General features: G+C 34.9%; 4 protein-coding genes, 2 long non-coding RNA genes and 1 pseudogene across 10 annotated transcripts; 3 read left to right on the forward strand and 4 right to left on the reverse strand.

Moving 5' to 3' along the window:
- LOC110930289 overlaps positions 1-1,728 on the forward strand; it is a 3,143-nt pseudogene extending 1,415 nt beyond the window's left edge.
- Positions 1,729-10,425: 8,697 nt separating this feature from the next.
- On the forward strand, positions 10,426-13,287 carry LOC110930288. 3 transcript variants are annotated; one of them, XR_004888702.1, is made up of 6 exons: positions 10,426-10,576; positions 10,728-10,810; positions 11,100-11,573; positions 11,970-12,116; positions 12,317-12,710; positions 12,883-13,287. It is a non-coding gene; the product is annotated as an uncharacterized LOC110930288 (long non-coding RNA). The 3 variants fall into 3 exon arrangements; XR_002587736.2 differs by having other exon boundaries at positions 11,100-11,374; XR_004888701.1 differs by having other exon boundaries at positions 11,100-12,116.
- Positions 13,288-18,195: 4,908 nt separating this feature from the next.
- LOC110932340 lies at positions 18,196-19,470 on the reverse strand. The gene is made up of 2 exons (XM_022175682.1): positions 18,533-19,470; positions 18,196-18,424 (listed from the first exon to the last, which is right to left on the reverse strand). Exons 1-2 carry the CDS (start codon positions 19,468-19,470, stop codon positions 18,196-18,198), a joined length of 1,167 nt encoding a protein of 388 aa, XP_022031374.1.
- A 1,993-nt stretch (positions 19,471-21,463) lies between these two features.
- Positions 21,464-22,146, forward strand: LOC110928160. The gene has a single exon (XM_022171329.2). The coding sequence runs from the start codon at positions 21,466-21,468 to the stop codon at positions 21,937-21,939; it is 474 nt and encodes a 157-aa protein (XP_022027021.2). The 5' UTR covers positions 21,464-21,465; the 3' UTR covers positions 21,940-22,146.
- A 2,821-nt stretch (positions 22,147-24,967) lies between these two features.
- LOC110930287 lies at positions 24,968-28,092 on the reverse strand. Its single transcript, XM_022173576.2, has 9 exons — positions 27,578-28,092; positions 26,630-26,781; positions 26,437-26,532; positions 26,276-26,338; positions 26,123-26,191; positions 25,900-26,002; positions 25,757-25,828; positions 25,447-25,535; positions 24,968-25,239 (listed from the first exon to the last, which is right to left on the reverse strand). The coding sequence occupies exons 1-9, from the start codon at positions 27,924-27,926 to the stop codon at positions 25,087-25,089; spliced, it is 1,146 nt and encodes a 381-aa protein (XP_022029268.1). The 5' UTR covers positions 27,927-28,092; the 3' UTR covers positions 24,968-25,086.
- Positions 28,093-36,958: 8,866 nt separating this feature from the next.
- LOC110930286 lies at positions 36,959-45,514 on the reverse strand. Of its 3 annotated transcripts, XR_002587732.2 has the most exons (4): positions 45,380-45,514; positions 44,800-44,866; positions 37,970-38,036; positions 36,959-37,164 (listed from the first exon to the last, which is right to left on the reverse strand). It is a non-coding gene; the product is annotated as an uncharacterized LOC110930286 (long non-coding RNA). The 3 variants fall into 3 exon arrangements; XR_002587733.2 differs by lacking the exons at positions 44,800-44,866; positions 45,380-45,514 and adding an exon at positions 38,550-38,684; XR_002587734.2 differs by lacking the exons at positions 36,959-37,164; positions 37,970-38,036 and adding an exon at positions 43,789-43,994.
- Positions 45,515-47,326: 1,812 nt separating this feature from the next.
- On the reverse strand, positions 47,327-53,090 carry LOC110930285 (bifunctional aspartokinase/homoserine dehydrogenase 1). Its single transcript, XM_022173575.2, has 12 exons — positions 52,852-53,090; positions 51,651-51,801; positions 50,830-50,895; positions 50,634-50,749; positions 50,452-50,505; positions 49,243-49,330; positions 49,041-49,133; positions 48,919-48,959; positions 48,743-48,796; positions 48,489-48,652; positions 47,712-47,781; positions 47,327-47,616 (listed from the first exon to the last, which is right to left on the reverse strand). The coding sequence occupies exons 1-12, from the start codon at positions 52,963-52,965 to the stop codon at positions 47,470-47,472; spliced, it is 1,158 nt and encodes a 385-aa protein (XP_022029267.1). The 5' UTR covers positions 52,966-53,090; the 3' UTR covers positions 47,327-47,469.
- Between the last annotated feature and the right edge of the window lie 473 nt (positions 53,091-53,563).

Below are 53,563 nucleotides of genomic sequence, written 5' to 3' on the forward strand. Positions count from 1 at the left end.
ATGTAACAACATGAAATACTTTGACCAATATCTTTATTTTCTGTATAGAATTTAAGTTTTAGCAATTGCTTGCATGCGATGCAAGATCTTTTAGTTTCATTGACTTAAATTATAACAAGGACTTAAAGGCTGGATAGCTGGAGGAGCATTGCCATAAGTACAACCTTGAATAGTTTGACCCATATCTTTTGATTTCTGTACCGAATGCTAGATCTTTGAATTTCATTGACTTAAAATTAGACAATGGTTTAAAAGCTGGAATAAGCATATGGTAGTTGGAGGAGCTTTGCCATAAAAGCGTAAATTTGATTATTTGGTTTGTTACTTGTGCTTCAAGTTATCTGTAGCCTTTATTTCTTGAGTTACAAAATCAAAAAAGTATCATGTACTTGTGGCTTGTGCAATGATAAACATGAACATATACTTAGGTAGCGTTCGCTTCATGGAATGGAATGGAATGGAATTGGGAAGCTTTTCTTTGTAAAATTGATCTTGGTTTGGGGAGGGAGGAATTTGAAATCCAATGAATTTCTTTAATCAATGAAATTTGTGACTATTTCAACATTCCATTCCATTCCTTCATTAGAGTGAAGGATTTCTAAGGAATGTTGAAATAATCACAAATTTCATTAGAGTGAAGGATTTCAAATTCCTCCCTCCCCCAACCAAGATCAATTTTACAAAGAAAAACTTCCGAATTCCATTCCATTCCATGAAACGAACGCTACCTTAAATTGTTGTTTTGTTTTGGGTGGATTCCTTCCAGGATATAACTTCGAAGATGACAGCATTCTCACAGCAAGGACCTAGGACCGTTTGTATATTATCAGCAAACGGTGCGATCAGCAATGTAACTCTTTCTCAGCCTGCTATGTCCAGGGGCACTGTAACATATGAGGTAAGGTTTAATGGTTTATATACACATACATGCATATATATATATACACGTGTGTGTGTGTTGTTCTGAAGTAACAAACTGACCCTTTTTATTGGACTGATGATGCCGTTTCTTTCAGGGGCGGTTTGAGATAATTTCTTTATCGGGTTCATTCATGTTGGCAGACAGTAATGGTAACCACAGCAGCAGGTCAAGTGGATTGAGTGTCTCCCTTGCAGGTTCAGATGGTCGGGTTTTGGGCGGTGGCGTTGTCGGGTCGTTAGTTGCAGCAACACCCATACAGGTCCCTCCCTCTCTAAAACTAAATTTGGGCATCGAAAGCGGTCTTGGCCAAACTTAAGTAATCAAATATAATATAATTTCATCCCACACTATAACAATTGTAATCTTCTTCTATCAGGTGGTTGTTGGTAGCTTCATTGCGGATGCCAAAAAGCCTAAATCGAGTAGCGGCCCAACAGCAACACCACCTGGAAACATGTTGAATTTTGGTAGTGGAGGGTCTGTGCCTGGTGCCAGTCCACCATCTATCTAATGGGCCATCAAGCGAGTCATCCGAAGATAGAGGTAGGAGTCCTCTTCTTCATCGGCAACCGACTTCCTACAACAATGCTAGCCAACAACCACAACAGATGCCTATGTATTCCAATATGGGCTGGCCCAACTCCACCATGAACATGCTCCGCAATTGAACATTGGCCCAGTAAAAAATGGAATTTGTTAGGTTGGTATAGGATTAAGGATCTAAATCTCTGTATGATGATATGTTATTTTGTAGAAGTTATAATATAGGATGAATGGTAAATTGGTAATCCATTTTAATTAATTTATATTTGAGTTGTTATGTCAAAACAATATTTTAAAATTGACCATTTTTACTTCACTTCAAATGCAACCTCTTTTTCTTGTACTCTAAAATTAAAATATAAGCCTTTAATTGAAGATAAAGCAAAATAATAGAAGATTATGTATGTAAAAAGTCAATAGAAAAATAAAGTGCTTAAATGTAACTCTTTACTCTTATCCAAAAGAAATACTTCGGTAACAAGTCAAATTACATACTTCTATTATTTTGCTTTTAGTGTTGTATCGATTGTACGTTCTCTTATTATTTTTTATTTTTTATTTTTTGCGAACACAACATTCATAGTCAGATAACTAAAATAATGCATTTATACACATTACGTGCACAATAATCATCAACAACAATAGATTAATTAGACATGACAATCATCATCTCACCAACAAAATATTTCAGATTTGGTTCACCATTATGAAATAGATTACTATATAAAGGAATACTTTGATAAAAATAAAAAATAATACAAATAAATCCTCTCTTATCCTAGAGGAACATCCGGTGGATAAGTGTTATGCTACGCAATAAAAAAGTTAGGAGTTTAAATCTTACAGGATACATGTTGTGATATATTTATCTTAGAAAATCTAGAATTTGTTCAAAACTAATATCTTAGACTAGTTGTAATGGTCTTAACACCCAGGGTGAGGTGGCAGCTTCGGGACGTGACAAACCGCCCCAAAGAGCGTGAAAAGGCATGAGTGAAGGTGAACATGTCACCGTCGTAAGCCCTTTCATATGCTTGATAAATGTTTGAGGATTGTTGGCCAAGGTTTGAACCAATCATATACATCCATTTTTTTCTAATCTATTTAAATTTATTAAATTAAACATTATCTTAATAGGTGGTGGATAGTAAAACTATTACACACTCTAGTAAAAAAAAATGAGTGAGAGACTCCTAGTGATGTGGCAGTTGACACTTACATGGTAGTCACTTTTTAGTGGAAAAAAAAAACAACGGTTACACATAACCTTATGAGCCTAAATGCTTTTAGTATGGCTAATTCTATTTACACCCCCCTCCTTTTTACTAATTACATCCCCCCCCTATAAAAACATCACATCCATCAATCACTTGCTTTTGTTTTTAGTATTTTTTATCTTTTTGTTGTCTTTTTTTATTGTTTTATTTAATTATTAGTTATTATTATTTGCTTATTATCTAGTTATTATTAGTAGTAGTAGTAGTAATGATATATTATTTATTATTAGTTTTTATTGTCATAATTTATCAAATTATATTTATAGCTGTAACAAAAGCTATATAAAAATAAGTACTTTTTTTACAAAATTATTATCATTTAATAATTTACATACCGAGGTTTAATCTATACACCCCCCAAATGTAGCAGGTTGGGCTATCCAAGAATTATACATATTTTGACGTGATTCAAATATATTCTCCCAGCCAGCTGCATCATTTTCTCTTATTAATTTCCATAGGTTGTTTGTGCTGGCAATTGGATACTCTCCTTGCAATTCTACCATTATAAAATGGTTACCATTCACGTGTGCAATTGTAATTATTTTTTTTCTGGGAACTCGTGAGGGCCTCTCCAAAGCGAAAAACAAGTAGAACTGTTTCTTTTTTCTTGAGATAAAAAATGAACGATCACATTAAACTTGTTCGCAATCAAGAATCCTGCCTCTGGCATAATCATCCAGTGTTTTTCAGGTGCAACCCCCGATCCTGACCAAGCCAAGGACGTGAACACATCTTCGAATGAGCCTAAGAAAGCCTTAGTGTACTTATTTCTAAACTCGAGTAGCTCTTCCATCAGTGATCTCCGGATAAATAACCATTCATCTTCACCGTATCCGAGAGCAGAAGCTGTCGCCCGAAACCCACAATTTCCATCACCTAACACGTTATGTATGCGTGTAACATACGCATGGAAGATTTTTGGAATTAGATGAATATAGTTGTGTATCACCTGTGATGCTTGATCTTGGTTCAACCCCATGAAGTCATAGCTTGGCGCACTTGTAGAGTTGGCGAAAGAACTTTGTTCGACAATATCTTGGTTCAACCCCATGAAATCATATCCCGGTGTGTTTAAAAGGTTGGCAAAAAAACCTTGTCCGTCTGTATCTTGTGTCATGAACGGACTTGGTTCACCAGGAACTTGGCAGTTTACAAATGGACTGGCGTAGTAGCCCATATTATCATCATAGTCCTTGAATGGTTTTTTTCCGTAAATATCTTGATTTATGAACGGACTTGTTTCACCAGGCACTTGATAGTTCACGTCTGGACTGATGTAACCAACATAATCATGCTCTTGATAGTTCGTAAATGAACTATGCCTTGCAGGTTCTTGAGTGTAATCCTGCTCTTGATAGTTCGTAAATGAACTGTGCCTTGCAGGCTCTTGAGTGTAATCATGATCTTGGGAGTTCCCAAACGGACTGTGCCTTGGAGGCTTCTGAGAGTAGCTTCGTTGAAGGGGCGGTTTAGCAATTGCAGGGTTCGGTATTTTTTCTTGTTTGGATTTTGTAGTTGGTCGTCCACGAGTATTTTTTTAACATCAGGTTCTTCAACAAAAGGTATACTTGGATTGGTTAATGCTTTTAACTTTTGTAGTAAACTTTTCTTTCCAGGCTTGGATCGATTATCGAAGGCTTTTTTAAAACTTTCCAACTCGAAGTCACAAGTAATATCCTCACAATATACTGGTAACTCGAGTTTCCTCCAAAATTCATCGACCGAATCTAAAGGAATAGATTGACCTGCATTAAAGCATAAGTTGTCAGCTTTTAAATATCGACAGAATCTTAGTTTAATACACTGACCTGCTTTCTTATACTTTGAGATTTCACAAGCACATGGTAATCCATAACACTTACGAACTTGACAACGACAATGTGGACGCTTTAAATGACGCTCTGCTATTATTATATCAAGTGCTTCATGAGAAACAGAGCCATATAATAGCTTCAACATTGGTAGGTTGTGTTTATGCATTAGAACAGTTCTACTTTTTTCGAAGCTATCTTTAACTATTGTATATTGCGAGTTCACTACTTCATCAATGTGACGAACAATCTTATCTAAGGTACAATTTGCTGAATTCAAGAATTTTTTTAGCTTGGCATGTTGGCTTTCAACTCTGTTAGTTGTCTGATTTCCGAAATGTAAGCATTCGTTAGTCCATACGGACACAAACATTTCTTTATACTTGTTTAACCAAGTACTAAAAAGGTAAAAAAATAAAAAGATGTCTAGCATAAAAAAAACTAAAAAGGTAAAAAAAAAATAATAATAAAAAGTTTAAGGCTTAAGGCTTAAGTAATAAGCTTAATAATAATAATAATAATAATAATAATAATAATAATAATAATAATAATAATAATAATAATAATAATAATAATAATAATAATAATAATTCATTACTAATAACAAAAATACCACAAAAAACAATAAATATAATAAAAAAAGACAAAAAAGACTAAAAACAAAAAGCAAATGATTGATGGATGTGATTTTTTGATAGGGGGTGTAATTAGTAAATAGAGGGGGTGTAAATAGTATCACCCTTTAGTATATATTTATACTATATTAGAACCCCGTGTATTACACGGGTTGAATAAACGTAATTTTATATATTAAATAATAAAAAAATATATTTTATGAACCTCGTATATTGTACGGGTTAAATAAATGTAATTTTATATATCAAATAATAAAAAAATAGTTATATCTTTAAAAACCATATGTATTACACAGATTAAATAAATGTAATTTTGTATACTAATTACTAAAGACGTCATATCTTTAGAAAACCTGTGTATAATTGGGTTGAATAAATCTACAAAATAATAAAAATATTACATCCTTGAAAACCCCGTATGTTACACGTGTTGAATAGATCTAAAAAAGCGTTATATCTTTAAAAATAATGTGTATTACACATATTAAATAAATGTAATTTTGTATATTAAATATTAAAAACGTCGTATCTTTAAAAAACCCGTGTATAGTCGGGTTGAAAAATCTACCAAATAATTAAAAAATTGTATTCTTAAAAACCATGTGTATTACACGTGTTGAATAAATCTAATTTTACATAGGAAATGATAAAAACTTATATCATTAAAAACTTCGTGTATTACACGTGTTATATAAATGTAAATTTGTATAGTAAATAATAAAAAAATTATATTTTTAAAAACCCCGCGTTTTACACGAGTTGAATAAATATAATTTTGTATACCAATTAATAAAAAAGTTATATTTTTAATAAATTAGGATAACATTTAATATTAATTTATTATTTATATATTTAATATTAGATAAGTAGGAAAGAGAGGTATTTGTCCTAAAAATATATAATAAATGTAACTTTGTATAGTAAATAATAAAAAAAATTATATTTTTAAAAACCCCGCGTTTTACACGAGTTGAATAAATATAATTTTGTATACCAATTAATAAAAAAGTTATATTTTTAATAAATTAGGATAACATTTAATATTAATTTATTATTTATATATTTAATATTAGATAAGTAGGAAAGAGAGATATTTGTTTTAAAAATATATTAAATTAACAATTTAGATTTGAGGATAATATTTTATTAAAGCATGATAAAATTTAATATTAATTTATTATTTATGTATTTAGTTAATATAAAATAAGTATAATTTTGAGGATACCTTCTATGAATGACACGTGTCCAATTTTTGGTTTCTTTTATTATAGTAGATAGATAGATATCGAATTTTTTTAGGCTTAGGAGTACTACTTTTTCTTTAGCTTGAATTTTACTATAATCCTTATTTCTTTAGCATATATAACTTTCAAACAACATTAGAAGTTAACAAAGACATGTCTGTTTAATAAAAACGTTTTCTTACTTTAAAATAGAAACTAGATTTACGCTCGTGTGCGTTACGCTACAAATATAATAAACGCAAAGCATTTATAACAAAAATGTATTGTTAAGGGTTGTTACATATTGTCGTTTTCGAATACATAAGACTTTCATACAAAATTTCAACATAAAAGAAGAGCCTATTACAACTATCAGGACAATACATTTGCAAAAATAAACAACCCAACCGAATTTGTGTAATACAAAAATGCTAATCTTGAATACATAACACTTTGACAATCAGCTCTGAAACGTCTTTCTTCGACTTTCAGTTGAAGCTGGCAAATGGAATCTTGTGGTTGGTTAGTGATGCTATTGCGTTTTCACTTGACTCTGCATTGTGCCGGTAATGAAAAAAAAATATTGAAAAATATTGAAACGGACTCATATTGAAACCTAAAACTATAATAATGATAAAATATTCATTTTTTTAATATTTAAAAGTTCAGATATAAGAATGATATAAATATAAATGTAATTGTTTATAATTAATCTCTCCTAAAAATCAAAAGAAAATTATATAAACGAATTAGTTTGATCTAACTCGTAGAGTCGAGTGCGGGGAGTGTAAGATAAGGTAAACTAGTGAAACCCCCGACTAGACAAACCTTTTTTGTATTTACAGCATGGTTGCAAAAGTCGCTAGGCGCTCCCTAATTGGTCGACCGGGGAGTTGAGAGTACTCGGCATAGGCGGAGAGTACTCGGGGAGTACTCGGACATGTTAAATTATAAAGAAATTAGTTTCCGGAAATTAAATATATGTCTAATAACCTAAATTTACTAATATTTATAACAAAATATGTTAAAATGATATTCATTATTTAATATGATAGTCATATAAATTATGTTTTATTATTTTTAAGTCAAACTCGGCCCCAAGTGACCTACTAGATCCGATTTTGGCAGAGACTCACCGCGTTTGATCGATTCCGAGTAATTAGTCGGAGTTAGAGAAAGTCGCCTCGGTAACCTACCTTGTAGCGACTACTCGGGGAGTACTCGGCCTTGGAAACCTTATTTTACAACCATGATTTACAGTATAAGATACAAAAACATAAACGAGGACATGAAAACAGTGCCGGATTCAGAAAATTTTTTCAGTGGGTTCGTTTTGATATATTCTCACTATTTTTTCTAAATCATAAAAGGTTTTCAATAATTTTTTTTCTTTTTTTCCAAATTGAATAGGTTCGTATGAACCCACAAAATAAGTCTGGATCCGTAGTCTGGATCCGTCACTGCATGAAAAAGGGTCTTATAAATAATTTAGCTTGATATTTAATGTTCATAACTTAGTTGTGCATGTGTATGGATGAGAAAAAATAAATAAAACATAATTGATAAAAAAATGTAGATAATTTAGAATTGTTATTATTATTATTATTTTTTTCTCATAATACATATTATGTGCGTCAGTGCGTGTATATTGAGAGAAAAAAGAGGCAACACGTGTGCTGTTATTGTTGGTGAACCATGACCATGGGTTCAACTTTACGGGTGTAGAGCTGTCCTTAACGGTTTCATTGCAGGTGCAAGAGTGACCCACACCCGGACCGCACAGCTGGAGACTGGGGAGACTCGGGCGGTCTGAACTCAGTGTGTACGCGCTATCAAAGTACGATTGATTAGGACTCTTACGCTATTTGACAATTTGACAAATGGCTTCATCCAACACTAGTTTGGCCCTCAATAATTTACCACTTAACCTATTTTAATATATATTCACACTATATATATTTTACTAGATTAGAACCCATGTATTACACGGGTTGAACAAATTTAATTTTTTATACTAAATAGTAAAACAACATATCTTTAAAAGCTCCATTTATTACATGGGTTGAAAAAATACGCACTGTTTGCGATATGCACATATAATGTATATTTGTGTGGGCGCTCAGGGGAAACAAAAATGAAAATGCACTAATTTTAACATTATTTTACTAATTTCGTGAAAATAATGTTAAAGAGGAGGATGGTTAATCATGCATTATGTGGTGGCGTTGATAGCCGAAAGACAAGGGAATACATGCACTAATTGGCATTTGTTTTAATTGAATAGTGTTATTTGCCTTATGTCCAAGGCTTGATGCAAAACTACCATCGAGCCGGGGGTCTCACTGGAAGCAACCTCTCTATTCCTACGGGGTAGTTGTAAGGTTGTTTACATCTTACCCTACTCAGACATTACCTTAGTTTTGTTATTGGTGGGATTTACTAAGTATGATTATGATGACGATGATGAAATAATATACATACATACATATATATATATATATATATATATATATATATATATATATAGGTAGAGGATCCTGTAAAAAGTGCTCAAAGTGTGAGAAGTGTATTATAACACTATATATAATACTATATAACACCATATAAACACCGTATAACAATATGTAACACCATGTAACACTATGTAACACTATATATCATTATATAACAAATATAACACTATAGGTTATCTGATAGCATGTCTATGATAGATGTATAGTGTTATATTTGTTATATAATGATATATAGTGTTACATAGTGTTATATGGTATTATATAGTGTTACATATTGTTATACGGTGTTTATATGGTGTTATATAGTATTATATATGGTGTTATAATACACTTCTCACACTTTAGGCCCTTTTTACACTATCCTTACCCTATATATATATATATATATATATATATATATATATATATATATATATATAAGAACCCCGTGATTTATACGAATTGAGTAAATTAAATAATAAAAAAATATATCTTTAAAAACCTTTGGTATTGTACGAGATGAATAAATGTAATATATACCAAATAATAATAAAAATAAATCTTTAAAAACCTTCTGTATAGGTCCATATGGTACTAAAAGAATCTGAAACAGTAACTCCTAGACTTTTTTTTAGGTTATCTACATCCGTATCTAAATTATAGAGGATTTAAACTTATAACCTTTTTGGTTGTTACACACAGAACTTAATCATCAGAATATCTTATTGAAGAATGTCATAAACACACAATTTAATCTTTTAGTGAGATTTAATAAGTAGGGTGATGAATGTTTTATTGAAGACATATAACCAGACTACAATTGGTTTCAATTCTAAATTGGGGCCGACCCGGAGAGGGGGGAAGGCTTAGGACCCAAACCCCCGAGGGGTCTGAAATTTTTTTGTTTTTTATCATATATTTTGCACTGGAAAAGTTAGAATATATAAAAACTGAATCAAAAGAACATAGTTAGGCACTTGGTTTGGTGGTTTATATGTCATTTTATAAACAAGAAGATGCAGGTTTGAATCTCAGAAGACACTAGTTTAGTTGAGTTTTTTTTTTCTTTTTGTTTGTTACCTAATCATTAAATGCAAATGACATTAATTATTTGTAATATTTAGAAAAAGGTTAAGATGAAAATGGTAAATACATGCGTTTTCTAGATAAGAAACAAAAAATTTAATTATTTGTCATATTTAGTTGTAAAATTATTTAACAACAATAACTGCAATCTTATAAAATGAGTTGTGAGTTGTGACAAAATAAGTAAAACAGGTAGTAAGAGTTGAAACTTTCTAAGACGGCGAGTATTTCTTTTTTTAAACAAAAGATCATGCAAAAATAAGACGAAGAAAGTAAAAGATAAATCTTATCGTTAAGATCGATGATACAATCTATAATACTATAAAAAGGAGAAGTGATGGAGAGGGATGTAATTTCACATCATGTACAAGATTAGAAGCAGCATATACAACACTTTATAAGCAGAGAAAATAGAAAAGGGTTTGACATTTTAAGACGCTACAAGGGTAGCCTAGGGATTTCACTCCTACTGTTCCTTCATTATCCATCATCGATTGAAATTGAATGCGATCTTTTGGTATTCGCCGTCCCCTCTACCCTATAACCTGATTTCCGATTTTGAAGGAACCCGAACCGATTTGCAGGTTTGTTCCTATTCTTGTTCCCGATCTTGTTTCAGTTCTTGTTCTTGTTCTTGTTTAGATATTGTTCTTCTCAAACCCTAAATCGATCTAGGGTTTTCAGAATCTTATTCTTCTTATCAATTTTCGTGTTTCGTTTCTTCTGGATTCACAGTGGAAGAAGAACTTGCAACATGGAGAGATTCGGAGGCGGTGGTGGTGGTGGTGATACTCTACAACTTGATTCGAATTCATCAGGTTTTATGCTATCTTGCTTGATTTTATCATTGCGTCTTTCAGATTTGTTGTTTAGGTTTTAGACTTCCTTCATGTTGTGTAGATCTTGTTGAGTTTTATTATTGCTTTTGTGTGGTGATAGCTAAGTTTTGAGAATCAAATCAACCAAACGCACCATGAATAATCGTATAAAAGTTGTGAATATACAGATCAAGGATTATAATTTGTTTTTTTTTCATTTTCCCGAGAATTAGTGCGTCATATTTTGTCTTAATGGGTTGGGATGATTCTGAATGATATGATGTAACAGGGAAGAGGAAGACGGTGTGAAGGTTGTGCGAGTTGAGTTGAGAATCTAAACAACCCATACATAAGTGATACCAGCCATGATAGATTTAAATTAACGGCTAAACAAATTGTACGCTTGGAGCTTAGTAGAATACGAAAGGGTCATCATGCTTGAATGAAAATCTTTTTCGTATTTATATATGGAGATGTCTTTAATGTCTGCACTCTGAAATTAAAGATGGAACGAGGAACCTCGGAAGGAAATTGAAGAGTCAATGACTTTTGCCAAGAGACACTGTATTTTTCCCGCCTTCCCACTCAAATCGTAAAAGCGTACTCGACACGTTGTTTAAAATCCATCAGAGCTCTAATAAATCATTCCAGTTTGCGTTTTACAAATCAATGGAATATGTTTTAGAGTGGCGATTGGTACAATTTGATTTCTAAAATGGATCAACATACTTTGCGATTGAATTCACAATTTAAGTGACGATTGGTATGTAAGTGTATTGTGATTCGGTACATCACGTACCCACACGTAAACGTATTACTCTCACATTGCCTTTTTGAGCATTTTCTTTTTCCCATAACTAATCAAGATGCTTTTGTTCTAATGGCTGAATTTTACACTTCCAGTTCTCTCATAAACGGCTTGCTTTTTTTCTATGGATGTGTTAGTTTCATATTTTCTTACTATCCAGTATGTGTTTTGAAAAATACCACATATATGTTTCACTTCTAGGATGGGAACTCTTGTGTAGTGGTAGATTATGTTTAGATTTTTGGACAACTTGCGACTGTCTTTACTTTTCTTCTTTTTATGTAAGACCCATTAGAGATAACATGTATATTAGTCGTCTTTAGATATCTTTCTTTGTTCCTTCTTTTTCAGCAACAGGCCCCAAAACCTATCAAGGAGATCAAGAAGTTTGCACAAAAAGCCATGGGAACCACTAACGTAAGAGTGGAAGTCAGATTAAACAAATACGTTTACAGCCGCGGAATCAGAAATGTATCAAACACATCGAGCTTCGTATAGGTGATGATTTTGACCCATTTATTAGTAATGTGTTGATTTTGGTTGCCTTTAATCTCAAACGAGTCTAATGTGTCCAGTCTTTTAGAGTATACCACACGGTATTCTCTGTCTTTTTTTTTGTTTCTTTTGAACCAGCTCTTATATCTTTTTACATTGTTTACTGTTATTAACTTGGTGGATTTTGGTTATTGGTGCTGCAGTTGAAGGGTTGACTATAGTTCAGTCTCCACGGTCTTTTATAGGTCAACATAGCAGCAGCCTCTAGAGCTTCAGCACAACATTTATATAAGTTTTAAGGCATCTTCTTTGTTCTCTTAACCTGAATATCTATTATTAATCTTATTGCGAATTTTGAATGATATTTAAGAAATAAGATTGGGCAAAACAAAATTTGTGATCATGTAAACACAAATATAGCTTATTTCAGTCATCACTTTCTCTTTTTATATTCTGAAAATTTAACACCGTGATACTCTTTGCTATATCTTTAAAACTTACTAATTCATATTACCATTGTTGCTTTTACATTTTCATTTCCTTTCTTTTAGGCTAAGAAGGCAACACTTGAAGACCTAGAAGAGAGGGGAAGAAGAGGTACATTGATATTTGTGTTTTTTTCTCGCAATGTTGGAATCCTTGTCATTAAGCATAGAAAAAAAACTTTCGTAGATGATGTTGTATTAACAAACAAGAAAAGTTTCTACTACACCACTAAAAAGGCGTAGAAAATTATGTTTCTAATGATTTATTATTTAAATTTTTGTAGGTCCGATAGATGATCCGAAGAAGCTCCCAAAGTAGAATTATGATGGGTCTTGTGGGTTTGAGTCATATGGTTCTAACCAGGCTGAGTTTAGGTGACATGGACTGTTTTAGAAAGTGGTCGACTGGTTTGGGTTAGAACGAGTTCGGGTTTGAGTGGGTTCCGGCAAAACTGAATACGGTTCAAATCGAAGTATTTAAAAAAGTGGTCATTTTGGTTTGGGCAGAACGATTTTATAGCGTTGGGCAGGGTAACGGGTCGTAGAAGGTTCGGGTCTCAATGTGTTCCAACCAAAATTGAGTACAGGTCAAAAGATGTTGTTTTAAATTGGGGTCATTTGGTAGCTCTGTGCTTATTAAATTTTTGCAGACACAAATGATATGGTTGATAAAGCAATCATTTTCTTTATAGTGAACTAGGTTAGAACCCCGTGTATTACACGGGTTAAATAAATATAATTTTATATATTAAATAATAAAAAGTTATATCTTTATGAACCCCGTGTATTGTACGGGTTAAATAAATATAATTTTATATATCAAATAATAAAAAAAAGTTATATCTTTAAAAACCATGTGTATTACACAGATTAAATAAATGTAATTTTGTATACTAAATACTAAAAACGTCGTATCTTTAAAAACCCGTGTATAATCGGGTTGAATAAATCTACCAAATAATAAAAATTACATCCTTAAAAACCCCGTATATTACACGTGTTGAATAGATCTTAAAAAGAGTTATATCTTTAAAAACCATGTGTATTACACAGATTAAATAAATATAATTTATATATTAAATACTAAAAACGTCGTATCCTTAAAAACCGTGTATAGTCAGGTTGAAAATCTACCAAATAATAAAAAAGTATATACTTAAAAAAACCACGTGTTGAATAAATCTAATTTTACATAGTAAATGATAAAAAAATTACGTATATCTTTAAAAACTTCGTGTATTACACGAGTTATATAAATGTAACTTTGTATAGTAAATAACAAAAAATATATTTTTAAAAACCCCGCGTTTTACACGATTTGAATAAATATAATTTTCTATACCAAATAATAAAAAAGTTATATTTTTAATAAATTAAAATAACATTTAATATTAATTTATTATTTATATATCTATACTATAAGATAAATAGGAAATAAAGGTAATTGTTTTAAAAATATATTAAATTAATATTTTAGATTTGAGAATAATATTTTATTAAAGTATGATAAGATTTAATATTAATTTATTTTTTATTATTTAGTTAATACCATTTGGTTATTGAGATAATTAGCCGTTACTATCTTTTGGTTCTAGGTGTTTATAGTTGTGTTTATAATAGTTGGTTTACTAAGATTTAATAATAGTTGGTTTAATAGTAAGATTTAAAAGATCAGAGCTGGCTGGTTATATCTTATAATATAATATTAAATTAACAAAAATAATCAATAATTTGGTGTTTCGCTCAGTTACTTAAATATTTAAAAGAAGTCTCTTAACTATTTTATATATATATATATATATATATAATTTATGGTTGATAAGATTTATATTAATTTAATTGATATTTAATAATTTAAATTAAATAATAATTATCTCCTATTAAGGATGGTTTAGAATAATGACAAGTGTCCCAAAGTTGGTTTCTTTTATTATATAGTATAGATGTGTTCTTCAAGAACTTTGACATCCAAAGCACACCTGATAAACTCCTTTCATATATACTTTATATATAAATGTGGCCTTGAAGAGAATTGAAGGCTGCAGAACGTTTACTGAAGGGACAAATTATTCGACTTACAAGTTTTGATTAAACATTGGTGAGTTTTTTTGTCGAACTTTTACACATCTAACAAGACTTTTAAGCATTATTCTTATTTATTTCTTTTAAGTTTGGAAGTTCAGGTTTATGTTTTGTAACAGTTCTGGAGGATGTGTAAAATTATTCAATAATTTCGTAAGGAATAAGTTGCTAATGTGTGTATTTATCCAATTTGATACACATTTGCAGGCCTGTTAGTTCTTTTTTAACTGGGTAAAATTAATGTGTTACACAACTTGATATATTAGAATTCTGTAATGGGATGACTTAAATGTTTTGTTTTAAGTTTGGGTCATCCAATGGTACTTGGATAGTTATAAACATATAAATGCTAATTATAAAATTTTTGAACCGTAGGTTTTTATATTATATTTAAAGACTACTATTGATATATAAGCTTTTTATATGTATATTATTTCTGAGTACCATGTCGCAAAGCGCGGATCCTTCAATATAAATATACAATTTCTATATAATTTTTTTATCGTTTTAAGGTTTAAGGTTTGAGTTATGTTTCCGCCTCATATTGTCGACTCCGCTGGAAAAGTTAGAATATATAAAAACTGAATCAAAAGAACATAGTTAGGCACTTGGTTTGGTGGTTTATATGTCATTTTATAAACAAGAAGATGCAGGTTTGAATCTCAGAAGACACTAGTTTAGTTGAGTTTTTTTTTTCTTTTTGTTTGTTACCTAATCATTAAATGCAAATGACATTAATTATTTGTAATATTTAGAAAAAGGTTAAGATGAAAATGGTAAATACATGCGTTTTCTAGATAAGAAACAAAAAATTTAATTATTTGTCATATTTAGTTGTAAAATTATTTAACAACAATAACTGCAATCTTATAAAATGAGTTGTGAGTTGTGACAAAATAAGTAAAACAGGTAGTAAGAGTTGAAACTTTCTAAGACGGCGAGTATTTCTTTTTTTAAACAAAAGATCATGCAAAAATAAGACGAAGAAAGTAAAAGATAAATCTTATCGTTAAGATCGATGATACAATATTCTAATAAAGCCCCACACGCTCCCAACGCTTTTTGAGTCTTTTCCATCGTCACAAATTAACAATCACCGACCCTTTAGTTATTAACTATTTTGAAATAACTAATGTTAACTCTCTGTGTTGTGGTGGGGCTTAAAACCGCGTTAAGTAGCCCGAATGTCACACCATAGCCACCGACTTGTATAGAAAAAGAAATGAATAATGAAAAAAATAAAACCGAACGAAAAGAAAAATAGACGTAGAAACGTTGAATCACACACGTGAAACATAAAACATAGAAAACAATAACTAAGTCGATCTAAGACCTGTACGTTACGATGGACGATTAAACCAAAAAAAAAATATTCGTAAAAACGTTAAACCAAACATGCACATTGTAACTTGTTAACTTGAAGTTTAGATTAAAACGTAAAATAAAAAATTAGTAAAAGGTGAAAATTATACGTATCAAAGTTTAAAGTGAAAAAGTGTTAAGATTAAATTATTAATAATGTAAAGGTATTAGAGTTAAAAGTAAAATAAAGAAAAATTAAAAAAAAACACAAGAAGTAAGTTACTGCATGTATGCCAAATTACAACAAATAATGCACTATAAACTTGCAAATTAATATATAGTTAATTAATTAATTTATCTATGTTTTTTTCACACATTTTATTATTATCAAGCGGTGTATGCTCGCGTGTTGCAGCAATTCGGTTTAAATAAAATTTATATTAAAACATAGATAAACATAAGTGTATTACAACGGTTTATTTGGAAACCTATAAAACTCTATTTTGAAAAGAAACAAAACATAACATCGTCCGAAAATCATAAAAATGAATACCGACATAGGTTTTGATTATATAGATACTGGCACCGACGTTGTTTGATCGGTATCGTTAGGTTCATTTCATTATTAGTATGTTACCAGCAATCAACATAGTTCACGACACAGTATACAACTTGGTTCGTTGGTACTCCTACTCAGTATAGCTAACGATACAAAAAAAAAATAGTTGGTTCACAATAGTTTCATCACGCCAAAGTTGTCTAATGTAACCCAAAAATAAAGTCTTGTTTACATCAGTCAATAACCATATCAATACCAGTACCGAAAATACAAATACCGTTACCGATCAAATTTGGTCGATATCAATTCTATTCGTGATGATACTGGTACGACAGGGTCAGTCATTATAGCCTACAATAAAAAAGTTATACTCCTTTTCGAACGTTACTCCATTTTCAAAAAAGAAGTTAATGCCTAACTATAAAGAAAAAAATTTAAACACAATTCTGTATTCAGTTTCTTTATTAAACTACGCAAGTTATATTCAAAAAAGAAGTTAATGCCTAACTATAAAGAAAAAAATTTAAACACAATTCTGTATTCAGTTTCTTTTTTAAACTACGCAAATTATAAAATAAATATCTACTAAAATAATACTTAACATATAGTTTATGTAGTATGATGTATTAAATGAGTTAAAAACTATGCATGGAGTTGCGTTTAATTGTTTTTTTCTTAGCATTCTGATATAAATTATATTGAAACGTAGTTATATTAAAAATAAAGTAATTTATGTATCGTAAACTATATTGAGTACTGATAGCAAATTGATATCAACCAAACAATATCAGCACCGTTATTGGTTTTAGCGTAACCTGCATTTGTATCTTGTGTTTGGTAACATAAAAAAACTAAATACACAATTGTATTTAAATTTTTCTTCAACATTTCGAGATAAACTTCCTTGAAAACATAGTCTTATTCAAAATAAAGTATATTAGATACCGGTATCGTAACTAACAAAACCGATGTTGACTGAAAAACATCATTATCGTTATTTTTTATTAAACCCGTATCTATATTCGTTTTTATGATTTTGATCGATATAAAATACGGTTCAGCATCCTTTTGAGTATATCACAAATTTATTTTTGGGTTACATTAGACATTTTTTGTGTAATTATCCATTGTAAATAAACTTATACATATAACATTTACCAAACTAAATCAAACCAATATCGCCTAAACAATATTGGTACTCACATCGGCATTCATTTATATGGATTTTGATTTCAATATTTTTCATTGCCGGTACCGAAGCAATACCGTACAACAATGTAACTTTGTAAGTCACAACTATTTGTTTGTAACTTTATTTGATTAATGTTTTAAGGGTGGAGGGTATGGTTAATCACCCTATGGTGATTGAGTAAAATCCTACCCAATAATATTATGACATGTCAACTCCCCATTCCATTCCATATTTTGCATTCAATCAAGGGGTATGGTTAATCACCCTAGGGTGTTTGAGTTATATATTTTTTATTTTCTAGAAATTATTCATAAATAAACAAAACATATTTTAATGTAAATAAAGGTACTTTTAATTAAAAAAACACATTACATAAAAAAACCTAATTTAAAATATAAAAATAAATTAAAAAAAAGCTAATTTAAAATATAAAAATAAATTTAAAAAAAAAACCTAATTTAACTATTCGTTGTCGGAATCCGCTAAAAGGTGGGGTAAATCTTGTTCTCCAAGATGCTTTATAAGATCATATTTTAGTCTATAATGTGTATCTTCATCAATGAGCTCGTTATAAGCAGTGTCTTCGAAAACGGGCTCGACTGGAAGATCCCGAATATGTACCGGTGCAATCACGTTTCCGTCGTCTTTTAGAATCATATTATGCATAATAATGCACGCATATACGACCATCCTAATTTTTTTAACACTCGTAGCACGCATCGGGCGATGAAGTATATGCCATTTTGCCTTTAAAACACCAAAAGCCCGCTCCACGTCTTTTCTTGCCGCCTCGTGTTGCCTCTTGAACTTCTTTTCTTTCACAATGTGAGGATACGGAAATGATTTCTCAAACACGGACCAAGTAGGGTAGATTCCATCGGTAAGATAGTATCCACGCTTGTACAAGTGGTTGTTCACGTAAAATGGGCATTTTGGTGCAGTTCCATTTCGCTCAGTAAGAAATAATGGAGATTGTTGGAGCACGTTGTTGTCGTTTTGCGAACCTGCTGGACCACAAAAAGCATGCCAAATCCATAAATCCTGAGAGGCCACCGCTTCGAGCATAACTGTCGGGTGACTGTGATCCCCCCTCATATATTGACCCCGCAACTCCGTTGGATACATTCTCCAAACAAAATGTGTACAATCAAGACTACCCAACATCCCAGGAAGGTGATGTTTCTCCTCATGAGCTTGGTACAAGAGCGCAACGTCGTGGCTAGTAGGTCTACGTAAAAACTCGGAAGCGTATAAATTACATACCGTTTCGCAAAAATATTCTAGACTTTCTCGGGAAGTCCTTGTGGACATATTTAAATACTCGTCGAACTCGTCTGGAGCATTACCGGTTGCTAGTTGCTTAATCGCCGAAGTAACTTTTTGAATCGATGTAAAACTCTTCCTACCACTAGCATACGCGGCGTCTTGAAACCACGAGTTATTCGCTTGCACGTCACTCAAAATTTTTAAAAACAACCTTTTGGACATACGAAACCTTTGACGAAAAACCTCTTCGTTGAATACGGGCTCCTCGACAAAATAATCTCTCATAAGGTTTTCGTGACATTTCACTCGATCTAGACGGACAGATTTCCTTTTTCTAGAAGTGCCTGTGTCTTCCACTTGAGCGGCTTCGTTAATAAGATTTTGGAAAAAAATTAAACTACTATCGCTCGAGGAAGAATCATCGTCTTCACTAATATCAATTGGAAGGAATAGCGGTGGTATATCATCCATTGAAAAAATAGAAGTGAATTTTTTTAAAAAATAGAGTTGGATGGAGAAGAGTTGTGTGTTTTAAATTGATTGAAAATATGGGTTTTATATAAAAAAAAAGCAAACGGTCAAAAAAATAACAGTACGTAAAAAATAGGGGAAATGGTCAAAAAATCAAATCAATCACTCTCACCCATTTCGGTAAACTCTCACCGATTCCCACACTCTCTCTCCAACTCACCGATCACTCTCATCCACTCGGTATAGTCACTGATCGGTGACTATAAGTCCCCGCTCAAGTCCCTGCATATTATACCCTGTACCCTAAGCAATGCTTATGACTAATAATTTTTAGTAGTAATCGTGTTTTGTATTTGTCAACATTATGATAATTTTATTTATTGAAACGAGGTTTTATTCAAAAAGAAAAATTGGTATCATAAATTATGTTAAGTACATATATCGTACACATATCATACCGAATCAAACCGATGTTGATCAACTACCGAACCGGTATTGTACCGCTATAATTGGTACAATCTTTGTTTTGTGTTTTACTCAATATCGTTTTTGGTACAAGTACCGAATAATTTTTTTAAATCAAAATAAAGTTGTTCATTTCACATCGATTCGGTTCGATAAATATTTATACATATTGTTTTAAGTATATAACTGTTAAAATTGTTTAAACAATCATACATATTATTTTAACCGGGACAAATAAGATGATTATATATTTATATATCATCCTAACCACATCAAATCATAATATGATGCAAGACCAGAAATTATATCCATGATTTATAATTAAAAACTAGGATTGCGACCCGCCGCAATGCGGCGGGAATTCTTTAGTTATAACTAAGTCAATCTAGGACCCGCACGTTATGTTAAACCTGTCAAACGGGGAAAAAATAGATGATGTAAAAACGTTCACCCACACACGCACGTTGCGTTGTGTTAACTCGCAAAATTTAGAACGAAACGTAAAAACGTTAAACCAAAGACACACGTTGCGATGTGTTAAGTCACAAAATTTAGAACCAAGCATAAAACGAAAAATTTGTGGAAAATGAAAACTATAAAGGACCAAAGTTGAAAGTAAAAAAGTTATGAGAATAGATTGCAAAAGATAAAAAGTTTTGGGTTGAAAGTAAAAAAAAATAGTTTTGAGTTAAAAGTAATTTATGAAATACTTGTGGGTGAAAATTAAAAAAAAAAATCATTTTTTTTTGGAAAACCCCCAAAGCCAACGTTACGACAATCATATGCATAACCATTTTTTCTTCGAAAACCTCCCAAAGCACAGCCCGCGTTGCGGCGGGGCGTAAAACGGTGTCAAATAGTACTAATGTCACACGACCGTCATCGACCACCAACACTGACTCGACCTAGGATATGCGTGTTGCGACAAACCTGTCAAACATGGATTAATAAAGGTAAAAACGTTGAACCACACATGCACGTTACGTCGTATTAACTCGAAAAATTTAGAACTATACGTAAAACGAAAATTTGCGAAAGATGAAAAATATAAGTGACAAAAGTTGTGAAGTTAAATTGCAAATAATGAAAAGTTTTGGGTTAAAGTTAAAAAAACAAATTATGTAGGGTTAAAATTGTAAAACGTAAAAACATTTAGGTTAAAAGTAAAAAATCAGCTTTTTTTTTTAAGAAACATCCAAAACACAATGTACAAGTGATGATGCACAAAGAAGTTGCAAACTTATATATGGAATAATAGTTCTATTTTTGTTATTTTTATAATGAGTATTAATCCCTTTATCGGCAAAACCCCAACGGCTACTTATGCTTTAATTACCACGAAACCAACAATGACAGCTCCATGTTGTTAACATCTCCACATCATTATTTAGCCGTTTGGTTGGCATGTTCATTGTTCAACTTCAACCACTACCATACAAACACCACTTTCACAACCTCTTTTATATTCATATAATAATAAAAAAAAACTTTGACTTCGTCCACCACAATAATAAACACAACTATATATACATGACACAATACATACCACTCATTTCATTCACAAACAAACACTTATTATTACCCTTTCATCTCACACATAACTCAAAAATGGATTGCTTGGTCCTACCCGTAACAATCTTTAGCCGCGGTTGTTCCGGTCATCGACTTGGTTATAAACGGCTAACCCATGACGACGACTTCTTTGTGGGTTCGGAAGATCTAATCACGGTGGTGGTGGGGAAGGAAAAGAAGAAGTTTTTGGTGGATCCATTTGTGTTAGATGAAAACCCGTTTAGGGTTTTGATTGATTTGGTGAATAACAAGAATAAACATTCATCATCATCAAGAAGGATGATGAATGATTTGCAAAAGAAGAGAGTGTTGTATGTAGATGTTGATGCCATATTGTTTGAGCACATGCTATGGTTGATGCATAATGATTCATCTTCTTTGTTCAACCTTAATCTCAAGGAGATTATTGATTTCTATGCTCAAGATTACTAGCAAGGGTTAATTAAATAATTAACTATTTAATTAATTAATTAATTATCTGATTGATTAATTTTCTTATAATATATAACATTAGTAGTTACTATACACACAAAGAAAAGATTTGTTTAGGTTATAATCTTTTTGTTGTCTTATTATTTTTCTTGTATTTATAGTGGGTAAATAAATACTCTTGTAATTTTTATATAGCACAAATATTCATACTGTTTTTAATAAAAAATGACCGTTTATCTATAATGCCGTGTCTCGTCTTGCTTTAAAACTTGGACACCGGGATGCATATGTCACGTGACATATCTTTACTTTGTATGTTTGTTCATATTAAGAAAATAATATATATATATATATATATATATATTTTCAGAATTTTGTTTATCATATATACAGAATTGTAAAAACTAGTAAGATACAGCAAAGAGTTTGTAGCCTAGTGGTTAGCGGCAGTGGCGGAACTAGCCCAAAAAGTTAGGGGTATCCTAATTTTTTTTAGGATCAGGGGTATCCTTTATATAACAGAAACGGAGTTGAGAGGTATTTTTACACTACGGAAATGGAGTTAAGGGGTATTTTTATACTACGGAGACGGGGTTGAGGGGTAGCCCGTGCCACCCCTATTAAGACTCTAAGTCCGCCACTAGTTAGCGGTATCAACATATATAATAAAGATGTTTTTTCCATGTGGTTGAAGGTTGTAGTTCCCGTGTTGGTGAGAGGGTGTGTGTAAGTTAGGCAGATAACTATTCTTAAGAATGATGTTATCTATTATTAATTAACTAAACATAAAAAATAAAATAAAGATAATGATAAAATTTTTTTATGTAAATCATATCTTAAGGTAAAATTAATTATATTAGACCTAATTAATAGATATGTATTTTTTCCAACCTCGAAAGTTGATTTTTAAAATTTAAGATATGTAATTTTGATGATTTTTATTCTTTTTCCTGTTGTATATATATTTCTATCTTCGAAATAAAAATTCTGGCAGAATTAAAAGTTAAAAATCAATTGGAAATAAATTCTGGCAGAATTAAAAGTTAAAAACTCAATATATCTTACGATTTTTTATGAACAAAAATTATCCTATAAGAGGATAAAAGGTAAGGCATATATCCACCATGTTGTAGCTTAGGAAAATGTCATTCTCACGTTACATGAGAAGTCCACTATAATTGGATAGTGTTTAGGTGATCAAATGCTTTTCATTTGGACTTTACAATTTAATGATTATTATTATTTATTAATTTATTTAGGAAAAGTAAAATTATGTTTGTATGCATATCAATTGAATGTTGTGTAATATAACTAGTTCAAAAGTGCCAAAGATGACCTGGTAAGTCATCTTATTTCATCATGATCAACTTTTCAGTTTTCTCCATTTATTTGGGTGTTGACAAATATTTGATACTACTGAGATTCCTCAGGTGATGCGGCGAGGATTCCTATATGTACAAAACATAAAATAATGTTTACAATAGTATCGACATAATCAAATAAAAGTTACAAACATAAAGTCGTGAATTACAGTTACGTTGCACTACAACGCAACTTTGGTACGGGTATTGAAAAATATCGAAACCGAAAAACCATAAAATGAATGCCAGTACCGATATCGATGTTGTTCGGGAAGTATCGGTTTGGTAAAAAATTTGGTTTGGTTACACAAATCTTGTCTCATTAACCCAAGAAGTAAAGTCGTGATATGCTCAAAAAGATATCAACCTGTGTTTTACATCGATCGAAAACCATAAAACAAATATCGATGCACGGTCAGTATCGGTTAAGTTTTTTACAGTAGCGGTACTCTCCATACTCGGTATAGTTTACGACAAAAAAGAAAAGTTTATTTACAATGACTTCATTACACAAAAGTTGGCTTATGTAACGCAAAAAAAAAAAAAAAAAAAAAAAAAAAAAAAAAAAAAAGTGTAACCAAAAATATAAAGTCGTCTGTTAAATCGATCGAAAAATTGAATACTTATAATGGTTCCGATATTACATTTAAGATCACTTAGAAATGTGAAGCCAGTAAAACAGTCTCTGTAATATTATTAATAGCCATAACATTCTGTAGTTGTACTTGTATAGTTATATACATATCTATACATATAATAAAGTAAATCATATGGAGGACACATGTCGATAAATGAGGAGTTCTTCAATGCAATTTCCCGCCTAAATGGAGTTATCCCATATATTATAATAATTAGATTAGATAAATGATTTAAACTTCAAATATTTTTTAATTAAGTTTACATCGATTTTGTAAATAATAAAACTAGGGAAGGTTCCTAAATATACTGTGGATAATCCGTAGGTATTTTAAAATAAAATTTAGATAAAATTGTGAGTAGAAGAGTATCATATTAATTGAAACTATTTATTATAAATTAGATTTGAAGATTAGATTAACTAAAATTAATACTATGTCACACGGACATATTTAAGTAATAACAAAATAAACATAAATATTCTTTTATAAAATTAAAATTACAAGTAACAATAAAATACATAAATAATCACATATAACAAAGTAATATTTATAACAACATATATAAAACTAAAGTTAGAGATTTTTTTACTATTATTATTAGTTTCATTATTTATCAAATATATATAAGTGTGTCCGTCTTTGATTTGCATTTACAAGAAATATTTATTATACAGGATCGGCTCAACCATTTTAGAGGCCTAAAGCAAGTTTCAAAATCGAGACCCTTCTTGCCTATTTTTTTTCTTATCCAAAAAGAATAAACGACGGTCGATCGGCCTAACGGAGATTCAAACACGTCCCCTTAAGGTACACAGATGACATGCGCGCCAACTGGGCTACAACCTTTTAATAACAAGGCTCATACTCATGTAGTATAATTTTTTTTTAAATCTTGAGGCCCTATACATTTGGTGGCCTGAGGCCCAAGCCTCAAAATACTTGGGCTTGGGCCGACCCTGTTATTATATAGTTTAAATTGTTTAACCCGTGTAACACACGGGGAACTAACCTAGTTATTTATATACGATCTTTCATCCCAAAAAGATATATGTATCTAGATATGGGCTTAACCCTATATCCAGGTCCACAACTGAAAAACAGGCCCTTAAGAGCCCAAAACCACTAATACCATAACCTTAGGCCTATTATTAATCTACTCTTGAGTTATTTTCTTCAAGATTAAGCTTCTGAACTCGCTGGCGTAATCTTCTTCGATGATCATGAATCTTCCAAAGCCCATGCCCCAGAATCGTTGCAGAGTAAATCCCGTGTGTGATAATCGGCGCTAAAATGTTGTTCGTCTGCCAAAAGGACAAAATCGGCATTACAATAAATGTAATGATTGTATAGTTTTGTATGTATGACAAATATGAGCAGTTCTAACATCTTTTATGATAACATAATAAACTCAAACGGGTCATGCGTAGTACATAACTAGATAACATAATACGTTATTTAAAGTTGACGGAAATGGAGGACAAACTCGTAATTTCAGAACTTTGGGTTACCTGATTCCATTCAAATCCAAGGTAAAGAGCTAGAAGACCTTCAAGTAATGGAGAATATATCTTCTTCATTTGTCTCCTTTCATACCAGGCTGTAGAATGTGTAGATATACGAGTTAGGAGTATAACAACTAAGGTGTAGAATGGTAAAATGATAACTTTGCTGATCCAAGAGCTAGAAGACTTGTACTTGGACCGGATAAAGAAAGACAAACGGGCTAGAAAAAAGCCCAGCTTAAATGGGCATAGCTTGGGCTACATCAAGTAATGGACCGAAACATATTAACGGGTGGAAAATGGCGAAAGGGGATACCTGCAAAAAGCTTCTTCATTTCTTGACGACCAGAACGTGAAGTCAAAACGGGTGCTACAACATAAGTAGGATCTGAAGCAAAAACGAGCAGCGTATGTTAGGAAAACGAATAACTGAAAGCTGAAAAGACACCAAAAACTAACCTTTTGGAGATGCAGCCACATAATAAAGTGATCCCGTAAGTGCAGCTGTGATAACCGCTGCAAACGCTTGAGCAAATGGCACATATGGAGGCAGCACCCCGGTCTATAAATCAAAGAAAAACAGGTCAGATACTGCCATCAAGTTAGTTATTTTGACTGTTACCCCACCAGCCCATTTTGTCAGCTATAAAAAACTTAACAGGAAAAGTTGGAGTCATCATACCAGTGCAGCCATTCCGGATGCATTCGTGACTAGATCGTTCCACCTCAAAAACACCTCCGCTAATGCACCCTACATAGTTGCACATGAAGGTCAAGAAATGGAAAAACAATTGTAAAGTTTCATATCATTCCGTGATTTGCTGAGTCAACTCACCTGAACAGCAGCGCGGTAAAATAGCTCCTCACCAACTGAGCTTGCTGCAACTATCATTATAAACTGCAACAAGTTTACAAAAACTATCATTATGACGAAATATTCAAAATCACATAACTTTTAAATCAACACCCAAACACACTATAACGAGCCTTAGTTACCTGCCATGGAGACATTCCATAGAAAAAACTTCGTAACTCCTCATCTTCTACATCCCGTATTGCACGAGCATGAGGGGACACTTTCACAACTTCATCCTGCACAACACCAACCACATATTGGTTTTCTAATCATCCATAACAAACATTAAAAAGCGACAAAAGCTAATAGATACTATTAACAAATTCACCGTACGTCTAGTATAAATAGAAGAGCCATTATTGGTGGAGCAGCATATCCGAGTCCTTGCACAATGGCATCTAAAGACGGCGAGTATCCTCCTGTACTATCGATTCCTGTTGTTGAGCATATAAAGTTTCCTACCAAACCCATCGCCCCATAGATGCCTGTTTTCATTAAGATTATATTAAAAAACATTGCTAAATTAGTTAATAATATAATTTGTGAAATTAATCATCTATAGGCAATAATCACTTTAAATTTGCAAGTCAAAGGTTGGCCAATTATGGAAATTGATAGTTGATACCCACAAACTGTTTGTTTCTCCCTAATCTACTATAGTCTTCAAATTACAAACAAAATTGGCGAATATTCCGTATACTCCGGTTATTGATGTTCAAGAAAAGTTATTATCAACGTTACAATTACGAAACCCCCCCCCCCACCACCCATGTTAGTTTTACTGTTCCGGATGACACTATCGCAATAGTATTTCAACCTACCACTACCTTAATTCGCACAACTGCTCATCGCGCTTGGTTAAAAAGCCAGTGGAGCAAAGCTACCATGTGCTGGATTATGACTGAACACACGACCCTGGCTCCAAAGGCAAGTGTTGTAGGCTAAGCCACTGTGGCAAATGAGTTTTTACGCTACCGGATAACATTGTTGCAATAGTAATTCAACTAGTCCGATGACGCCTCTCGCTCGGTTGACAAGCCAGTGGCGCGAAACGTTAGCTAGATTACAACTCAACGCCTCTAAGTTAGGATCCAGAGGTAAGGTTTTCCCACGTGTCACACTCTCAACTATTGGATATTTCTTAGCTAATAGTTATTATTTTACCACTAAATAAATACAAAACAAAACAGAATACTTGTTGCTCGTCAACCTGCCATTAACCTGTAATCGTTCTGTTTTAAGTAATATCTTTTAAAAACCAAAAAAAAAAAAAAAACTAACCAATTCCATAGCTGAGTCTAACAACCGCCCCAATCTTATCCCAAACCGGAAACTCCGTATCCGGAAAGCTCTGGTTAAATGTAGTCACCTCCATAGTAGAACCCGAAAACCCACTACCCGCACCCGCACCCGCACCCGCACCAACACCCGCATTCTTCCTCTCTGTAGCATCAATCCCATCACCACCATTTCTCTCAACCCCAGCTCTCACTCTCATCCTTCTTCCTGTAGCATTTCTTCGTTTGTTATATATATCCGGCAACCCGACAATAAGTTTGTTACAACAATAAACAGAAGTTGTTGGGGTTGCGTTGGTGGTTGGAAGTCGAGAAAACATCGGAATGTCCATTGAACTGTCGCTAATTGGAACCTGGAATGAGCATAATAGCGTGATGACGATAGAACAGTTGTTTTGTGGCGTTTTGTGATCGTGTGGAGGAAACAAGCTGTGGGTGTTTTGTTCGTAGCTGTGGGCGGAAGAGTTAAGGGAAGTGTGCGATCCACAGAATCTGAGGATGATGGAGATATGGAGGGTGGAGAATGGAGTTTGTAGGGTCCCACGAGTTTAACTTCATATCGTGGAGAATCGAGATGACCAATGAGAATTTACATTTCAAATTTGGAGATAATGCTGGTTTAATCTTTGTTTTGGTCTTAACATAATGTTGTGATTTTTTTGGTTAATTAGTTAATTGATGAATGAGTAAGAGGTTTGGTTAAGCGGTTGTTTGACAACTTCTGAATGGTTAAGTGATAAATTAGTAAGAGGTCTAAACTAATTAAGTGTTTAAAAGGTCTGAACCATTAAGAGCAAGTATAATGTTTAACAATTCAGAGGTAAATGTCTGAACCATTCAGACATCTATTCACAAAACAAAGAGTCTGAACCATTAAATGTTAAACCAGTTTAAGATTTGAACCATTAAAAACGTCATTAAAAGATAAACAAACAATCCATAAGTCAAAATCAGGTAAACATTCTGATGAAACAATGGTTAACCGGGCAGGGTTAACACACTGGTCTTGTCAAGAAGGGTTAATCCCTTCCTCTCGAGGATCGCTGGCTGGATCACCGGTGGTTGATCTCCTGCACAAGGAAACAAGCCGTGACTCGTAACAAGGAGGATGGGGTGGGGGGTGCTCCTTGTTACCACTCTCCGGCGTGAGAATCAGTAGTTTGCTTGGGAAGCAAAGTAAGATAGTAGTAGTAGTGAGAGAGTTGTGAAGAGATACCTCAAACCTGGTTTGGGGTTGGTATTTATAGCCGAGGAGTGAAGGAGGAGATTGATGGATGGACTGACGACGTGCTGCACCCTTGCAGGTGTGTCAGGCTTGTCGGTTGTGGAGGTTACGCCACGTCAGTCCATTGCTTACGTAGCTCTGACAGGTTACTGCCATCAGAGCCACTTGCACTGGGGTGTCAGTCCCACTTGTTGAATGCACAGGATGCGGTGCAAGCCGCATCGCTGCATGCGGTAACGTCTGAGGTTACCGCGTCTCCTACTTGTGATCAAGAAATACGCTAGATGCGGTGCTGGCCGCATCGTCGTATGCGGAGACTTATTCGCCTGCATCCCTTGTCGTGACGAAAATGCCCATATGGTGCGGTGCCAGCCGCACCGATATGTTCATCTTCTTCTATGCTCAAGGTATGGTTTCTCATCCTCGGACCGATTGGATTCGAAGGATGTGACCGCATGGGTGCGGTTCATTTACTGGTGGGGGTTTGTTTGATGCGGGTGATGGTCGATTTGGGACCATACCCCTTCAAGTCCCCCCAGTCTAGTGTTGCTGCCTCGTGCAAGTTGCATGTGGGAGGAGCACTGGACTATAGTTTGGGAAGGTAGTTGGCAGTCTGGAGAAAATTCTAGGCCAGATCAGGCTGGTGATCTGGTAGAGTCGTGTGACGCCTCTTCCGTACCGGTGAAGGAATTTCGTTTGATGCGAAATTCTCAGCCGTTTTGTGTCGCTAGGTGGGTTGCCACCTGTTGTTGTGTTGAAGGTCTGCTGGGGACCTTCTTAGTAATGCTGCACAAACTTCGAACCAACCTCTGAGACGGTGGTTCGAAGGTTTGCACATGCTTCCAACCTCTGAGAGGTGGTTTTTTCTTCAAACCATTTGTTGAAATGGTGCATGAAGAAGAAAAGAAAAACTTTGAACCAATCTTTGAGATTGGGATCAAAGATAGTGGATGCTGTGAGGGCTTTGCTCAAGCTCTATGTTCAGCATCTAGTTATGAGATGACGATCCCTTTTTTGTGGGGCGTTCGTGTTCATCAGCATAGCTCTCAAGTAACCGCACGTCCTTTGCGGTTACCTCGTTGCGTCATTGTTGGCCATGTTTGGTCGAACAATGTGGATCTGTACTATGGGTAAATAAACATGGTCATAGGCAAGGGTATGCCCACCGTTGTTTATTCTATGCGGTCCATTGGCAGGTAAACAAAGTCATAAGCAGACTTGTTACCGCTGTTCGGACGCTTGTTGTTCGACAAGGGCTTGTTTAGAGCGCTTATCTGCGTTCTTTCTGGAGCCACTTTCCTTCACGCTCCAATATCGAGTTTGCCTTGAAGTAGCCTCGCTCGGTGATGTGGAGTGAGCTTTGCTCTTCCATAGCAACCACTATGCGGAAGCTATGGTTATGTCCGTAGCTACTCATGAGTGTCTGCGGTTTTGCATTCCCATACTCGCTCGAAGTGGGTATGTTGCTCGGATGTAGCTCTTGAAGGTTCAGGAGTCAAGGTTGCTGATGTGCGGTCGCGTAGATTCCCTTCCTTCTTTTTGCTGAAGAAGTTGTTCATGCACCCTCTGTGGTTGTGAACCGGACAGGAGGGATTTGAAGCTTGAAGAGAAGGAAGGCAATGCGGATTACCTGTTCCTGAGATGCGGTTCAGTCCAAAGAACAACGCTGGTTCTGAGCATCTGACACACCTGAACGGGCTCGTGTGTGTCATTTCCGCATATTCCACGTGTGCTCGTGAGTGATGCGGAAAAGGTATTATACCCCTTTATAGTATAGATATATATATATATATATATTTCTACCTATTTTTAGGCCGCCTTCACCTTGTGGTCGTGGGTTCGGGCCCCACGGTGGGCGCCAATGATGAAACAATGTTGTCATCAGAGCCACTTGCACTGGGGTGTCAGTCCCACTTGTTGAATGCACAGGATGCGGTGCAAGCCGCATCGCTGCATGCGGTAACGTCTGAGGTTACCGCGTCTCCTACTTGTGATCAAGAAATACGCTAGATGCGGTGCTGGCCGCATCGTCGTATGCGGAGACTTATTCGCCTGCATCCCTTGTCGTGACGAAAATGCCCATATGGTGCGGTGCCAGCCGCACCGATATGTTAATCTTCTTCTATGCTCAAGGTATGGTTTCTCATCCTCGGACCGATTGGATTCGAAGGATGTGACCGCATGGGTGCGGTTCATTTACTGGTGGGGGTTTGTTTGATGCGGGTGATGGTCGATTTGGGACCATACCCCTTCACATTCGATATGGACTTTTTTTAAGTAAACTAGAATTACGACCCGCCGCAATGCGGCGGGGATTCTTTAGTTATAACTAAGTCGATTTAGGACGCACACGTTATGTTGAACCTGTCAAACGGGAAAAAATAGACGATGTAAAAACGTTCACCCACACACGTATGTTGCGTCGTGTTAACTCGCAAAATTTAGAACGAAACGTAAAAATGTTAAACCAAAGACGCACGTTGCGATGTGTTAAGTCACAAAATTTAGAACGAAGCATAAAGCGAAAAATTTGTAGAAAATGAAAATTATAAAGGACCAAAGTTGAAAGTAAAAAAAGTTGTGAGGATAGATTTGTAAAAGATAAAAAGTTTTGTGTTAAAAGTAAAAAAAACAAATAATTTTGGGTTAAAAGTAATTTATGAAATACTTTTGGGTGAATAGTAAAAACAATCAAGTTTTTTTTTTGTAAAACCCCAAAGCGAAGGTTACAACAACCATATGCATAACCATTTTTTCTTTGGAAAACCCCCAAAGGCAAGATTACAACACATAAGTAAAAAAAATCAAAGTGGTTAAATCGCAAAAGATGGAAACTTTTGAATTAGAAATGAAAAATCAAGTTAATGAAAGGGGTTAAATTGTATAAGATGAAAACTTTTAAATTAAAAGTGAAAAATCAAATTAATCAAAGGGGTTAAATTACCAAAGATTAAAACTTTAAACTCAAATTGTCAAAGATTAAAACTTTAGGGTTAAAAGGGAAACAAAGATTAAAACTTTAAACTTAACTTGCCAAAGCTTGAAACTTTAAGGTTAGAAATGAAAAATCCAATTTTTTTTTGAAAAACTCTCAAAGCCAATTTTACAACTACAATATGCATAAAGTTGTTGGTTATTAATAAGGTTTTAATTAATTGGGGAATGTAGAATTTTTTATGCCTTTTAGTAGAGGAATATATATAGATTATTTTATGTCTTTTACTAAATTTGTGATTTATGTCTTTTTTAACTTTGACTCAACATGGGTAGGCTTGGTATAATACATGTAGGTTACTAGGTTACTTGCTGGTGTGATACATGGGTATAAGAAATCAAATTTGTATAACCTAATTGAGATCACATATTAATGTACATAACATCTTTAATATTATGTATACACTTGTAAATATTTCTTTGTATATAATGTCTATCACTGTTAAGATAAAAAGTTTTAACCCATTCATGTTTTTAACTCTTGAAAGTGCTACATATAGTTACTCATGAGTGACAACCAGTTGTCTCAGGAACAATCTAACTCTTGATAATTGATTGACCATTGCTCTTGTTGATTATCATTACAAAACAAACACAAAATGAAAACACGTTGAGATTACATATAATAACGAAGAAATTAAGTTTTTTTTGGACGGCAAAGCTTGCTCCTAAACCATTAATTTAAATAATACCTCTTGCCCAGATATGAACCTATGAACCTGAGACATGTGCCTCTGGGTTACCCCACATTGTCACATAACATTTAATAATGAGAAATGAAAGTTATGGTGATAATTCATACATATAATAAACACTCTTAAATGGAAAAGTGTGCACTAATTCACAAATACAATAAACAATGTTAAATGGAAAAATGTACGTGATTCATAAATGATAAATCTCTAAATTAGCCGCTTTACACCATTCATCTCCTGACTAAAAAAACATTAAGTAAACTTATGCAATTCATCTCCTATGCTTAAAATAATCAATCTCAACCACAACTTTCAGTCTTACATATGGTATGTAATAACTTTCACAAGTTTACAAAAGAACATCTTTTTATTAAATATACACAAGCAGAATACGAGTCATCTAGATTACATCAACAAAAGGAGTTACAAAAAAATCAAACACACATGCAAGCCCATTTTGAGTCACTTTAGTGGTAATCTTAAGACATGTTCTTACGTGCTGAAGTTCCAGCAACCTTTGCCCATGATTACTGTCACACCCCAACTGATGGCGGAAACATCGGAGTGAGACGAATCCGAGATTGCAATAGATTTCATAACACTATTTGTGACAATAATTAAATAATGGATTTCATTTCATTTCTAAAAGTCAATTACAAAGGTTAAAATAAAATACAACAACTTGATATACAATATGTTCAATACAAGAATACCACAAACAAGTTCAAATTGATATAACATAATAAAACTCAAGACGTCTAAGTGTGTATCTAAGAATCATCACTGCTTCAATTTTAAAGCGTCGTCATTCTCAACCTGTAACATGTTTAAAATAAAGTTCAATACAAAAGCACAGACGAGTATACAAGTTTGATACATACATAGCATAAAAATGAGTTTAAACAATTCCACATGGCAAGCTATTGATACAAGATAAACAATTAAATCGGCATGTGTTTAACTAATCAAACCAATGATGAAACGCAATAAGCTCATGACATAACCCAAAGTCTACAGGCGGTGCGTTAATCCTCTAGCGCTATGTATGTCAAGGATAGGCTCGTACGAAGTTAATGATAAGTCTAACACAAAACGTATAACCCCAAGTTTAAAGTATCAAGTAATCAAGTATGCATGCATGTATAAGGAATGTCTGTGCACTTAGGAATAAAGTTTTAAGTGTAAGTTTATAGTTTAACATGTTACACCCCAAAAGGTGGTAAACGAAAAGGGGGTTCAAGTATACTTACAAAATTGCTAAGTCCTCCGATTATCCAAGTGTTGACGAGTGTATGAGATTGGGAGGACGAATGCATAAGGGTTAAAGTTCAAAGTATGTTTAGAGTCGAGATTCGGGATTTAAAAAGAATATGGAAAGTACATATGCAAAAGTAATCATCTAGTCATATAATACTTGTTTGACACTATGAAACCCCAAGGTTTTTAATGATTTCATGGGTAAAATACCCATTAGAATCATAACAAGTTATTAAGTCCTAGATGATGTAATCTATTACTTTGACAAATGAACATAAATTCGTCATCAAAGGTTCAATTATTTGGATAATATATAAGTATTATATAATGTTCATATTGTCATATAGGTCAAGCATGAGGTAGGAGGATGAATCCCCCATTTAGGAACCTCTTTGTTTATCATAGAAGTCATGTAGGAGGTAGGAAGAACAAGTCTTCCATTTAGGTACCTCTTGGTGTTCACCACTACACTTGATGTTATGAACATTCAAGGAGGGTCATGAACATACAATGAGAAAGGAAATAATTACAACTAATCTAAGAAATCATCAAGTAATGTGTGGATTCTTAGTAGGATAGCCCAAGCTTGTCCTATAATCACACAAACATCAAGCTTCAAGCTTGAACACCACTTGTGGGTAAAACCCTAAACAAAACAGAAAGTTTATGAGGCTTACACCTCTGATTTTACATGTCTGAACCTTATTTTTAAGCCCAACTAACCATTCAATTGATTATGAGCATAAGGACATAGGAATGAGATGAGATAACTCAAGTTTAACTAAGTTTGAATAAAAAACAGAGAGTTCAGTCTACTTTGGAGCCTTTTTGGTGACATTTCAGACCTTGGTTTTCCATGGAAAACCTGTGGAAATGTTCCTAAGGTCAATCCAAGCAAGTAGAAAAAAGAATCAAAGCAAAAGGTTAAGAAATGAGTGAGATATGCTTACTTTTGTAAGATGTTATGAATATGTCTTGTTCTGGTAATCAGCTGCGTTTTAGAGTATTTGGGAGTGATTAGAAAGGGTATAGAAAGTGCAAAATGCTTGGAGATGGCTTGAGTATTATAGGGAAGTGATTAGGGTTAGTGGTTGTGAGTATTGATGACAAGAAACACAAAACAAATCAAGAAAACACACGATAATCGACCCAATCAGCGACCAGATCAGACTGGTCTCGCATCAGCCGGCCTCGCGGCCCGCGAAGCAAGTGGGATGGTCGGCTCGCGGCCCGTGAGAGTCCGTGTTCGAGCCAAGGATTTGATTTTTGTACAAATTAACCCTTATACTTTCCATACTTGATGTTTTAAGAGGTTTTTATGGTATTTTATGCATATTAAACATAGTCAAAGGGGTAGAGGATCCTGTAAAAAGTGCTCAAAGTGTAAGAAGTGTATTATAACACTATATATAATACTATATAACACCATATAAACACCGTATAACAATATGTAACACCATATAATACTATATAACACTATGTAACACTATATATCATTATATAACAAATATAACACTATAGGTTGTCTGATAGCATGTCTATGATAAGATGTATAGTGTTATATTTGTTATATAATGTTATATAGTGTTATATGGTATTATATGGTGTTACATATTGTTATACGGTGTTTATATGGTGTTATATAGTATTATATATAGTGGTATAATACACTTCTCACACTTTAGGCCCTTTTTACACTATCCTTACCCTAGTCAAAGGTATGTTGCGTAAATTAATCATAACCAATTATAAAACGAGTAAAACATGTATATTTGTCAAGATTTAAGTGTCGAAATTGTGTAAATTGAGCATATAAGTCATATGTTTGCAAATTGATGCTTTTTGCACAAAGGATGAATAAAGCATCACATGCTTAATACTTTCAAGTGTGTGAACGAGTACGAAGCGTGTATAACATAAATATGAAGAAAATATGACTTTCATAATGATCTAAGCCTCGGATTTGACAACGATTACATCGAACGACGATTACAAGAATACAAAACTTCCGAAAATAGAAATTCATACACTGGTTTCTAATAAAGCATGAAAACGCAGGACGTTACAATTACGACTTAACCCCCCCCCCCCTCCCGGGCAACTTAGCTGCTAATTTTGCATTTATTTTCGTCTTTTTGCCTCAGACTCCAATGTCATTCTTGAACTTGATAGTGTTCTGTTTTCCTCGGTCCAAACACAAAAACAAAACCGAAACAAATTAGTGATTTAGTATCCAGATCAGATCAGAAACTGAAGAGCAACTGACCTGCAAGCATGTCGGTCCGAGCTCGGGCTTTCCGGGTCAGTTATTCGGTCTTATTCAAGCAAAGCCGAGAACTTGAAACCAAAAAATAACATATTTGCTACTGAAACAAAAAGTACATAATAGGTTTTTGTTTTACTTTATGAAAACCTAAATCAATGAATCGTGAACATTCATATTGATGCAAATATTTCAAGTTTACCACACTTTGGTGTCGGAAAATCCACATAGATATTTTCTTAAGTCGCCATAGGTTGTATATCCAAATATTAGCCGTTGTGCCAATCTGCTACCTCTCGAATAAATGTACACCTGAATTAAAAAAAAAGAAATAGGCCGTTAAGGTTGTAACTACAGTTGCAATACATGTTCGGGTCAAAACAGGTAAACTTTTAGTTGGAACCTACCTTGACACCAGAAGCATGCTATCTTTCAAAAGCATGAACAACGTCATCATAAACAACACCTTTTATTTCATTTTTCCCAAACCCGGTGCACCAAATGCAGGGGCGGATGTATGTGTGAACAAGGGGTAGCCTCCGCTACCGCTTGGTCGGAGAATTTTTGACGTTTTTAGTGTAAATTTTAGAAAAATTTAACGTTTTTTTCGATTTCGTTACCGCCTATTTATAAAACGTTACCGCTTGGTCGGAATCCTAGATCCGCCACTGACCAAATGTGACCCTGCATTATTGAGTTTTAAGAGCGTGGTCCAGACTCTTGATTGTAGGGTAAAAACCCTTTTAACCAAAAACACTCTTACAGTGTTAGGAATCAATGACAATTACGCAACTAATACATATTTAACGTGTCTTGCGGTTTATGTGTTAATGAAGAAAGAAGGACATTAGTTTTTGTTAGGCTTAGGTGTAAGACCCAGCTTATTTTACCAAATTTAATAACCTAAAAACCTTGCATTTAACGCCAAAATGACGACTTTACAAAAACTTTCATAGTTTAACCCAAAATTAACACAACCTTCGTGTATTGTTGTTACAAACCACATACAAGACAGTAACTACCATTAATTTACATAGTTTCTAACACAAAGTTTGGATGCGGAAGCGTTCTTGAAATGTGTGTGTTCGGTTCGATTCATTTGCTTGATCTTCATCCTTTTTCTTGGTACCTGAGAACTAACATTTAAAACAAGCATTAGTACTAACACTCTTGGTAATTACGTATTCGAATCAGGTCCGATCACGGATTCGAGAAAATGATCAAAACAACTTTTGTCAAACAGGGCTCCACCGTAATTTACGGTGTCACCGTAAATTACGGTGGCTTCTGGTCATTTGGGATCCACCGTAACACAGTAGAGACTCACCGTAAATAATTTCAGGCCACCGTAAATTACGGTACTACCGTAATTTACGGTAGACTCTGCACATCTCTTCCTTGTTTAAATTGCAGTTTTCTTGCTGATTCGCTATGAGTCGAAACAACACAAATTCGCATAAATTGCTGCGCGGCTGGGCTAGTACTTCATACTTGTTTTGGTTTATATCATTACTCAACTATTCTTGAGCGGGCATGCTTACGAAATCAACTTACACCCTAGATTACAAGACATAATATTTGGTTGTTTATACTATTTTCATGCATCGGATATGCACCTTAGCTCCTATATTAAGAACAAGATTTCTTAATTTGGGTATGGTGTTCGTTACACGGCATACTTATCATGTAATTCACGCATTGTGTAATAAGGTCATGCTTCATGCTTATTACCATAACTTGTTTGACCCGTTTGGGTGTTAAACTTACACACCATTTCGGATATGTAAGATTTCATGCATTTTCACTTGTTTTGACCCATTTACTTGTTTAAGGCACTAATCATATTCGTGACGTATTGGTAAATCTTGTTCGTCGTGTTTCAAAATTGACTATATAAAACTAACAATAAGGTATAATGTAACGAAACGATAAATTTCGTACCTTTAGAGCGCGCCTTTTCCTCGTGATTTCCCCTCGGCTTGTCCGCTAGAGGAACCGGACTCTTTGCCTAGAAAATTCAGTTTCACAACATGTTTAGAACTCTTTTCATGACCATAATCACATCATTATGGACCATTATCAAATCTGCGTTTTTATCCAAATTTTAACATTTAAGTCCTCACTTAGGCATTTCTACAAACACCTAGCGGGTCAGATTTTTCCACCTTCATAAACAAGTTCGTGGCTTTAAGATTTGCCATCAAATTTCACTATAATAGCAATTTTGCATACAATTAGTATCAATATCACTGGAATTACTTCTTATAATGAAATTTATACTAGGATTACACTCAAAATCCTAATATTCATCATCAACATACAAAACCCATAACTTAACATTTATGGATTCATGGAATTTTCCTGAATTAGGGCATGATTTCACCTATAGTTGTCTAGGTTTTAACCCTAGACACTATTTCATCTTTAATCTAACTAATTACTATCATGCATCAAATAAATTTCAGATTTTGCTAGATTCATGAGAATTTCAAGTAGTGAATTCTCACAAAATTTTACATACCTCTAGACCCTCTCGCGATGAGGAACACGATTCTAAGCTCGGATTTTGTTTTGGTTAGGATTTGAGCCTTCAATTTGCAAGAATTGGTGATGTTAGGGTTTTGGATATGGGGGTCGCCCCTTTTCTCTGCTTCTGTCGACCAGACCACCAATTTTTGGTGTGTTTGGTTTTGATTTTGTTACTATTAGTAATAAGAGTTTCATTTTTGACAAGTTTAGTCCCTTGACTACCATTTTCTCTAGTTTCAAGTATTTTAACCATAATATGAGTTATTTCTAGACTAGAACTTAACTAGGTTAAGTTCTTAATTGGTAATTTCTTGTTTATTAATTCCTTGAACTTTATAATATACGGGTTTACGTTTTTGGGGTGTTACAAGTCCACCCCCCTTAAAAAGGGGTTTCGTCCCCGAAACCGAATTACGTACCAAATAATGTAGGGTAGAGACGCCGCATCTCCTCTTCGGATTCCCAAGTAGTGTCTGACCCTTTTCTGTGGTCCCACTTAACCCTGACTTGATTTATCACTTTGTTCCTCAAGCTTTTCTCTTTACGATCTAAAATCACAATCGGTTTCACCGCATAGTTGAGACTGTTATCCACCTCGATATCATCGTAGTGGACATGAGTGGTCTCGTCGGCCAAACATTTCCGGAGATGTGATACGTGAAATGTGTTATGAATCCCACTCAATTCTTCGGGTAATTCAAGTCGATAAGCTACCTTACCAACTCGTTCAATGATTCTAAATGGCCCAATGAATCTCGGGCTCAACTTTCCCTTTTTTCGGAATCTAATAATACCCTTCCATGGGGAAACCTTTAGCATGACCATATCGCCAACTTGGAACTCGATTGGCCTATTTCTTTTGTCTGCGTATGCCTTTTGTCGGTCTTGAGCCGCCTTTAAATGTGTCCGAACTATGTCAATTTTCGCATTTGTAGCTCGGATTACATCAGTTGGTGCTAGCCCTCGCGGGCCCACCTCTCCCCAACATACCGGAGTCCGACACTTTCTACCATATAATAGCTCATACGGGGCCATTTTAATGCTCGCGTGATAGCTATTATTATACGCGAATTCGACCAAGGGTAAATGGACATCCCAACTACCCCCAAAGTCAATAATGCAAGCCCGTAGCATATCACCCAATGTTTGTATTGTTCTTTCGCTCTGCCCATCCGTTTGTGGATGGTAAGCAGTGCTAAGGAACAATTTGGTTCCCATCTGTTCTTGGAATTCACGCCAGAATTTCGAGGTAAACCGAGTATCTCTGTCTGATACAATGGATATCGGTACCCCATGCCTTGCTATGATTTCATTGGTGTATACCTCCGACATTTTCTCAGATGTATAGGTTTCACGAATCGGAATAAAGTGGGCGCTTTTAGTTAACGTATCCACGACCACCCAAATAGCGTCAAAACCACGACTTGTTTTAGGTAGTTTAGTCAATAGGTCCATCGTGATTTGCTCCCATTTCCAAACCGGAATTTCTAACGGTTGGAGCTTACCATACGGCTTTTGGTGTTCCGCTTTGACTTGTAGGCATGTCAAGCATTTTTCCACATATTTCACAGTGTCTCGCTTCATTCCAGGCCACCAATAGTTTTGCTTCAAGTCATGATACATTTTGGTCGCCCCCGGGTGAATGGAATAACGGGATTTATGAGCTTCATCAAGGAGAAGCTTCTTAACACCACATGTGTTGGGGACCCAGATTCTATTAAAACGAGTTCTTAGGCCGTGACTGCCCACTTCAAGGTCTTTAACTTGACCAATAATTCTTTCCTTTTTCCAGTTTGCCGCCTTTACAGCTTCATCTTGTGCTTCTCGAATTCGTTCTAGTAAACTTGAAGTCACAACCAGTTGCATTGATCGTACCCGTATCGGGGCATAATCTGTTTTGCGACTCAGCGCATCGGCAACTACATTGGCCTTACCGGGGTGGTAATGTATTTCGCAGTCATAGTCCTTGACGGTTTCTAACCACCGCCTTTGCCGCATGTTTAATTCCTTCTGGTCGAAGAAATATTTCAAGCTTTTATGGTCGGTAAAGATTGTAAACTTTACTCCGTACAAGTAATGTCTCCATATCTTTAAGGCAAACACCACCGCCGCCAATTCTAAGTCGTGAACCGGATATTTATTTTCATGAATCTTCAATTGCCTTGAGGCATAGGCGATAACCTTGCCTCGTTGCATTAACACGCATCCGAGCCCCAATTGAGAAGCGTCCGAGTAAACCACCATGTCTTCAGTCCCTTCCGGTAAGGTCAGTACCGGAGCGTGGGTCAACTTTTCCTTGAGTGTTTGGAAAGCTTCCTCTTGCTTAATGCCCCACACAAACTTTTCCTCCTTACGAGTTAATTTGGTCAAGGGTAAGGCAATTTTGGAGAAATCCTGTATGAATCTCCGATAATATCCCGCAAGCCCTAAAAAGCTTCGGATTTCCGAGGGATTTCTTGGAGGGCTCCATTTTGTCACAGCTTCTATCTTTGACGGATCTACTAGTACTCCATCAGCACTAATAAGATGCCCAAGAAACTGTACTTCCCGTAACCAGAAAGCACACTTCGTGAATTTTGCATACAGCTTCTCTCGTCTAAGTGTGTCTAATATCTCCCGCAAATGACACACGTGCTCGGCTTCACTCTTTGAATATACCAGAATGTCGTCGATAAATACAATTACCGACTTATCTAGCATGGGTTTGCAAACCCGGTTCATGAGGTCCATGAAAGCCGCGGGCGCATTGGTCAATCCGAAAGGCATTACGAGGAATTCATAATGCCCGTACCTCGTACGGAAAGCCGTTTTGGGTACGTCCTCCTCCTTGACTTTCAATTGGTGATAACCGGATCGGAGATCAATTTTGGAAAACCAACTTGCTCTTTGCAGTTGGTCGAATAAATCGTCGATTCTTGGAAGTGGGTATCGATTCTTCACCGTGAGTTTGTTTAACTCCCGGTAATCGATACACATGCGCATACTGCCATCTTTCTTTTTCACGAATAAGACTGGTGCGCCCCACGGAGACACACTCGGTCGGATAAATCCCTTGTCAAGAAATTCCTGAATTTGAGACATCAATTCTTGTAACTCCGACGGTGCAAGTCGGTATGGCGCCTTGGCCACGGGTTTCGCGCCCGGAATCAACTCGATTCCGAACTCTACCTCCCGTTCTGGCGGTATCCCCGGTAGTTCTTCCGGAAACACGTCTTCATAATCTCGCACGACTGGTACATCCCCAATTTTGAGGAGTTCCTTTTTCGTTTCGCTCGCATATACCATAAAGGCCTTGCATCCATGTTTCATGAGTTTGCGAGCTTCTAGCATTGAGCATATCACCGGGTTACCTCCCTTTTCTCCATATATTGTAACTTGCTTTCCGCTAGGAGAAGTTAGTTTTATTTCCTTTCGGAAACAAACCACTTTTGCGTGGTAACGGGATAGCCAATCCATTCCCACTACCACTTGGAATTCTCCCATCGACATCGGGATCAAGTCTATTGCATATTCCTCGTCATCAATATTCATCGTGCAGTTTTTACATACATCACAGACAATAAAGCTTTTATTATTACCTATCTCTACCTCTAAAGGCATAGGCAATTTTGTTAGAGCAAATGAGGGGTGTCGAATAAACCCATATGAAACAAAGGATTTATTCGCACCAGTATCAAATAACACACGTGCGGGAATTGAATTTATAGTGAATATACCTGAGACCACGTCAGGTTCGACCTTTGCTTCAGCAGCGGTCAATTGAAAGGATCTTGCTTTGGCTTTTGCGGCTTCACCTTTTGAATCTTGCCCTTCACTCTTTCCCGCCAATTCTGGGCACTCTGATCTTTTGTGACCCGTTCGGTAACAGTTATAACAAACGGTCACTTTTTCCGGGCATGATATAGCCATATGTCCCGTTTTTCGACATATAGGACATGGCTTATCCTTGAAGCGACATTCACCTTTGTGATTCTTGCCGCAGATTTTGCAACTTGGCGTACCGCTCTTTGCGTCTGATTTCTTTGATGTCTCATTCGTTCTTGCCTTCTTGGTAGGGCTTGGATTTATATCCTGTGCCCTTCGTTCACCCCGCTCTATACTCTTCTTCAACTCAATCTCCCTTTCCCGAGCAGCATTGACAATCTCGGTAAGGGTCTCATACTTTGAAGGGGTTATGAACTCCCTATATTCAGCGCTCAGCATGTTATGGTAGTAATAGACTTTCTGTTCTTCGTTCGTGATCAGATCATCACAGAACTTCATTTTGTCCATAAACACCCCCGTGATCTTGTCTATGGATTCACCCTTGTGTCTGAGTTGCATGAACTCTTCCTTAATCTTGTTTATAACCGCTTTGGGGCTATGGTGTTTAAGAAACGGCGTCTTAAACTCCTCCCACGTCATGGCCTTAGCCGCTTCGTTTCCAATCTCTTTCTTCTTGTTATCCCACCAATCCTTCGCTTGACCTCTTAATTGACCCGTACCATAAGCTACGTAGTCATTTTCATCACAATGTGTTCTCTCGAACACTCCCTCGATATCGCCTATCCATCGCTGACACACGATTGGATCAACTTCCCCATTATAGATAGGCGGTTTACAAGCTATGAATTCCTTGTATGAACAAGGTTTTCGTTCCCCGGATTTTTCCTTTGCTAGATTTGAATTATCTTCCAGCTTCTTGATTCTTTCTTCTACCACTGATAAAACCGTATTTTGGATTTTATCAATGAAATTCGACAAGCTGTTTTCGATCGCCTTTCCAACTTCTTCGGCAATCACTATTCTCATCTGTTCGGTGACTCTTGGCACCGCATCTCCGTCACCTCCGCTTGCCATCTTTGATACTGAAATGTTTACATATATCGTTAAACATTTCATTTGTAATACATGTTTTACTTGTTTTAATTTGATCAAGTTCGCAACTTGACTCAATCATTCTTGTCTCATGCTTTTCTCGTGTTTGAGTGTGCTTACACACTCTTGATTCTATTATTCTTGTTTCATGCTTTTCTCGTGTTTGAGTGTGCTTACACACTCTTTTCCATGTATATTCGTTTGTGAATTATTTCTATACTTCTAAATTCTACTTAAGCAATAACTCTTACCGGATGTTGATCAAGCTTGAACCGAACACTTATTGGCAACCTTAAGCTCTGATTACCAACTTGTAAGACCCAGCTTATTTTACCAAATTTAATAACCTAAAAACCTTGCATTTAACGCCAAAATGACGACTTTACAAAAACTTTCATAGTTTAACCCAAAATTAACACAACCTTCGTGTATTGTTGTTACAAACCACATACAAGACAGTAACTACCATTAATTTACATAGTTTCTAACACAAAGTTTGGATGCGGAAGCGTTCTTGAAATGTGTGTGTTCGGTTCGATTCATTTGCTTGATCTTCATCCTTTTTCTTGGTACCTGAGAACTAACATTTAAAACAAGCATTAGTACTAACACTCTTGGTAATTACGTATTCGAATCAGGTCCGATCACGGATTCGAGAAAATGATCAAAACAACTTTTGTCAAACAGGGCTCCACCGTAATTTACGGTGTCACCGTAAATTACGGTGGCTTCTGGTCATTTGGGATCCACCGTAACACAGTAGAGACTCACCGTAAATAATTTCAGGCCACCGTAAATTACGGTACTACCGTAATTTACGGTAGACTCTGCACATCTCTTCCTTGTTTAAATTGCAGTTTTCTTGCTGATTCGCTATGAGTCGAAACAACACAAATTCGCATAAATTGCTGCGCGGCTGGGCTAGTACTTCATACTTGTTTTGGTTTATATCATTACTCAACTATTCTTGAGCGGGCATGCTTACGAAATCAACTTACACCCTAGATTACAAGACATAATATTTGGTTGTTTATACTATTTTCATGCATCGGATATGCACCTTAGCTCCTATATTAAGAACAAGATTTCTTAATTTGGGTATGGTGTTCGTTACACGACATACTTATCATGTAATTCACGCATTGTGTAATAAGGTCATGCTTCATGCTTATTACCATAACTTGTTTGACCCGTTTGGGTGTTAAACTTACACACCATTTCGGATATGTAAGATTTCATGCATTTTCACTTGTTTTGACCCATTTACTTGTTTAAGGCACTAATCATATTCGTGACGTATTGGTAAATCTTGTTCGTCGTGTTTCAAAATTGACTATATAAAACTAACAATAAGGTATAATGTAACGAAACGATAAATTTCGTACCTTTAGAGCGCGCCTTTTCCTCGTGATTTCCCCTCGGCTTGTCCGCTAGAGGAACCGGACTCTTTGCCTAGAAAATTCAGTTTCACAACATGTTTAGAACTCTTTTCATGACCATAATCACATCATTATGGACCATTATCAAATCTGCGTTTTTATCCAAATTTTAACATTTAAGTCCTCACTTAGGCATTTCTACAAACACCTAGCGGGTCAGATTTTTCCACCTTCATAAACAAGTTCGTGGCTTTAAGATTTGCCATCAAATTTCACTATAATAGCAATTTTGCATACAATTAGTATCAATATCACTGGAATTACTTCTTATAATGAAATTTATACTAGGATTACACTCAAAATCCTAATATTCATCATCAACATACAAAACCCATAACTTAACATTTATGGATTCATGGAATTTTCCTGAATTAGGGCATGATTTCACCTATAGTTGTCTAGGTTTTAACCCTAGACACTATTTCATCTTTAATCTAACTAATTACTATCATGCATCAAATAAATTTCAGATTTTGCTAGATTCATGAGAATTTCAAGTAGTGAATTCTCACAAAATTTTACATACCTCTAGACCCTCTCGCGATGAGGAACACGATTCTAAGCTCGGATTTTGTTTTGGTTAGGATTTGAGCCTTCAATTTGCAAGAATTGGTGATGTTAGGGTTTTGGATATGGGGGTCGCCCCTTTTCTCTGCTTCTGTCGACCAGACCACCAATTTTTGGTGTGTTTGGTTTTGATTTTGTTACTATTAGTAATAAGAGTTTCATTTTTGACAAGTTTAGTCCCTTGACTACCATTTTCTCTAGTTTCAAGTATTTTAACCATAATATGAGTTATTTCTAGACTAGAACTTAACTAGGTTAAGTTCTTAATTGGTAATTTCTTGTTTATTAATTCCTTGAACTTTATAATATACGGGTTTACGTTTTTGGGGTGTTACATTAGGTGGTTGAGTAGATGGATGTTAAGTAGAAGGAATTTGAAATGGAGTTGTCTAGGAAGAAAATAAAGGATAAATTGTAAAAATCAATAAAGTATACATAAACAATCTCGTGATGTTAAAGCCCATGGGTTTATAGCCTAGTGATATCTTAGAGGTGGATAAGGCTCTGTGACCAATATGTTATGGGTTCGATTCCCACAAAAGGGGTTTTTCCCACAATTATTGGGTTTCATCCTGAATTGGTTTATATGCATTATGCCTAGTGGGGATGGATATGATCAGGTGGTCCGCTGATGGCACGATGATACTCCAGTAGTCTGTCAGTGATCCAAATTTGCCATTAGAAAAAGTAATATTAAATGCAAATGAATTGTTTGAATAAGAAATTGTAGGCCAATTGAAAAGAGCTTATAAATATACAAAAATGGTTGGTGTAGAAATTTTAGAAGTCGTGCATCATTAAAGTGGCGTAAATAATACAAGGTTAAAAGTGTTATTCAAAGAACTAGGTAGGTGTGGTGTACATTTGCTAATTGCTAGTGTTAAATGTTTATCTTCTTTCATCTTCTATGATTTCTTACCCCTTTAATTGTACTTTCTTAACATATATGATATAGGTTAATTTTTAATTTTTTTTCTGAATGATTTGGTTTTACTAGTTTTTAAGTAGGGATGTCCATCGATTCTGAATCTAAAAAATGAACTCGAAAGGCGAAATCCAAAACATTCGGGGTAGGTAATTGGACACATATATATGTTATTAGTTCTATTTAAATTAAAATTTAAAGGTACGAGACATGTACGGTGTCAGGTGATACGTGACATAATTACCTGAAACATACATATGCAGTTACCTTAACCCTACTTAGTAAACATTTTACCTTTGCCTTTATTTTCATTTATCCTTGGGTAATGATGTCATGTATATTTTTTTACATTTCTGTTCTTTAGGTAATAACATGTTAAAATTCTAAAACATTAAAAATTGTAATTGAGAATCCATTGGATAATTTTTAAGAAGCTAAGTAAAGTATATACATTGTTTGATTGGCAGTGGCGGACCCAGAATTTTATTTCAATGAGGTCCATTTTCTGGTCGGTCATCGTTCGGGTCGAGTTAAAGTGAGGTTTGAACTAGATTTAAAAAAAAAATAAAAAAATGGGCTTATCAAGGATTGGACCCATGACCTCTTGGTGGAAAAGGGAGAGATTTACCACTACACCAGCTTTCTTTTTATTTTTATGGTGTCCACCTAATTGTATTTATGGGGTCCATATACAATTTAATACACCGAATCTACTATTTTTTTTTTAAAGATTGGGGTCCGGGGACCCCGGTGGCACCAATGTGGGTCCGCCCCTGCTGACTGGTAATAAGTAATGGGATACCTGACGAGTATGAGACCGACATTGGGACACGGTTTTATTACCAGATATTAAATTGGGGTTACCAATACTAGTCCCATTATTATCCCTATTTTTATGATGGTATAGTGAAACTTATTATCAATAATTTTAAACTTATAAACTTTCTCTTTGTTTTTATTTATAGTCATGCATCATTCAAGTGGAAAAAAATATCAGATGAGAAGTGTTATTTAAGAAACAAAGGGGTCTGTCTCTGTCATCTGTATAGTAAAGATTCTGTTTCAAGAATAACTCTCTTAACTTAAAACACAGTAGCATGAAATGAGATCAACAAACTGCCAAATCATTTCCCTGTGTTTGTAAATGGAAACTGATCCTGCAGATCAATGATGTCAGCAAGAACACCAGCCGCTGTAGTATCATTGCCTGCTCCTGCACCTTGAATCACCAACGGGTTCGGGGGCTCATAACACCGACTGCATATCTCCACCTGCAGTTACATTTTCGCCGACTTATTGATACAGTCGCAATAAAAAAAGTTCATTGAAAGTTTTAACGGAGTTGTAACAATGTAAGAACTTTTACCACATTGTCGCTTCCTTTCAACCTGCCCAAAGCTGAATCTTTTGGGACTTCATGAATTCCAATAACGCACCTATTACAAAATCCAAAAAATATAAATCATTCTCCAATTGATCATAAACCGAATATATGAATGGAAAGATACGAATTTGCCACTTTCAAGCCAGTTACTTATGAATAGGCTACTTTTGGGTTACTTTGAATCTCAAACGGGTCAAATATAAAGCTTAAAATACAAAAGGATCTTAACGTGCGACAGTACGCGACCACCAATATAATGTGCGTAATTATGCAAATAACGTGCGTAATTAGGGTTAACCCAACCCATGTGTAATTATGCAAATAACGTGCATAATGGTTTAACCCAACCCATGCATAATTATGAAAATAACGTGCGTAATTATGCAAAGTTAATTACTATTGTGCCACCGCGTTCAATTGAAGGCCTAGATTAGATCAGATGTGCGGTTGAGATGCTCGCGTACGCATCGCACGATAAGGTGGTCTTGTACATTAACCAGATATATATACACATATATAGTAAAGGGATGGGTCAATAAATAGGCTGAATGCCTGAACAGATCGAATGTCTGCCGAAATGTATTTTTAATGCATACAAGCTCCAAGATCGCTTTACTGAAATATTCGTATTATTATTGTAACAATATTGTTGTAATTGATAATAAATGCATGAATAATCTATATAAAAAAAAAAGAAAAAATATTGCATTTTCAGGTCAATCCGGTCCGTTTCAATCCATACTAAAAAATGAACCTTACGTTGAGTTCTGTAGGATGCAAACATAGCGCAAAACTTTCCCATCTGAAGAAGCTTTCTTGACTCTTTCTTTAATGTCATTATCCAGCAATGGCAGGCCATTTGCTAAAAAGTCTTCGAGGGTCATCGTGCCGGGCCCCATTTTATCAGGGTACAAGCTTTCAATCTTTGAAAAGATACAGACGTCATTAGTGAAGACCGAAGAACTTTAATAATACATTCAAGCAAACATGAACATGATCACGCAAAAACCTACCTTTATCGTATTCATGTCAATACGTTGGCCGAGAAGTCGTGCAAGGATCAAACCCTGTTCAACATAAAAAATAGAAATATAAAAGTATAAAACACATGGAATGATTACAAAAATTTGTTCGTTAATAGATTACAAAAATTTTAAATATTATGCAGAAGTAGGGATGAGATAAAGACCTTTCGTGCAACATCCATACCACTGAGATCGTCACGAGGATCTGAAAAACAGAAATTTAAAATAAATTAAATTTTACATGTCTAATAAATCTAATAGATCTAACTTTACAATAAATTTTGACCTGGTTCAGTATAGCCGAGGTCTTTAGCAGCTTTAACAACTTCACTGAACGGTTTTCCATTTTCTACCTCGCTCATTACATAGCCCAACGTACCTATTTTTGGGTCCGAAAAGAGATGTTAAAATATTCATTAATGTTGTCGGTAATCACAGTTAGAGCAATGCTAACAAATGTAAGTTATTAAGTGTTCTAGTTTCATTACCACTCAAGCTGCCAACTATTGATGTCACTTCGTCTCCGGATGAAATAATACGGTTTAATGATGCTATAACGGGGAGGCCAGCACCAACCTAATTACCATATAAAAGAGAAAATGCAGGTAAAGGATAGGAATGTATATCGACAGTCAGCCACATTAGGGGTACGCGTTGAAACGGGTCACTTTTTAGTATGGTTGAAACAGGCTGGGCTGGTTGACCCGCAAACCTTTTTTAATCTATTTTTATATATTTTGAGTAAAATGCCATTTTCTTCCCTGATGTTTGGCTAGTTTTGCGACTTTCGTCCAAAGGTTTGTTTTTCGGTTTTTCCGCATTTGGATCCAAAAGGTTTAAAATCTTGCCATTTTCATACAGCTCGTTAACTCCATCCATTTTTCTCCGTTAAGTCAGGGGTTTTTTTCGTCTTTTTTTTTTCTGTTAAGGGTATTTTGAATACTTGTACATTACGCAAAATGCTTGTACATAAAGTGAAAAACACCAAATTGCCCTTTAAATTAACAAAAAAGACGGAAATACCCTGACTTAACGGAGAAAAATGGATGGAGTTAACGAGCCAGATGAAAATGGTAAGATTTCAAACCTCTTGGATTCAGATGCGGAAAACAAACCTTTGGACGAAAGTCGCAAAACTGACCAAATCTCAGGGATGAAAACGGCTACATTTGTTTGTATGAATTAAAAATATACATTGGACGAATTTCAACTTGTTTGGTTGACCGCTTTTAACTAAAGAAGTTATTGACCCGTTTCAGATAAAACACAACCTAAATAGATACATTCATAAGTAAACAGGTCAACATTGTCAAGACTAATTAATAAAAGAGTAAATTGATAAAATCGTCCCTGAGGTTTGGGCATGTTTGCCAGTTTCATCTAAAACAACTTTTTTGTACCAAATAGTCCTTCACTTTTGGGATTTTTTGCCATTTTCATCCAAACGCTAGATTTGTTTTATTTTTTTCTGTCAAACATTTGGATTAAAATGACAAAAATTCCCAAATCTCAGGGACGATTTTGACAAAAAGTTAAGACATTTGGATGAAAATGGCAAAAAATCTCAAAAGTGAAGGACAATGTGGTACAAAAAGTTGTTTTGGATGACACTGGCAAACATGCCCAAACCTCAGGGACGATTTTAGCAATTTACTCTTAATAAAATCAGCTGTAGAACACAAAATAGCACTACTTACAGTTGATTCATGCCTAATGCGACGCGTTTGTAAAAACAATTGGTCAAATTCTTCCTGCAAAAAGCCAAAATTCAATAGTCAAATGGTTGCTTTGACCAGTTCTCATTTCATACTGGTTGGTCAAAGTCAGGAGGCAATTTATCACTGAACCAGTAAGAGCAAAATGTTAAGGGACAATTTACCATTGGACCAGTAAGCGGTTTCTTATTGGCAAGCACAGTGCAGCATCCTAATTTTACTGTTTGAGTAATAACCTCAATGGTCTCTGAACTTGCAGAGCAATCAACAAGTACAAAACCTGAATAATAAATTCGAATAAGTAACAATAATGCATATATAATATTAGATACCAAATAATTCGCTAACTACTCAATTTACCTAGACGAGCGGCAATGTCAGTGAGTTTTCTCCTGAATTCGGAGTATGGAGAAGCTTCACATTTACCTATAGAAGCAATTAAAAGAAGAAATATTTGGATCAAATGGAACAAACTGTATAATATATAATGCATGCTAAAAGCAATATTAAACTTGTGTAGATACACTAAGGGGGCGTTTGGTTCGCGGAATGATTTGGAATTGGAATTTGTATAGGAATTAGAATTTGAAGGAATTGGATTTGGAATTTAAACATTCCAATTGGAATTGGAATTTGTTTGAATTGGAATCTCAATTCCATTTTTGTTGTGTTTGGTTCCGGTAACGGCACGGGTCGAAGCGGTTCGATTCGAAACAATACGGGTCGAAACGGTACGCGTCGAAACGGTTCGCGTCAAAATGGTTCGATTCGAAACGGTACGGGTCGAAACGGTTCGCGTCGAAACCGTTCGCGTCGAAACGGTACGAGTCAAAACTGTTCGCGTCGAAACGGTACGGGTCAAAACGGTTCGGATTGAAACGGTACGGGTTGAAACGGTGCGGGTCGAAATGGTCGAAGATTCCAATGAATTTACTTTAATTCCTTCACATATAGGAAGGATTTTGAATTCCTTTAATTATAGGAATTTGAAGGAATTCATGCCAAATTCCAATTCCAATTCCATTGTCAACCAAACACATGAAGATCGGAATTGGGATTCCAATTCCATCAAATTCTCTGAACCAAACATCTTAAGAGATGGAATTCAAATTCCAATTCCCTTAAATTCCATTGAATTCCTGTGAACCAAACGCCCCTTAAGAAAACGTAATTGGAATTACCAGAGTTGACACACTTTTCGAGGGACAATCTATCTGATTTGGTCTTGCAAATGTTAATCAAAAGGGCATCATCAAACTCTGTAGATAACACATCTGGTGTAACCAGAACCGTTTTGCTATCACATACACCCACAACTCTCAAATGAATTCCCTGTCACACACGTTACACGTATGACTTAATTAGGCGTGTATGTGTATAACTCATAAGCAATGCCTTTCAATGCACTTGAAAGTACTAAATACAAGAAATGTGTATCACAAACACTTATACGATTGATTTTGCGTGACTTGTAAACGAACCGAACGGGGCTTGTTTGTGTTTGTTCGTTTAACTCTAACGGAAGAAATAAACGAACACAGACACTTGAACCAACAGATTTTCTTGTTTGTGTTTGTTCGTTAAGAAAATGAAAGTGTTCATGTTCGTTCGCTAATATTCTAAACGAATGGTTCACGAACATAAACGAACAAGACATAAACCAACACGGCAACACAAGTTAAAAGTAAACATGAGTATCTAAATTAAAGTCTAAAATATCATCATCATCTTTACATCAAACATTTCAAAATTAAACAAATATATCTAAACAAGGGGTTCTAAAATATGAAATTCATCTTTTATTTAAATTAACACCAGTAATAAATAAATTTGATTGAATATTTAAATGAACATAACAGAATGAACCAATATAAATGAACGAACATAAATGAACATAAACAAACGTTCATAAACGTAATGAACGAACTGGACGTTGGATCACGTTCGTTTGTTTAACTATGGACAAAAAATTGTGTTCACGTCCGTTCGTTTATCAAATGAAAGAACATAAACGAACTATTAACTAGACGTTCAGTTTTCACGAACTATTAACTAGACGTTCAGTTCATTTACACGCCTATGCTGACACATTAACAAAGAAATGATAAGAGACCGCATTGATTTGCAAGTCAAAAATAAGTTTGACCTCAAAAGTCAAAGTGCAAATGTCGTATTAAAATCCAGTAACTCAATCAAATAACACATAGGGTTCTAATTTATCAGCGTTTTCGAAACCTCAACATCAAATGAATCGGAATCAACTAACTTACTATCATAAAATTCACAATACATCTCGAAATATAATGCAGTTAATCGATGCTATTTGCTAATCGCATGATTGACGAAGGTGAAGTAGTAAAGATGAAATTAGGGGTGGTGTACCATGTTAGCGTGAAGGGTGCGACAATGGACTATGTGTTGGAGGAGTTGCCTCCCAACGCCTCCGCAGCCCATCAGAATGATCGGAATATTCTTCATTTCACGGTGGCGCTCCATCGGACTCTGCTTTGCGGCGTTATGAGACTCTGATTTTTAACTCCGGTTTGTGTGAAACTTAACCATACTTTCACAGTGTGGTTTTAACTACACCCTAGCAATTAACTACTTTCACCGTATTGTTTAACCTGTTGTTTCAAGTGATTAGGTTCGATTTTTGTCCCCGTCATTTGTTTGGGCGGCACCTGATGATGATAGAAGATTAGGCGAGTAAGCGGCGATCGCTGGTTCGATTCTTGAACTGAGCGGGTTTTACTCCACCGCAGCGTCGTGCCTTCGGGTGAGTGTTTATGTGCTTCGTCCCTAGGTGAGGGTTTAACCGGGTTCGGAGGCGAGTGTACTCCGATGTGATGAATTTCGTCGGCAACTCATTTAGATGATTCGTTGGCCGTTAAAATATTAAAATGATAATTAAAAAAGGAAAGTGTGTGATAAGTCGTTAAAAGATGTGTCCACTCACCTCACTAGTCACTCTTGTTAGTGGGCTAGCCGGCTTTCACTCCCTCTTTGAATCAAGTATTGAAGAAACAGTGATCTAATTAGGGAGTTAATTAGATTGGTTTATGTTCCTTTCATGATGGTTAATCTTCTTAAGGAT

This window comes from Helianthus annuus, chromosome 3 (assembly GCF_002127325.2).
Source record: "Helianthus annuus cultivar XRQ/B chromosome 3, HanXRQr2.0-SUNRISE, whole genome shotgun sequence".
Classification (NCBI taxonomy): Eukaryota; Viridiplantae; Streptophyta; class Magnoliopsida; order Asterales; family Asteraceae; genus Helianthus; species Helianthus annuus.

What these genes read in the sequence shown, in the direction of transcription:
- LOC110928160 (XM_022171329.2), top strand. Translation starts at nt 21,466, where the DNA reads ATGACACAATACATACCACTCATTTCATTCACAAACAAACACTTATTA.
- LOC110930285 (XM_022173575.2), bottom strand. Translation starts at nt 52,965, where the DNA reads ATGGAGCGCCACCGTGAAATGAAGAATATTCCGATCATTCTGATGGGC. An exon ending in CCTCGGCTATACTGAACCAG is followed by an intron (nt 48,960 to 49,040) that starts GTCAAAATTTAT and finishes TCTGTTTTTCAG; the next exon opens with ATCCTCGTGACGATCTCAGT. An exon ending in TGCATCCTACAGAACTCAAC is followed by an intron (nt 47,782 to 48,488) that starts GTAAGGTTCATT and finishes ATTTTGTAATAG; the next exon opens with GTGCGTTATTGGAATTCATG.
- LOC110932340 (XM_022175682.1), bottom strand. Translation starts at nt 19,470, where the DNA reads ATGGATGATATACCACCGCTATTCCTTCCAATTGATATTAGTGAAGAC. An exon ending in AAAGAAAAGAAGTTCAAGAG is followed by an intron (nt 18,425 to 18,532) that starts GCAACACGAGGC and finishes TAAAAAAATTAG; the next exon opens with GATGGTCGTATATGCGTGCA.
- LOC110930287 (XM_022173576.2), bottom strand. Translation starts at nt 27,926, where the DNA reads ATGGACATTCCGATGTTTTCTCGACTTCCAACCACCAACGCAACCCCA. An exon ending in TTTACCGCGCTGCTGTTCAG is followed by an intron (nt 26,192 to 26,275) that starts GTGAGTTGACTC and finishes GCAACTATGTAG; the next exon opens with GGTGCATTAGCGGAGGTGTT. An exon ending in CATCCGGAATGGCTGCACTG is followed by an intron (nt 26,003 to 26,122) that starts GTATGATGACTC and finishes TTTGATTTATAG; the next exon opens with ACCGGGGTGCTGCCTCCATA.